We start from the raw sequence: 72089 nt of genomic DNA on the forward strand, positions 1-72089 counted from the left end.
GTATATCCAGCAGCATATCTTGCAGAACTGCACTAGTGACATTTATCTGTTTTACCATAAAACAGGCAAGTTTTGATATTGTCCTGTGGTTATATATGGCCAAAACTGGTACTCCTATCAAAAATACCCCTTAACTCATATATTCTTATCTAGAGAGGAGATTTACATTATAATCACAATTTTCTGGTAACTGTAGGGAAGTGTCTCTCGTGTGTCGTGTCTGCATTGCTGGGAATATTGGTATCATTGCTAATGTCAACCTAGCTATTGTACAGGGTCCCTCTGTAATATTGGCTGGTATGTATGTGTAACTAGTATTCCCAAAAGCCAATACCCATCCTGCTGGTAGAGGTACATGTTTGTCTAGGGATGGTACTGTTTTTGTAATATTACATTGCATATTCTTTCCTGATACTATCTTTTTACAACTACCTAAATCTCTATCACAAATATTTGGTTTAGTCTTATTCTGCATTTTTGCTTTTATGCAGGGAGGCAATAGTGTCTCATCACAGGTGAAGTTATAACATATTTCTGCTGCTGTAACAAGACCCGTAATTATTTCTATCATATTACTTTGCAGAGTCTCATATGTAGGACAGTCATAACAAGCATGATAAGGATTTACATATCCATATTTAACATCATGATCCTCCAAATCTGTGTAATTCCATTGAGAACGTAGGAGCCCCGTCCATACATCTACTGAGGTGGGGACTGCTATCAGACATGTCTCCAAAATGTTATATGCAGATAAAGTGGTTTGGAGACAAAAGTCAGTTAAGTTCAGAGTTTTGGCCAGGTACAGCCATAAATTCTCCTTTGTCTTCCACAGATTGTCTTCCCCTCTGCATTCTGTTTTCAGGTATGTCTGTCTGTTCCGCAGCCATGGGACAGTGAATAGGAGACACAAAATTGCAATTATTAAGGCACTGCATCTCAGCCATCTCGAGGAATTTCCCGACTGCGTCATCTCGTTGGGGGTCAAGGCTGTCTGCCTCCGTTAGTACCCCTTCTGTATCTTCTTCGAGGTCAAGGCTGTCTGCCTCCATTAGTACCTCTCTTTTCTTCACCAACCTAATCCTTGTGGCGTGGATCCACGTGGGCGACTGTTCAGTGAGGACTGCTGTTCTGATGATTGCGACTACCTCGGTAGGTGGTCCGTAGGTGAAGCTTCCTGGTTCCTTTCCCTTCTTTAAGATCTTGATCATCACCTGGTCGCCTATCCGGAATGGACGGGTTGGTTCCTGTGAAAGAGAAGGAGACTTACAAGCAACTTATTCTTCAGTTTTACTGAGGACCTTGATCAGATTATTACTCCTCTCTGATCAGGTCCAAGTCCCCTTCCTGCACTACCAGGGGGCATCTTGCCCATGGTGTGGGGAAAGGCCTACCCATGAGTATCTCAATGCTGTTTATGTCCTACTCTGTGGAAATGTGCTATTAAGATGGAAGCACTGTGTTGGGGAATGCATAGCTTCCCCTCTTCGCAGAATAATCCTGTCTTAGGATTTTTCTGCAATACTGGATAACACCAGTCTTACTGTTCCTGTTCAGTGGCATACCACTGAAGATCAGTAAGCATTTGCAACATCTCAGGGGTTGGAGGTGCCAAACATGGCATCTCCCAATGGTTACACAAACCTGTGAGGTTGCATTTGGCCACTCATTTCGCCACCTTAACTGCCAGTGCATTGCCCTGTGAGACATGATCCTTACCATCTGCTGCCGTGAATCCTCTCCTCTGCCAGATCATACCATGGTCCCACACTACCCCATGTGTGTACCTACTCTCAGTATAAATGGTGACAGGTCTATCAGTATGTAGAATACATGTCCTAGTGAGTGCAATGAGCTCAGCTGCCTACTGTGTTGAGTGTGGATGTCCTTGAGCAGGCCTACAACATCATAAGTGGTGTGCAAAATGGTGTAATGTCACATTGTGAAAGAATTTGTCAACTCTTACCATCATAGCACAGGCTGCAAGAGAACACAGACATGCCGGCATCCCTTGAACAGGGGTGGGCATTACCTTTGGAAAAAAAAAACACACAAGGACGAAACTTGCCTCCGTTTTCTTGTGTCAGTACACCCGCCATGGTTTTACAATTTTGGCGTGCAAACATGTGGAAGGGCATATAATAGTCAGGGAGGCCCAGCCCTGGACTCGACATGAGTGAACATTTCAGATAATCAAATGCATTGTACATTTTCAGAAGACCATTTAATCAAATCTGGATTTTCTTCCAGAGTGGCTTGCCTCAAAACATTGTCATAGTAGGAGCAATCAGGAATCCATTGTCTACAGTAGTTTATCATACCAAGGAAAGATAACATTTCTTTCTTGGTGTGCGGGGTGACCACACCCTCAATAGATTGGACTCTTTCTGCACTGATTCTCCATTCACCTTTTGTGAGGACAAAGCCCAAGTATTCAACCTGCATTTTACACCATTGAATTTTCTTAAGTGTCACTTTGTGACCACATCCCGACAACCATTGTAAACCATCCTGAATGCTGGCCTCCGCTGACATGCTACACAGTAATAAATCATCGACATATTGCAGCAGCACAGAACCTTGGGGAGGGGGGGGGTACCATGGTTCTAACATCGCTTGGAGGACTATGCTGTACACTACAAGTGAATCAGCATATCCCTGGGGCATTTCTGCACCAAGTGAGTTGACGTCTGTCAAAGGAAAAAGCAAAAAGTAGTCTGGTTATCTTATCAACTGGGATAGAAAAGAATGCATTTTTCAGATCTATCACACTGAACCAAACAGCGTCTGCTGGAATGGCAGATAATAATTGAGTGACATCAGGTACAACAGGGGCTATAGGCACAATGATGTTGTTGATGGCCCCTAAATCCTGTACAAAGCGGGTAGCACCATCTGCCTTTGTCACTGGATTCATGGGCGTGCTGTAGGGTGAAATCACCTCTTCCAGGATTCCCTTTTGTAGGAATTCTTCTATCATTGGCCTAAGTCCATCAAGTTTGTCTTTTGAAAGAATTTGTTTCTGGAACACTGAGATGACACCTGGTTTCACAGTAGCTTTGTAAAGTGTGCAATCTATGAATCCTGTGTCATATTCATTTGAAGACCATAATGCAGGGTTAATGTTATTGAGTTCTGGGTGGTCCTGTATGTTTGCAAGAATCAGTGGCACTGGTGTAGAGACTGGAATGAGATCTGAGTGTACTCCTATGTCCTGATTCTTCGCTGATACCTGCAAGTCAAGCTTAATGAACAAATCTCTCCCTAATAGGCTGACTGGGCAATCTAGTATAATGCTAAATACATGATCTGTGATGTATTACCTGTCCATGGTCTCGAGTGGTAGTGAGTCAGTTTTGAAAGTTTTTTTATTTTTTTTCAAAACCCCATTAATTCACATAGAAGGCTCACACTTCCTTCCTCCCTCTCTGAGTCATCTAAGTCCACCCCTTTTAGTCGGACGCTGTGGTCCTCCTTCTGTCAGTCATTAGTATCCCAGCTGTCCATAAGAACAGAGCTCTGATGTTAAGCACAACACTTAACATGTAACATGTAACTGCAAACATTGAAACGAACAGATTTGACAATCAATAAATAAAAATGTACAGCTTGATCAATGCTGTTGGTACCAATAAAAAACAAAAACTTCCAAGAAAAATAAAATAAAATTCTCAATGCGCATATTATTCACATTTTCATGTACCCATTTTCACAAACAACTCATAACCACGCCCTTACACATAAAAACTGAATTGCACACACAGCTCTGCTAAAAACATCTCAGTCTTCATACATTTTCAATTCCACTTACAACTCAGAGCCACACCCATTCACATTCCACGGAATCATGTATCTTTCACCCAATCACACAATTTCTTTGTTACATTCCAAAATTTGCAGCACAGACAAACACAGCTTTCCTGGAAACAGATAGCCACACCACACCCAGAATTGCTGATGGTCTGTCGCTGTAAGACAATATACATGTTATAATCATACAGTCATTTTTTTAAAATTCAAATCATCTTATATGCCATGTGGTTTTAGTTTAGTGTTACACACATCGCCACTTATTCTATATAATTCCCCTTCCCCCATTTCCTTTGCCTTGCGTCTCTTATTTCAGGAATGTTTAAGCAGGGAAAGTAAAGCAATCCATTACAGGAAGTTCAACTGTCCCAAATGTTCCTCAAACTTTTACTCATATCTGAATAAGGACTTAGAATGGGTGCAACCTTAGATTGATAGGATTGGACACTTCCAATTAGCATCATGGGAATAATCACTGCAGGCACATTTTAAACCATCAGAACATACAATTTGGAAAGGTTATTTTTGCAAACATCATTGGATCTAATCCAATACTGGAGCCCTGTCTGGAAGATCTTATAGATAACACAGGTTAGTATCTTCACAGTCTGCAGATGCATTACCAAATGTTACATGCTGGCCAATCCCCTGTCAAAGGCTCAGGTCCGGATGCCTCCTGCCCTGCACCTGGACCTTCATAAGCACTATCAGAGACCACATCCACTTCCATGTCCCAGCGCAGCGTCCAAATGTCCTTACCCCAGGCCTTTGAACGCAAGTGAAAATACCCAGCCACCCACCTACAGGCCATAGCACTAAATGCACAGCTTTCCAAATTACTGGCCCTGGAAATTTGCCATTTAGGCTAGTGGACACTGAGGCCTTCCGCAGCCTGATGTCGGCGGCCATCCCGCGTTACGCAGTCCCCAGCCGCCACAATTTTTCAAGGTGTGCCGTGCCCGCCTTACACCAACATGTGTCCCGTAACATTATACGTGCCCTGACCAACGCAGGTACTGGGAAGGTCCACTTAACCACGGACACATGGACAAGTCCATTTGGCCAGGGACGCTACATTTCCCTGACGGCACACTGGGTGAATGTTGTGGAGGCTGGGAGCGAGTCGTACCCTGGGATGGCACAGGTGCTACTGACGCCAAGTATTGCGGGCCCTATGTCAATAAGGGTTTCCGCCAGCACCTACATTAGTGGCTCCAACCCCCACTTCTCCTCTTCTTCCTCCTCCTCCACTTCCACCTCTGAATTATCCATGTGCAGCACCAGTCAGTCATCAGTCGGTAGCTGGAAGCAGTGTAGCACTGCAGTGGGGAAGCGTCAACAGGCCGTGCTGAAGCTGATATGCTTAGGGGACAAACAGCACACCGCCGCAGAGCAGTAGCAGGGGATAAGAGACCAGACTGAGCTGTGGCTCTTGCCACTCAACCTAGAACCAGGCATGGTTGTGTCTGATAATGGCCGGAACTTGGTGGCGGCTTTGGCGCTCGGCAAGCTTAGACACATCCCATGCCTTGCCCACATCTTCACCCTTGTGGTTCAGTGGTTTCTCAAAACCTACCCCAATTTGCCTGAGCTACTGATGAAGGTGTGCCGCGTGTGTGCACATTTTCGCAAGTCACCAACAGCTTCAGCCGGTCTGCCAATGCTGCAGCAGCGCTTGAAATTGCCAGATCACTAGCTGTTGTGCGACGTTAGCACATGCTGGAACTTCATGTTCCACATGTTGGCCAGTCTTTGTGAGCACTGAGCAGCAAAGGGCAGTAGTGGAATACAATCTGCAACATTTCCAGTCAGCTTCCGCTATTCACAATCGAGGAGTGGGCATGGATGTCTGACCTCTGTGAGGTTTTAAGAAACTTTGAGAAATCAACACAGATAGTGAGCGGCGATAACGCTATTATCAGCGTAACCATCCCACTTCTGTCTCTACTCAAACGCTCGCTGCTCACAATTAAGGATGCTTTTCATGTGGAAGAGGTGGAAATGGGGGAAGACATTACACTGGGTGATAGCCAGACCACCCTCAGTTCGTCTTCTCAGCGCAAATTGGGCGATAAAGAGGAGAAGGAGACGGTTGCCTCCGCTACAGAGGGTAGTACCCATGGAAGTTTAATTCCATCTGTTCAGCATGAGTGGGCAGTAGAGGAGGAGGAGATTGAGTCATCCTCCTGATGACGACAGCAAAGTCTTTCCTGTTGGTACTCTGGCTCACATGGCTGACTTCATGTTAGGCTGCCTTTCCCGCGACCAGCGCATAATACACAATTTAGACAACACAGGTTACTGGTTGTTCACCCTTCTCGACCCCCGCTACATGGAGAACTTTTCATGTCTCATTTCTCTGGTGGAGAGGACGAGCAAAACGGTGCAATAGCAGAAGATCCTTGTTGAAAAATTGCTCCAAAAATTTCCATCTGACAACTCTGGCGGCAGAGTCCGTAGTTCCTTGACAAACCGACGAGGGGAGACATGGGAAATATCCAACAGAGGCAGGGCAACACTCTCCAAAGCCTGGGACAGTTTCATGACACCCCGCCAGCACCCTCACCCTGATGTGCGGCCTACTGTCACAAGGAGAGAAAATTTTTGGAAGATGGTGGAGTATATAGCAGACTGTGTCAGTGTCCTCAATGATCCCTCAGTGCCTTACAACTACTGGGTGTCCAGGCTGGACACGTGGCACGAACTAGCGCTCTACACTTTGGAGGTGCTGGCCTGCCCTGCTGCCAGCGTTTTTTCTGAACGGGTATTTAGTGCTGCTGGTGGCATTATAACAGATAAGCGTATCTGAAAATACTGACAGGTTGACTCTTATAAAAATGAAGTAATAGGAAAATGAGCGAGCACTCATACACTTGGCAACCAGATTGACATATGCAGAAAATATTTATTAAATCCCCATAAAATACAAGTAATAAAATTTATAAGAACAATGTAGCAATAATATACAACATTACAGTCACATACTGTATATTGTGGTAGATATGATCGATACTATATTCAATAAAAATATATTCAATAGAAATATTCGATAAATTGAATGGTAGAAAATTCAATGTTGAAATATTCGATAGAATATTCGATACCACTCAATAGTGTCGATAAATTCAATAATATATATCACACCAAAAAACTTCAAGTATATGCTGTTATTTGGGAAAGAGGGGGTATTATCTTCTAGCGCTTTATCCCAATTTGGGAAACTGAATGTCACTGAAAATGTTGTAGGTGTATTCACTGGGAGCGCAATATGTTCATAAAATGTCCACAGGAATCCTGATAATGTGAAAAGTCTCTTATAGCATAACCTTTTAAGGTCGATATGAGCTTTGAATTGAAGAAAACTTTAAATCGATATCAAACACTGATTCCCCGTTACCTGTAGTAACAATTGTTTGCACAGACAATAACTAACATCGAAAGTTGATAGGCCAGACATCCGAATGGATCGTCGCCGTCACGAGGAAGTGCGATTGGCCCCAGGTTAACTAGAGTCACTAAAGCAGCAGCAGGCCCTAGCCCATAATGTTTTAGATGATCAGACCAGCAGGCCCTTGAGCCAAATGTTTTTGAGGGTTGCCAGCAGGCCATCAATCATAATTTTTCAAGGGTGTGTAAGATGCCCTCCTTCATGTGTAATAAAGGGTGTATTGGAGTGCCGGTTCCTTGTAATTTTTGGAAGCCCTTTTACTTAGTGCATAGGCTTTATGAGTGTAGAAGTCCCACTACATGAACAATTGTACCACAATGTGAATGAGGCCCTCCTTTATGTGATATACAGGTTGTATCGGAGTGCCTCTTCCTTGTAATTTTTTGCAGCACTTGCACTTTATATACAAGTAAATATACAGGAAAGAATGTTTCCTATAAATTTTTCCTCTAAAATCTATTTTATATTCGGTTTTGTGCGGATTATGGTCAGTCTGTAAAAGTGGCGTACTATTCGGACAACATCGTTCCCAGCAGCAACCTGCGAGTCCAATATACATCCATCTATCTTCCCCATGCTGTTACCGAACCATTTTGGTGGTGTTTCCATAAATTTCTGACATTTTCCTATGAACCAGGCACCCTCCCCTCTTCAGAGCAGGGGGTACCTGGTTTAATGCTCGGGTAGTCCCATTGACTTCTATTATACTCGGGTGCTCGGTCGAGCACCCGAACATTCCGATGTGTTTGGCCCAAGCACCCGAGCACTATGGTGCTCGATCAACAATAATCATCACATATCTATCTATCTATCTATCTATCTATCTATCTATCTATCTATCTATCTATCTATCTATCTATCTATCTATTTATCTATCTCTATCTAGTATCTATCTATCTATCTATCTATCTATCTATATATCTGTAACTTTTCCAAATAAAGAGTGGAGGACAACAAACCCAAGGACGGACTGGGAACATAACGTGGCCCCGGAAAAAAACTAAAAGTTGCCGCATGTCATAAGTGAGTGACATAAGTAGGCGGGGACAACTCGTATAAGCTGGGTCAGCAATACAACAGTTCAGTCTACAATACTGCCCCAGCAGAACCAAGTACCACAGTACAACGCTAAATAGTGCACCAGCAGAACCAAATACCACAGTGCAGCACAAAATATTGCCCCAGCAGCACAAAATACCTTCCTATCAGAACCTGACATTCTCAGCATTAATTAACGGTAGGAGCATAAGGTTGTTATGTACCCAGCTGACAGCCGAAAGGAGGGCTCAGGTGCCCCCTTCGACATTGGCCCACCAGGAAGTTTTCATGTAGGTCTATGGCCAGTCCCGCTCTTGAGGAAATCCGTCCTACAAGATTAGGAAAAAGGGGTGTAGCCATAGAGGGTGCCCCGTTGTGCCCTGGTGTCTCAAAAACCCTTCTGCTACATAAGAATACACCAGTATTATAAATAGCATATCTATCTATCTACACTGCGTGCAGAATTATTAGGCAAATGAGTATTTTGACCACATCATCCTCTTTATGCATGTTGTCTTACTCCAAGCTGTATAGGCTCGAAAGCCTACTACCAATTAAGCATATTAGGTGATGTGCATCTCTGTAATGAGAAGGGGTGTGGTCTAATGACATCAACACCCTATATCAGGTGTGCATAATATTAGGCAACTTCCTTTCCTTTGGCAAAATGGGTCAAAAGAAGGACTTGACAGGCTCAGAAAAGTCAAAAATAGTGAGATATCTTGCAGAGGGATGCAGCACTCTTAAAATTGCAAAGCTTCTGAAGCGTGATCATCGAACAATCAAGCGTTTCATTCAAAATAGTCAACAGGGTCGCAAGAAGCGTGTGGAAAAACCAAGGCGCAAAATAACTGCCCATGAACTGAGAAAGTCAAGCGTGCAGCTGTCAAGATGCCACTTGCCACCAGTTTGGCCATATTTCAGAGCTGCAACATCACTGGAGTGCCCAAAAGCACAAGGTGTGCAATACTCAGAGACATGGTCAAGGTAAGAAAAGCTGAAGGACGACCACCACTGAACAAGACACACAAGCTGAAACGTCAAGACTGGGCCAAGAAATATCTCAAGACTGATTTTTCTAAGGTTTTATGGACTGATGAAATGAGAGTGAGTCTTGATGGGCCAGATGGATGGGCCCGTGGCTGGATTGGTAAAGGGCAGAGAGCTCCAGTCCGACTCAGACGCCAGCAAGGTGGAGGTGGAGTACTGGTTTGGGCTGGTATCATCAAAGATGAGCTTGTGGGGCCTTTTCGGGTTGAGGATGAAGTCAAGCTCAACTCCCAGTCCTACTGCCAGTTTCTGGAAGACACCTTCTTCAAGCAGTGGTATAGGAAGAAGTCTGCATCCTTCAAGAAAAACATGATTTTCATGCAGGACCATGCTCCATCACACGCGTCCAAGTACTCCACAGCGTGGCTGGCAAGAAAGGGTATAAAAGAAGAAAATCTAATGACATGGCCTCCTTGTTCACCTGATCTGAACCCCATTGAGAACCTGTGGTCCATCATCAAATGTGAGATTTACAAGGAGGGAAAACAGTACACCTCTCTGAACAGTGTCTGGGAGGCTGTGGTTGCTGCTGCACGCAATGTTGATGGTGAACAGATCAAAACACTGACAGAATCCATGGATGGCAGGCTTTTGAGTGTCCTTGCAAAGAAAGGTGGCTATATTGGTCACTGATTTGTTTTTGTTTTGTTTTTGAATGTCAGAAATGTATATTTGTGAATGTTGAGATGTTATATTGGTTTCACTGGTAAAAATAAATAATTGAAATGGGTATATATTTGTTTTTTGTTAAGTTGCCTAATAATTATGCACAGTAATAGTCACCTGCACACACAGATATCCCCCTAAAATAGCTAAAACTAAAAACAAACTAAAACTACTTCCAAAAATATTCAGCTTTGATATTAATGAGTTTTTTGGGTTCATTGAGAACATGGTTGTTGTTCAATAATAAAATTAATCCTCAAAAATACAACTTGCCTAATAATTCTGCACTCCCTGTATCTATCTATCTGTCTATCTTCCACAAAACGTCAGGGCACCACCAGATAAAACTAAAGAAATTGAATTCACCCAGTGTGACGTTTCAGCCCACTTACTTAGACTTTTTTCGAGCTTGAGCAGGCTGAAATCTTGCACTGTATGAACAAAATTAACTTCCTTCAGCTTTATCTTGTGGTGCTGGACCCTATCTATCTGTCTAATGGAACTATCTGGTGGCTCTAGAAAAGCCTACAAATTATTGGGGTCATTTATCAAACTGGTTTAAAGTAGAACTGGCTTAGTTGCCCATAGCACCCAATCAGATTCCACCTTTCATTTTCCAAAGGAGCTGTCAAAAATTAATGGTGCAATCTGATCGGTTGCTATGGGCAACTAAGCCAGTTCTCCTTTACACCAGTTTAATAAATGACCCCATCAGTATAAATGATTGTGCCTATCTAGTGATGCCCAATGTAAGCCTTGTTTGGTGTATTCTGGACACTAGTAATACCCCACATGATTGTCTATTCATGTATTTCACTCACTTGTATAGCACTGACATATTCCACAGTGCTTTATCACTCACTGTATCCAATATCTCTTTGGGAGAAAGCCAGAGTACCCAGAGGAAACCCACACAAACCAGGGGAGAAGATACAAGCTCCATGCAGATGTTTTTGGTCAGATTTGAACCTAGGACCCCAGCGCTGCAAGGCACCAGTGCTTACCACTGAGCCACCATGCTATGTCTGTACATAGATCTTGACCATGCCTTAGGGACCCATAGTGTAGCTTGTACAGGCAGAGATAATATTAAACCCAGACTCTGCTTAGGGATTTGCTGTATAAAGGCTTGTTTGACTAGTGTAACTATGTACTTAGTGCTGCATAATTGAGCACATTGCTGGTTGCCCAGGTCCCAGGCAGGCACAAATCCTGGGACTTAGAACTAATCAGTACCATGCAGAGCCCAAACAAATGATATTATTTCTTGCTAATATAATCTTATTAATGTGGATATGAATAACATGCCTTAAGTGACATCATAAAAATGTCACAGTGTCCACCTGAAAGGTTGAAAATGTAAGATTTAGAGTAATAAGCTTCACTGCAATACAGTAATTTTCATAGAAAATCTTTCTATCTTTCTGATTCACTAGCCCATTTAGTAGTTTAATGGCATACTGAGAATCACAGAGTCCAGCTCATGTCATGCCTTCTGCTTCTTGCCAGTGTAGCAAGGGATAGAATTGGCCACCGTTGCCATTCTAACCAGGGTGGGTACCTGGCACTCTCAATAGCCTGCCAGTCTTCTGAATCATACAGAAGCTCTAAAATAAGCAGTCAGATTATCTTGCTGCAGGTCACTGCTACTCCTGGTGAGATTACTGTATGATGTTTGCTTTTTGTGTGTGTTCAGGTTTATGAATGTACGGTCAACGCTAGAATACACAATGTATGGTAATGGTTTTTCTTTCCTTTCTATAAACCATTCTTTGTCACTTTTTACCAATATATGCTTAAAGGGATCCTGTCGTGTTGAACATGGTATCTGGGCTGCAGGCAGCATGTTATAGAGCAGGAGGAGCTGAGCAGAATCCTATATAGTTTTATGGGAAAATATTCAGTAAAACTTGTATTTTGTTAATTAAATTCTGCTCATTCTGGGCTTTGAAGTCCTGGAGCGATACATATTGTGTATACAATGAGGGGAGCCATGATGTCATGACACCTCTCATTGTATAGAAAGCATTCAAATTTATTATATACTTACCTGCTTCAAAGGCGTAGTTGGTCAGCTCCAAGGTAACTGCATTAATTGGCAGGAGGTAGATTGAAGGAGCTTGATTGGATGAAGAAATAACGGACGTTCGGGACCTATAAAAGAGAAGAATCAACGGTAAATGCGCATTCACGTAAGTATATTTTACAAAATACCCTTCCCTCCCTCCCAAAAAATGTTAAAATTGTCGCTTTGCTTATTGATGGGGGTTAAGTCACTCCGCTGAGTGGACTTTGAGTTTTTAATTTGTTAAAATACATATGGAAGTTTATTACAATGGAATTGGAGATTTAATAAAATTCATTAATATGGGAACATAATAAGCATCGCGGCCTATATATCCCAACGTTTAATTTCTCACAATATTCAATAAAAGAAAAATTGTTCAAAATTAATTATGATGTGTTGGAATTACATTTTTGGATTATTATGGAGAATATGACATCATGGGACTTAGAACTAATCAGTACCATGCAGAGCCCAAACAAATGATATTTATTTCTTTGCTAATATAATCTTATCAATGTGGATATGAATAACATGCCTTAAGTGACATCATAAAATATTATTATTTTTGAAAGACCTTAGTTTTTAATGAATTTTTAATGAATTTTGTTTTAATATACTGATTATTATTTATTTTTGATATTTGCTATTTTTTACGCTCGTTTCTGTGCTCCTATGTGTCCACGCATCATCCCTCTTTTCCAGCCAACATCGCCTATCAAGTCACCCATATGTATCTCACATATCCAACAGAAAATGTATGTATGGACCGGCAGGGGGGTCCATATGTATATATGTATATATTCATATATACCAATGTAGTACATATGCTGCTGAAATCCCATACAGACAGATAGTTCTTACCGTCATGTATGGGATTTTTATTGATATTCTCTATTTATTTCATATTTTCCATATTGACTTATGGTTATATATGGTAATTCTTAGATTTATATTTGTTTTTAAAAAGTGAGACTTTCTTAACTGTGAGGCACTAAAATCCACGATCTCGGCATACAGCAAAGGATGTTGACACACGCAGGCCCCTCCCCTGGGCTGCTTTCCTCGTGAGTGCGTTCCATCTTTGGAGCGCACCTGGGCGGAAGTGATGCCATTCACAGCCGGCGTGCATTCCACTTGCAGCCGACATGCGTTTCACCGGACCGGAAGTCGCAAACAACACGCGACTTCCTGTTTCTCTATGCATTCCACTTGACCGGAAGTCATGGAATACACGCGACTTCCTGTTTTTTCGAGATTCCGAAGCGCGGGAATGATGCGGTGGAGACGTGGGAGCATATAAACGTGTGAGTTATGTGTATGTATTGTTTAATATTCTGCTCCTGAGGAAGGGGTCTTTTATGTACACCCCGAAACGCGTTGAGCCCTGTTTATTAAAGAGAGTGAAGAGAAGCCCTGGAATATGCGTGCTGACTTCTACCTCTGACACACTACAAGCGAACCTGGCCGGGGGGGGTACTGTTTGACAGCCCCCCAGTGAAGTGAGTAGCAATTTTTTCCACAGAGTGTGTTTATTCAAAATTTTGTGTGCTTTCTTTAAGTGACCTTGGCCGGGGGGGGTACTGTCTCAGGTGTTCTGAGTATATACCTGTTTGACAGCCCCCCAGTAAAGTGAGTAGCAACTTCTAAAGTGTGGGTGGCTTTATAATACTAATTTGCCATCTATGACGTTAATGATTTTTAAAAATACTATATAGAAATTTTATTGATCTTTATCATTTATGTCTGTGGGGATTAGGCGCTTTTTGTGTAACTGTTGACTAAGAAGGTCAGTAACACTATAGACCAAACCTTACACGTATTTTTCTCTTGACGACTAATAATAATAATAATAATAATAATAATAATAATAACAATATATACCAAAAAATGTAAAAACACAGTAGAGTTGTGGATGGTACTTACTTCACCAGGGAAGGGGGGTGCAAGATAAACTCAAGAAACTTGCATCCTTCTTCTCCCTCGTCAAGGTCGCCTGTAGAATGTCAAATACCCTGTCCAGCACAGCATGGATCAGAGGACTCCCCGAAATGCATCGAGCTGTTATATATTCAATAAATACTTCTGATTCTACTTGGAGTCCTCAAGGTAGAATAAGCCCAACAGGGTACTAGAGCCTCTTTCCAATTGAATAGTTTTCCCCAATAAACATCCTTTTACACATCATCATTCACATTCACACATTCATTCGATTCCTACAACTCCTTCATAATTTTTTTGTCAATGGTATTGGGGCAATTGTGCTGAATAAATCTATTATGTTGCATGGTCAACCATAAAAACAAAACCCAAAAAACAATGGCCAAATTGCTGTCCACCCAAAAAGATTTTTAAAAGTTATATGATACATTAGGTTACTCCAAAGTAGTGGCATTAGAAATACAGATTCCAAGAAAAACAAGCCATCATGCAGCCATGATGATGGAAAAAAACGAAAAAATTATGGCTCTTGAAATTTGCAGATGAAAGAGAAAACAAATAAATGAATAAAAAAATAGCCAAGTCCTTAAAGCGATTTTCCAGAACTTAGGAAGCAGAAGGCTCCGTCCACTGTGTAGTTTCCGGCACCAGCATACTACAGCTCAGCTCCCAGGCCAAGTCCTTAACAGGTTGAAGGAACAAACACATTATAATTCACATAAGCACCATTGCGTCCTAAAAGGGAAACAAAGTGCAATCAAACGGATCCGTAAAATATGTATGATGTCCATGTGACGGTCATGTGCCATCCGTTTTTTTCTGTGGACCAATTGACTTAAAAGGCTCCATGGTCCGCATTTGTGGCCAAGAATAGGACATGTTTTATCCTATGCAGAACCAGCATACGGATGCGGAAAGCACATGCGAAATACATACAGTCATGTGAATGTACCCTAAAACAGAGCCTATATCCACATCCCACAAAACAAGACATTATTCATATCATTCATATTCAGAACATAATCATAAGAGTAATATGCTGATATCAGTTTTTGGTAGGATGGCCCCACTCCTGCCAGGATTGCCTCCGACAAGTTACCCAAAATTGCATTGAAAGTGATCTTTTAGGAGGGTGGTCTCTTCAAAGCAGATGTCCAGTATACATAATATATGGTGGAACTATGCCTATGATATATAACTCCCTGTATGTATATATATATATATATATATATATACAGTTGCAAGAAAAAGTATGTGAACCCTGTGGAATGATATGGATTTCTGCACAAATTGGTCATAAAATGTGATCTGATCTTCATCTAAGTCACAACAATAGACAATCACAGTCGGCTTAAACTAATAACACACAAAGAATTAAATGTTACCATGTTGTTATTGAACACACCATGTAAACATTCACAGTGCAGGTGGAAAAAGTATGTGAACCCTTGGATTTAATAACAGGTTGAACCTCCTTTGGCAGCAATAACTCCAACCAAACGTTTCCTGTAGTTGCAGATCAGACGCGCACAACGGTCAGGAGTAATTCTTGACCATTCCTCTTTACAGAACTGTTTCAGTTCAGCAATATTCTTGGGATGTCTGGTGTGAATCGCTTTCTTGAGGTCATGCCACAGCATCTCAATCGGGTTGAGGTCAGGACTCTGACTGGGCCACTCCAGAAGGCGGATTTTCTTCTGTTTAAGGCATTCTGTTGTTGATTTACTTCTATGCTTTGGGTCGTTGTTCTGTTGCATCACCCATCTTCTGTTGAGCTTCAGCTGGTGGACAGATGGCCTTAAGTTCTCCTGCAAAATGTCTTGATAAACTTGGGAATTCATTTTTCCTTCGATGATAGCAATCCGTCCAGGCCCTGACACAGCAAAGCAGCCCCAAACCATGATGCCCCCACCACCATACTTCACAGTTGGGATGAGGTTTTGATGTTGGTGTGCTGCGCCTCTTTTTCTCCACACATAGTGTTGTGTGTTTCTTCCAAACAACTCCACTTTGGTTTCATCTGTCCACAGAATATTTTGCCAGTACTGCTGTGGGACATCCAGGGGCTCTTGTGCAAACTGTAAACGTGCAGAAATGTTTTTTTGGACAGCAGTGGCTTCCTCTGTGGTGTCCTCCCATGAAATCCATTCTTGTTTAGTGTTTTACGTATCATAGATTTGCTAACAGGGATGTTAGCATATGCCAGAGACTTCTGTAAGTCTTTAGCTGACACTCTAGGATTCTTCTCCACCTCATTGAGCAGTCTGCTCTGTGCTCTTGCAGTCATCTTTACAGGACGGCCACTCCTAGGGAGAGTAGCAGCAGTGCTGAACTTTCTCCATTTATAGACAATGTGTCTTACCGTGGACTGATGAACAGCAAGGCTTTAGGAGATACTTTTATAACCCTTTCCAGCTTTATGCAAGTCAACAATTCTTAATCGTAGGTCTTCTGAGAGCTCTTTTGTGCGAGGCATCATTCACATCAGGCAATGCTTCTTGTGAAAAGCAAACCCAGAACTGGTGTGTGTTTTTTATAGGGCAGGGCAGCTGTAACCAACACCTCCAATCTCATCTCATTGATTGGACTCCAGTTGGCTGACACCTCACTCCAATTAGCTCCTGGAGATGTCATTAGTCTAGGGGTTCACATACTTTTTCCACCTGCACTGTGAATGTTTACATGGTGTGTTCAATAAAAACATGGTAACATTTAATTCTTTGTGTGTTATTAGTTTAAGCAGACTGTGATTGTCTATTGTTGTGACTTAGATGAAGATCAGATCACATTTTATGACCAATTTGTGCAGAAATCCATATCAATTCAAAGGGTTCACATACTTTTTCTTGCAACTGTATATAAACAATAAAAGTCTGCAGCACTCCTTGAAAGATGAAAAAAATTTGCTATTTATTCACACATGTCATGTAACAACGTTTCGGTTCTCTCTCAGAACCTTTTTCAAGTCAAGTGAAACATAAAGTGCAATGGTACTAGTATATATACATATTGTAGTCAATTCCAATTAATTGGAATCATCCTATAAAAAACGTGCACTCCCCTTTAAGAATGTTACAGTTCATTCATTTCCAAACCACATCTCAATGTGAACAGGGACGAGAAACGCCTCATATGTGTTCAATAGCAATCCAAATATCATAACCGTGATTTTAATTATAGACTTCATACAATCATAGTGACAGTGTAATAAAGTGCAGAGTGCATTAAAAACCTACAGATTAAAAAATACCTTGCTGGGAGATTAAAGCTGTATTTCTTGTGTCGAACAAGGAAGATAAAACTTTCTTCTTAAGTCGCGGTGTTGCACGCTGCATTCAGCGCGTCTCCCAATACCTAATGCGCATGTATCAACCCATATCCCTCCTACTGGGCGGTATATATTTGTTGCACGTCACCTGGGGCGGAGACCAAACAATCGCGACGCCAGGTATCTGTGCAGTATCGGCCCGTCCAGCGCACACGAAAGTGCCCGCGGACCAATCACCACACCCGGGGACGTCCTCCCGATCTCCACCATTTTATCTAAGGGCAATCTTTTCGCCCCATAAGACGCACTTTTTCTCCCCCCAAAATGGGGGAAAAATGCCCCTGCGTCTTATGGGGCGAATGCTGGCAGTTTTACATCACAAGCTGCGATGTACGAGCGAGCGAGGAAGGGACTGGGAGGAGGAGCTGGGGGCCGGCAATAGCAGCTGGGCGGTGCAGTCAGTGTACTATAGCCCCGCCGCTCCGATATACTAATATAAAATGTCTTATTCAATTAATAGTTATTAAACATGCCCCCCAACTCCTAATAGTACCGTACATCCTAACCGCTTCAGTAGAATGCAGGCAGGCCGGGCGGGCGGCAGCGTAACTCCCTGATGTCACGTGCCTGCGCCGCCTACTCTATGAATGAACGTCAGTGAGTGACGCGCCAGCCGCCCGGCCTGCCTGCCTGCGTTGTACTGAAGCGGTTAGGATGTACGGTACTATTAGGAGTTGGGGGGAATGTTTGATAACTATTAATTGAATGAGACATTTTATATCAGTATACTGGAGCGGCGGGGGGGATCTGTGGATGACATTTTCATGGGGGACATCTGTGGATGGCACAGTTATGGGCTGGGGGGGTCTGTGGATGGCACTGTCATGGGCTGGGTGGGTCTGTGGATGGCACTGTTATGGGCTGGGGGGGTCTGTGGATGTCACTGTTATGGGGTGGGGGGTCTGTGGATGGCACATATATAACAGTGCCATCCACAGATCCCCCCTGTAACAGTGCCATCCACAGATCCCCCCTGTAACAGTGCCATCCACAGATCCCCCCTGTAACAGTGCCAGCCACAGATCCCCCCTCTAACAGTGCCATCCACAGATCCCCCTGTAACAGTGCCAGCCACAGATCCCCCCCATAACAGTGTCCGTCACAGATCCCCCCATAACAGTGTCCGTCATCCACAGATCCCCCATAACAGTGTCCGTCATCCACAGATCCCCCCATAACAGTGTCCGTCATCCACAGATCCCCCCATAACAGTGTCCTTCACAGATCCCCAGTAATAGTGCCATCCACAGACCACCATTAGTTCCAAACCCACCGAAAGCACACCTTTTGGTTAAAAATATTTTTTTTCTTATTTTCCTCCCCAAAAATCTAGGTGCGTCTTATAGGGCGAAAAATACAGTATACATTGAACATCTTCCTTGTTCCATACTCTTGTATCCAGCTAATCTATAGCCCAGCATAACAGCTTCCTTGTTTTCCATTATATCACAAATTATATTCACAACAATAGAAAAATCATATTGTGGCATTATTTACAGAATTGTAGTTATATGTAACATACATCGGATTCACTTAATACAGCAATATGAATAAAGCTTCTTGTGTCGAACAAGGAAGATAAAACTTTCTTCTTAAGTCGAGGTGTTGAACGCTGCATTCAGCGCGTCTCCCAATACCTAATGCGCATGTGTCAACCCATATCCCTCCTAATAGGCGGTACATATTTGTTGCATGTCACCCGGGGCGGAGACCAAACAATCGCGACGCCAGCTATCCGTGCAGTATCGGCCCGTCCAGCGCACACGAAAATTAATGGAGGTACAGATCCCTAAAGGGGCGATTTTAGCATCTTTTGACATTGTATCATTGTATACTTCAATTAATCATGCAAAGGGCCTATTGGCAGTGGAGGATATGCTACAAGATTCTGAGTATCCTGTTCCAACTCGCCAATTTATTTTGACTTTACTAGAATTGTCACTTAGGAACAATTATTTTGTGTTCCAGGGACAGTTCTATCTGCAGTTGGTGGGCGCGGCGATGGGGTCCATCGCCGCGCCCACCTATGCAAATATATTTGTGCGGTCATTTGAGGAACGTCTTGTCTATGTATCTCCCCACTTCAATCATGTTTTGACGTGGTGGAGCTACATAGACAACATTTTCCTCATCTGGACAGGCACCATGGATGCACTGATGGAGTTTCATGTATTTTTGAACTCCATTGACAAGGAGATCCAATTTACATTAACGGCATTAGAAGATAGGGTACAGTTCCTAGATACTCAAGTATTAAACAGAACATTAAACAGACTGTCAAGAATACATTGCTGCATTTCAGTAGTGGACATCCTAGAAGGATGGTAAATTCTCTACCATTCAGTCAAATGTTGAGAGTGAGAAGAATAGTAGATAAGGGGGATCATATGAACCAGGCTCTGCAAAATATGGAGCAGTCCTTTGTAAACAGAGGCTATCCTAGGAGTCTGGCGCATAGACATGCAGATAGAGCAAGAAAAATGTCAAGACAGGAACTGTTAATTACAAAACAGAAACAAGAAAGTGAAAGGTTACCGTTTGTGTCATCTTACAATGAGTTGAGCCCTAGCATTGAACGAATAGTGAGACAACATTGGGGAATACTCAGGAGCGGCCATCCCACAATAGCGGCCTTCAGAGACCCCCCTATGATGGCATATAAAAGAGCAAGGAATATTAGAGACAAAATAGTGCATTCAAGGTTGCCAGAAAAAAGCCAGTTAAGACAAAGATTTCTTAAAATTAAGCGTACAGGGAGTTTCCCGTGTTTGGGATGTGTGAACTGTAAACTTATGCACAAGGAATCAGTATTTACACATCCCGACACAGGAGAAACTTTTGACATCAAATATTATCTCACATGTGATTCATCATGGGTAATATATGTACTGTGGTGTCCGTGCAAAATGCTCTACGTAGGGGAGACTACGTGTGACCTGAAAACCAGGTTAAATAACCATAGACCATCCATTAGAAATAAAAGAAAAGATCTACCGGTATCAAAGCATTTTGTGGAAAAAAATCATAAGGAAAATGAATTAAAATGTATGATTTTAGACCATGTTAAACCGCTGGAAAGGGGTGGTGATAGGTTAACGATACTAAAGAAAAATTTGCTCAGATGGATTTTTCGTCTTGATACATTGAAGCCCAAAGGCTTAAATGTTGAATTTAGGGTAACTGGGGGGATGGAGGGTTAGTGCCCTGTCCTCTATTGCTGTCACGGCCTATGGTGTGTGCTGTGACACTGTTGCTACACTTGCGGTTGCCCGCGGCAACGTGTTGCCGTGTGTGCATGCGGTGGCAGTGTCTAGGCCTTCTGGGTGATTGCCGTGACATGGTTGCCACGCATGTTGTGGTCTGTGGCAACGTGTAGCTTTCTATGCTTGTGTGTGCCCTTCCCCTTTAAGTGGCTTCCTTCCCTTGTCTGGTATTGGAAGGGTTAACTCCCTTCCTAGTGTTTTGTTAACACTGGGTTTATGGGTGTGTGGATGTAGCTGCTTGGGCTATTTAGCCTCTGCTGGATGCCTGAAGCTGGGGGGTACTCCAGCCATGGTGTATGCTGGAGCTATCCTCCTGGTCTTCATATTCCATCTGTCCAGTGAGGGCCACCCTTGTGGTCATCAATGTTATTCTGGTGTCTCCTTCCCTTCCTATCACTTTGTGTATGGAGTGGGTTTTGATCAGGGTGTTGGTATGTCTATTTTTGGTGCTACATGTCTGGTAATGTTTGGTGTATAGCATGTTTTTAAGACATTCCCCTGTCTCACATTTATTGCAGCTATGAGTGTCCTGGGTTCCTGTGTGGTTCGTGGTGTGTTCTGTGTACTTTAATGTTGGTGTGGACACTAGCACTTGTGCACGGGTTCCAGTCAGTGTGTCTGTGGCAGGTAAGTGTGTTACTGGTTTCGCTTACCTGCCATCTCCATATGCTGTATGTGTTCTCCTCTCCTTGCAGCCTGGCCTCAGATAGAGACTCCTGTTCATCCATGACTGGGATGAACAGGTCGTCTCTCCCCTGCTCCTAAGTGAGGGATTTTCAGAGCGACTCAGGATATTAGGTATCCAGGGTATGAGCCGTCCCACCATCAGGGTCCGCTCATACGGTGAGGAGTCAGGGAGAAGATTAGGGATGTTGTAGGAGGTTACCTGCTCCCTTATTACTCCTTTTGGCCAGGCTGATCCCCTTTACCCTTTGACACTGCACGGTGGGGGGATTCCCCCACTTCCCTCCCGTGACAATTGCTTATGACTCTGTGTATTCATATTGCTGTATTAAGTGAATCCAATGTATGTTACATATAACTACAATTCTGTAAATAATGCCACAATATGATTTTTCTATTGTTGTGAATATAACTTGTGATATAATGGAAAACAAGGAAGCTGTTATGCTGGGTCATACAGAGTGGGCCATTTATATGGATACACCTTAATAAAATGGGAATGGTTGGTGATATTAACTTCCTGTTTGTGGCACATTAGTATATTGCCTTCAGATGACCCCAAAGATAAAAGTCTAAGGGGGTCAGATCGGGAGACCTTGGGGGCCATTCAACTGGCCCACGACGACCAATCCACTTTCCAGGAAACTGTTCATCTAGGAATGCTCGGACCTGACACCCATAATGTGGTGGTGCACCATCTTGCTGGAAAAACTCAGGGAACGTGCCAGCTTCAGTACATAAAGAGGGAAACACATCATCATGTAGCAATTTCGCATATCCAGTGGCCTTGAGGTTTCCATTGATGAAGAATGGCCCCACTATCTTTGTACCACATATACCACACCATACCATAATTTTTTTTGTTCCAACAGTCTTGGAGGGATCTATCCAATGTGGGTTAGTGTCAGACCAATAGCGGTGGTTTTGTTTGTTAACTTCACCATTCACATAAAAGTTTGCCTTATCACTGAACAAAATCTTCTGCGTAAACTGAGGGTCCTGTTCCAATTTTTGTTTTGCCCATTCTGCAAATTCAGTGCGCCGATCAGGGTCATCCTCGTTGAGATGCTGCAGTAGCTGGAGTTTGTAAGGGTGCCATTTGTGAGTAGCTAATATCCGCCGAAGGGATGTTCGACTAATGCCACTCTCCATTGACATGCGGCGAGTGCTACGCTGTGGGCTCTTGCTGAATGAAGCTAGGACAGCCACTGATGTTTCTTCATTAGAGACAGATTTCATGCGTCCACATTTTGGCAAATCCAACACTGAACCAGTTTCAGGAAACTTAGCAAGCAGTTTGCTAACTGTAGCATGGGAGATGGGTGGTCTCGTAGGGTGTCTTGCATTGAAATATGCTGCAATGACCCAGTTACTGCGTTCACCAGACATCAACACAATTTCTATCCGCTCCTCACGTGTTAACCTCGGCGACATGTCAATGGCTGTAAACAAAGAGAAACTTGTAAATAACTCATGAAAGAATAAAGTTACGTTAAAACCAAGCACACCATTGTTTTTCGTGTGAAATTCCCAATAGGTTTGATGTGTCACATGACCCTCCTTCTATTGAAAAAACAAAAGTTGGATTCAAAATGGCTGACTTCAAAATGGCCGCCATGGTCACCACCCATCTTGAAAAGTTTCCCCTCTCACATATACTAATGTGCCACAAACAGGAAGTTAATATCACCAACCATTCCCATTTTATTAAGGTGTATCCATATAAATGGCCCACCCTGTAGATTAGCTGGATACAAGAGTATGGAACAAGGAAGATGTTCAATGTATATATATTTTCCCGAAAGATTGCCCTTAGATAAAATGGTGGAGATTGGGAGGACGTCCCTGGGATGTGGACGCTCAATTATGCATGGGCGAGCGGTGTGGTGATTGGTCCGCGGGCCCTTTCGTGTGCGCTGGACGGGCCGAGACTGCACAGATACCTGGCGTCGCGATTGTTTGGTCTCCGCCCCAGGTGACGTGCAACAAATATGTACCGCCTAGTAGGAGGGATATGGGTTGACACATGCGCATTAGGTATTGGGAGACGCGCTGAATGCAGCGTGCAACACCGCGACTTAAGAAGAAAGTTTTATCTTCCTTGTTCGACACAAGAAATACAGCTTTAATCTCCCAGCAAGGTATTTTTTAATCTGTAGGTTTTTAATGCACTCTGCACTTTATTACACTGTCTCTATGATTGTATGAAGTCTATAATTAAAATCACGGTTATGATATTTGGATTGCTATTGAACACATATGGGGCGTTTCTCGTCCCTGTTCACATTGAGATGTGGTTTGGAAATGAATGAACTGTAACATTCTTAAAGGGGGAGTGCACGTTTTTTATAGGATGATCAATTAATTGGAATTGACTACAATATGTATATATACTAGCACAATTGCACTTTATGTTTCACTTGACTTGAAAAAGGTTCTGAGAGAGAACCGAAACGTTGTTACATGACATGTGTGAATAAATAGCAAATTTTTTTCATCTTTCAAGGAGTGCTGCGGACTTTTATGGTTTATTCATCATCCTGAATCGAGGGATTACCGCGGGCACCCTTCTTCTCAACTTCCAAGGGAGTGCTGCCTGACTTTTTATGGATCTCTCTCTCTCTCTCTCTCTCTCTCTCTCTCTCTCTCTCTATATATATATATATATATATATATATATATATATATATATATATATATATATATATAATAAATGTGATGATATTCTCTGCAAATTTCTGTGGAATATTTTGGTGCTATGTAGATAACTGAAATGTTATACTATTAATAATACTTGAAAATATGTCACAAGAAATGTGGTCTGGATAATAAGGGATGGTCTTTTTAAAGAGGTGGTATTTTGGAGAGTTTCCATTGTATATGGAGATGCCGATGAGTGCCATCTTTAGTGCCTTGGTCTTGTCAATTTCTCCCGTTCTCATCTTCTCAGATGCCAGTTCTCAGCCCGTTCTATAATTTTAAACTGTAAGTGTGCTACACACCAGTGGTTCTGTATTCATAAATCACAAAAGGATCAGGATACAGGGTAATAATGGTGGGAAGTTGATTTTATTCATTTCACTATAGCATAATCTTACTGTATAGTAGAAAATGGCATACACTTAGACCATGTAGCTTAAAAACATTAAAGGGGTTCTCCGTAAATTTAGAAAATTAAAATACTTAAATATTACTTTACTGTAACATTCCCAAATAACTTTAATTAGCTATAATATCTAATTTTGTTTAGGGAGCATTCATTAGGAGAAATAAAATGGCTGCCATCCTATTAGTACACACAAAAGCTGTCCTAATAACACAGCAGGACAAGTTACTTCACAACACTGAGCTATAGAGCTGCCTCATCCTCCTCTCTGCTCTACTTGTCAGGGATTATGATCCTGAATATAGCTGATAAGATCTTGAGCAGAATCTCTGTAGGAATTGAGTTCATGAGGAGACATGAAGTACAGAGTGGAGGGTGGGAATGTGGCTAATGAGCAGTGGCCCTTCTATGGAGTCTCCAGTACCACAGCCCCACATTACCACAGTCTATCCTGTGTGTCTTCTCCATACTTCATGTCTCTTCATGAACTCCATTCCTACAGAGATTCAGCTGAAGATCTTATCAGCTGTATTCTGGATGAAAATCCCTGACAAGCAGAGCAGAGAGGAGGATGAGGCAGCTCTTCACCTCAGTGTTGTGAAGTAGATTGCTCTTCTGTGTGATTAGGATAGGTTTTATGTGTACTAATAGGACGGTGGCCATTTTATTTCTCCTAATGATTGCTCCCTAGACAAAATGAGCTATTATAACTAATGAAAGGTATTTGGGAATATATTTCAAATAAAGTTATATTTAAGTATTTTCAGTAATTTTATTTTCTTAATTCCCAGAGAATCCCTTTAATCCAAAATTCAAGGGACTATGGAAATAATTTTAAAAAATGTCACCATATGTAATATATTGCAAATTGGGGGGTAAGCTTTCAGCTTCTCTCCTCATTGGTATGTGGATACATTCTGACAGCAGAATGTCTGCCTTATCTTTACTGTTTTATTTATAAGGTTTATAAAGATGTAAAATAATCAGCTCAGAGCTCCATAGTGTGTCTAAAGGTAACTATCCTTTGTCATGTAGTTTTATGTTTTTATAAAGAAATGAGACTCAAAGTCTGCAAGAAAAATAGAGATGGCAGTCAGTTTAGTACCAAAAGTGCAGGTGAAGGCATTCTTAGTCTTAAAGGGATTTTGTCACTTCAGCAAACAGCCTTCATCATGTAGAGAATAGTGTTGAGCATGAATATTCAAATAGCGAATTTTTATCGTGAATATTGCCACTTCGAGAATTTGAGAATATTTACAATATAGCACTATATATTCATTATATCGAATATTCAGCATTTTCTTCCATCTGAACACACGATTCCTCTCTGCTTCTTGCTTGGGGGCCAATGAGAAGGAAGCAATGTCAAGTTCACAACAATACTTATTGCACCAATCAGTAATCTGTAGTCAGACCTGCTAAAATGTGAAGTTTCACGTAGTGCGAAAAAATATTCTAATCACTGCCGATTAGCGCAATCGCAAATATATTGGAGCACTGTATCTGCATATAAAGCTATTGTAATGTTCTGCCGTGCCAAACATTTTCTCCAGTCTCAGGAGAAACTCATGAAACTTCTAGCAGCTTGAGAAATGTAGCCAAAGTGACCCACGCCTGTATTTCGCATTACGAATTTGCATTATGCGATTTTTACATTGGCGATTTTTCACATTCAATAAAATAATCTCGAATTCTCAAAATTCGCAAAAAATATTTAACAAAATATTCGTGAAATATTGCGAATTCGAATATAGCCCCTGCCGCTCATCACTAGTAGAAAAAGTTAATACAAGGCACTTACTAATGTATTGTGATTGTCCATATTGTCTCCTTTGTTGGCTTCATTCATTTTTCCATGACATTATACACTGCTCGATTCCAGGGATTACAACAACCCTGCAATCCAGCACTGGAGGTGGTGCTTCAGTAAATTTTCCATTACTGAAATAAAAATGGCAATCTAATGATTGCATTAGGGCGGGTTCGCATTGGCGTTGTTGAACTCCGCTATAGGTTCCGTTATAACAGAGGTACAGTATAACGTAATATAAAACGCAATTCTAGGACGGAAAGCAAAATGGAACCCATTAAGAGACATTCAGTTTTGCTCCATCCTAATACATGGGGACACATAACGGTTCAGTTTGGTTCCGTTATATATGATGGAAAAAATAACCCTGTCAACCGTTGACAGATGCCAGTGTCATGAGACAATCAATGTTACTGACCTCACCATGTTATGGCTGATTGTTGTATGTATACTATGGATGTCCAGAATAAAGACTTCCATTCAGGTAACTAGAAAACAATACAGAATATAAATACGGTTTATAATACTACAGTTACTTGATGATTTATAAAACGTTTAGGAACTCTTTTATAAAAGCTCTTTTGTATCATACCAAAATATTTCAAGTCTTTTACCCAAAATCTCAACATTTTCAAATGCGCTTAGACTGGGTGAACTATTGCTAATAACCTTGTTGACTAGTAGAGTTCCTAGGAAGGGTTTTCCCAAATTGCTCATACATTGCTCAGCAGGAACTGTTCCACTAGTATTCTAAGTATTTTCCATATTTGCTTTAACCGTGCGTGCGGCTTTGGATGAGAACCTAAAAATAAATGTAACATTCGTTTCTTCTATTTGGTCTTGCCAAGTGCATGATATTTCTGTGTCATTGTCTTCAAAACAGCAGTATATCCCTATTCTGTGGGGTTGTGTGCCACTAAGGACTGGTACGTATGGCCATAACAGGGGGAATGGACACAACTGTAGCTAACATTGCCATAATGGAGATGACTACAAATGGAAAAGTGAACAATGTGGGATTTACTTCTACAGTGAGGGGGAAGATTTTTCAAAACTGGTGTAAATGAACACTGGCTTAGTTACTCATAGCAACCAATCAGTTTGATCCATTCATTTTCCAAAGGAGCTGTGAAAAATGAAAGATGGAATCTGATTGGTTCATATGGGCAGCTAAGCCAGTTTTCCTTTACACCAGTTTTGATAAATCTCCCCCTATATGTTTGTTAGGATTATAAGGCTTGAAAGCATTTGAAGCAGGGCTGTTTGCATTATGAAGCTAAGGGAGTGAAGGGTAAAGCTGATAATGTTTCTTGTCAATCAAAATCAGGGCAAATCACTGTGATTGTAAAGCCAGTTCAGAACAAAAATCGGATGAGCAGAAAACAATAAACACATTGCAAAGATGCTGCATAATATTACTCCTACAAATCAGCCCATCTATTTTTCTGCAATCACCGGCCTACACGTATATCGCTTTACTTGGTGGTTTGTCCGCTGCAGTAATATATTGTATTGGCTGGATGTGCCAATATAGGGATTGTGGACAATCCTTTTTTGTTAGAACTTGAAAGATTCCCTGAAAATAAGCTGTTTACAGGGTATCCTGCTGCTGGAACCCACAGTGATCAGCTGTTATCCATTTATTAAAGGGGTTGTCCCATGACAATAAACTATATGGATAGAGGAAAAGTGTCTGATCCAACCACTAGGGTATCCACTAGTCACTAGAAAAGGACCCCATCTTCTCCAACTCTATTGGACTGTGGGAAATAGCCAAGCGCTATGCATGCGTGTCTGCTGCTCCAGTCAGCTCTATGGGATAGCTGCAGTGGCATAACTAGAAATGAATGGGCCCCACAGCAAATTTTTGAACCTGCCCCCAACCCCCAAGCAACTTCTTTGCAACCCCCTCCTCCTGTGCATCCCCCACTCTTGCATCTAATTAAGATCGCTTTCTTAGACCAAGGCAGCCGCTCCATCCATTTCCTACAATGTCACTATACAGTCGTGGCCAAAAGTTTAGAGAATGACACAAATATTCGTTTTTACAAAGTTTGCTGCTAAACTGCTTTTATTTCACAAATTTTTTATTTGAAAATTGAAGCATACAACATCTTCCACAGTGACATATTACCGTAAATTACAGTATAATTTGTTCATCACATTACAAGTATTCAGGATAGAAGACATCGGATGAAAAGCCTTCATTTATATTAAAGAAAAAAAAGACAAGGTCGTGAGAAGACGACCAACAAACAAACAATAATAAACATAAACATAAACATTGCACCACAGTTAAAATCAAGCGTTAGAATTAAGGTATACATCTTCTACACTTGTAGATTTGGCAAAGATAGATAGTGTTTGGATATATAAGACGCCCAATTACGCCACCTGACACTGACACTTGCCAGCCGGCAAAGTTGTTTTGCAATCAGTAGTTCCATGCCGTAATTATAGTGAACTTTAGCAATGATTTCTGGTATGGTTGGGATGTCCCTACTCTTCCATCTTTTAGCTATCGCGACTCTCGTTACTGTTAGTTAATGAAAAGCAATAGTGAAGTCTTTTAAATCTAAACATTCCAGCCCCAAAGAGAGTAATGCCATTTCCGGGGATATGGGGAGTACCTTCTCTATTACAGCACCTATGAGTGACAATATATTGGACCAGAAATGGTTGATAGCAGGGCATGTCCACCAGATATGCATTAAGTTGCCAACTGCTGATAGGCATCGCCAGCAAACATTTGAGGTGGTTGGATATATGATGGATAGGCGATAAGGGGTATAATACCACCTATAAAGGAGTTTTCTTGAGGCCTCCAGGTGATCGACACACTTCGAGGTTTTAGAGCTCAGGGAGAAAACAAAGGCCCAATGAGCTGGTGCAAAAGTTTTATTTAAATCTTTCTCCCATTTAGTCTGGAACGGAAATTTTGATATAGTAACTGAGAGCTGCAACCCCCTATAGGCCTCAGAAATACCTCCCTTCCGTATTCTGGGGTTCTGAAAATATGCTGTATACATAGAGGAATGTGTAGTGTGTGTAATGTTCTTGGATGCTAGGAGGTGGCGTAGCTGAAGGTACTTATAAAAATCAGACCACTGGATTTGATACCGCTCTCTTAAGTCTGTGAATGAAATAAGGACCCCATTAGCTAAAATTTGGGACACTGAAAGGATTCCCTTAGATTCCCATTGTGAGAAATCAGTATCCGGCAAGCAGGCGCTGAATACGCAACAGAGAGGTGCAAAAGGCAGAAGGACGTTGATTAGGTGCATATAAAGAGACAATTGTATATTGAACATTGTTAATAAGACCTATTACAATGACAAATCTCCCATTTGTATCCGCCTCAACCTTCTCTACTTGAAGTGCAATTGAATCTCTGAACGCAATGGATACCCCTCTTTTTTTCCTCCCCACTGCTCGTGCTGAGAATATATGGGGAAAATTTTTGTGCCTTAATCTAGGAACATCAATAGGTAATAAGTGCGTTTCCTGTACGCAGAGTATGTCAGCTTGAAGGTGCTTAGTCTCTTTCCATAGCAAAGACCGTTTAAAGGGAGAATTTAACCCTTTTGCATTAAGTGAGACAATCTTAAATACCATGATGAGAGACTAATGAGGATGCGTTTAGTCGCAGTATATTGTGCGAGAAAATCCCATATCTTATATGCACAAGAATCGTCATAGGAGATGCGGAATATACCTGAGGAGATGTAAATGTGGTGCTATAAACAGATAAGTAAGTCAAAACAACAACATAACTGGGAGAGTATACGGCGGTGGTAACCGCTCGAATACAAAGAATTAGGTATAATATACCAAATTTTTGTAAGAAGGGTTTTTGCAACATAGGGGTAGTATACAGTAATACTAGTCATATTCACGAGCTAGGATCGGCCTTAGTCAGCCTAAGTAGCACCCTGCAAGAAAAATTAGCGGGAGGTAGAGGAAGGGAAATTAAAAAAAAAAAAAAAAACAGGCACAAAGTGAATGGTAAATAAGGGCGAGATTTTTTTCACCGGACCAATATTCACACAGTCTTACGCTTACGGCGTTCCACGGTAAACCATTCTTCTTCGACGCGTGAATTCGGCGAATGTGGATGACGGTCGCCATGGGATTCAGGGTCGGACAAACCCCATTCTTGGCACAGAGTTAGTGCAGACGCAGGAGTGGAAGCCACTTGCATTGAGCCGCTGTAGGTAATAAGCAGCTTAACGGGGAACCCCCATCTATAAGGAATTCCGTGCTTGCGGAGTAAGGCAGTGCTGGAGGTAAATTCTCGGCGCCTCGCCAAGGTGGCCGCTGACAAATCAGCGAAAATAGAAATGTCCCGAAATTTCTCCGCTAGAACAGGGGAGACTCTTGCTGCTCTCAAAATCTGTTCCTTAGCATGGAAAAAGTGAATGCGCGCAATAGCGTCGCGCGGTACAGAGGAAGGCAAGGATTTAGGCTTAGGTAGCCTGTGCGCTCTATCAATGAGCAAATCTGCGATTGGGGCCTGAGGTAATAGGCATACAAAGAAATCTTTCAGGAAAGCTGCAAGATCCTCTCCTTTCACAGTCTCCGGAATTCCGGGGAAACGTAGATTGTTCCTGCGAGAACGGTCCTCCATATCAGCGATTTTAAGTTTCAGCGCTGCTATTTCTTCTTCATGCGAATTAGTAGTGTCCACAATTTCATTGTGTGCAGAGGTCAATTCCGCCATTTTAGATTCCACATGTGCGGTTCTAGCGCCCAAAGCTGAAATATCATGCTGAATTTGGGTAGTAGCGTCCCTGAGGTCCTGTTTCAAGGACTTTTGTAAATCAGCCATGAGTACTTTCATCCCCTTTAGCACTGCCTCAGTGATTGGAGCAGGATCTGTTTCTTCTCCTGCAATTTCAAGCAAAGCAGCAGCAGAGGTGAGCTGTTTAGCTGTTTTATGTGAGGCATTGTTTGCCTGATATACTGGTGGGTCCTGCTGCACAGAAGAATCATGCTGGGGAGAGTATGTGACCTGTGCAGGGGACATTGAGGCAGAGGAGGAGGACGGAGACCTTCCTGAGGTCTGAAGAGACACAGGCTGCGCTGTGGAGGGAGAAGGTGCCGGTCTAACTGCCGCTGCTGAGGCGCGAGAATCGCCATCTTGGAGCGCATTCACAGCAGGGAAGAAGCTGGTGAGTTTTGCCGGACTGCGGCGTCTCTTACCCTTCGGCATGGCTGAAATTTTCACCACTCGTTGTGGGAAGCTTGGGCACTCCTCCGGTGGTCACTGCAGGCAGTTATGTGAACTTGCAGGGCTGTTTTCTGCTGGTTTAGTGCCGATGGCTCAGGAGCTCAGGACTTAGCCGTCCGTCTCCATGCGCCGCTAGCCACGCCCCCCGCTAAACTGCTTTTAGATCTTTGTTTCAGTTGTTTCTGTGATGTAGTGAAATATAATTACACGCACTTCATACGTTTCAAAGGCTTTTATCGACAATTACATGACATTTATGCAAAGAGTCAGTATTTGCAGTGTTGGCCCTTCTTTTTTAGGACCTCTGCAATTCGACTGGGCATGCTCTCAATCAACTTCTGGGCCAATTCCTGACTGATAGCAACCCGTTCTTTCATAATCACTTCTTGGAGTTTGTCAGAAGTGGGTTTTTGTTTGTCCACCCGCCTCTTGAGGATTGACCACAAGTTCTCAATGGGATTAAGATCTGGGGAGTTTCCAGGCCATGGACCTAAAATGTCAACGTTTTGGTCCCCGAGCCACTTAGTTATCACTTTTGCCTTATGGCACGGTGCTCCATCGTGCTGGAAAATGCATTGTTCTTCACCAAACTGTTGTTGGATTGTTGGAAGAAGTTGCTGTTGGAGGGTGTTTTGGTACGATTCTTTATTCATGGCTGTGTTTTGGGGCAAAATTGTGAGTGAGCCCACTCCCTTGGATGAGAAGCAACCCCACACATGAATGGTCTCAGGATGCTTTACTGTTGGCATGACACAGGACTGATGGTAGCGCTCACCTTTTCTTCTCCGGACAAGCCTTTTTCCTGATGCCCCAAACAATCGGAAAGAGGCTTCATCTGAGAATATGACTTTGCCCCAGTCCTCAGCAGTCCATTCACCATACTTTCTGCAGAAGATCAATCTGTCCCTGATGTTTTTTTGGGAGAGAAGTGGCTTCTTTGCTGCCCTTCTTGACACCAGGCCATCTTCAAAAAGTCTTTGCCTCACTGTGCGTGCAGATGCGCTCACACCTGCCTTCTGCCATTCCTGAGCAAGCTCAGCACTGGTGGCACTCCGATCCCGCAGCTGAATCCTCTTTAGGAGACGATGCTGGCGCTTGCTGGACTTTCTTGGACGCCCGGAAGCCTTCTTAACAAGAATTGAACCTCTTTCCTTGAAGTTCTTGATGATCCTATAAATTGTTGATTGAGGTGCAATCTTAGTAGCCACAATATCCTTGCCTGTGAAGCAATTTTTATGCAACGCAATGATGGCTGCACGCGTTTCTTAACAATGGAAGAACAATGATTTCAAGCATCACCCTCCTTTTAACATGTCAAGTCTGCCATTTTAACCCAATCAGCCTGACATAATGATCTCCAGCCTTGTGCTCGTCAACATTCTCACCTGAGTTAACAAGACGATTACTGAAATGATCTCAGCAGGTCCTTTAATGACAGCAATGAAATGCAGTGGAAAGTTTTTTTTTGGATTAAGTTAATTTTCATGGCAAAGAAGGACTATGCAATTCATCTGATCATTCTTCATAACATTCTGGAGTATATGCAAATTGCTATTATAAAAACTTAAGCAGCAACTTTTCCAATTTCCAATATTTATGTAGTTCTCAAAACTTTTGGCCACGACTGTACATAAAGTAATTTTATAATACTGTTAAGGGGTCCCTGACAATAAAATATTTCAGTCCTCATCCTGGGTGGGCTCCTTCTGAGTACGGGCCCCAAAGCAACCGCTTAGACCATAGCTATACCCCTGGATAAAAAATAAAAAATAAAATGGAAAATGAAGACGCAGCACACTAAGGGTACATGCACATGTTCAGGATTCATGTGCGGAGCATCCGCACTGAAATCCGCAGGTGTTGCAGGCAAATCTGTGAGGCCAATCCGCATCAATTGGTGCAGATTTGCATGCGGATTTGGTGCGGTTTCGGTGCGGATTTTCCGCATGCAGATTTTACTAAGTGAATGAAGAAAATCCGGTCAGGAAAAATAAAATAAATTGACATGCTGCGGATTTTAAAATCCGCACCGCAGGTCAAAATCCGCATTGTGTGCACTGAGAATTTCAAATTCTCATAGAATAAAATGTACATGACCTACAGTGCGGATTTTCCGCACGCAAAGCCGCGCGAAAAATCCGCATGCAATCCTGATCGTGTGCATTTAGCCTAACAGTCAGGTGCAAAATCAGGCCAATACGAACCGGCACCAGGGTCCCATTCAATGGAGAAAATTCAAAAAGCCTGCAGCACTCCAATATAATCAAAAAATCAACATGGTTTACCCCTGGATAGCTGCATGCTTGTACTGTACTCTGCTGTCTCCAGCTTCCCCATAGAGTTGAATGGACAGGGGGGACACATCCATGTCTGCTGCTCGATTCAAGCAGGGAGCACAGGTCCCTGTTCTAATGATTGGCAGGGGACCCAGTGGCCAGACCAAGGCTGATTAGATACTTATCCCCTATCTTACATATAGGAGATACGTTGTTGACATGGGATAACACCTTTAACACTGACTTCAATTTAGACAGCTTAAAGGGGTTCTCCGGGAGTAAAGAAAATGAAAATACTTCAATATTACTTTATTATAAATATATTCCCAAATACCTTTCATTAGTCATAATGGCTTGTTTTGTCTAGGGAGTAATCATTAGGAGAAATAAAATGGTCGCTGTCCTATTAGTCCACACAAAGCCTGTCCTAACCACACAGCAGGACAAGTTACTTCACATCCTCCTCCTTCTCCTACTTGTCAGGGATTATGATTCCAAATACAGCTTATAAGAACTTTAGCTGAATCTCTGTAGGAATGGAGTTCATGAGGAGATATGAAGTACAGAGAGGACGGACAGGACAGGTAATGTGGGGCTGTGGTAATGGAGACTACATACAAGTGCTGCTGCTCATTATCTACACCCTCGTCTCTGTACTTCGTCTCTCCTCATGAACTCCATTCCCACAGAGATTCAGCTGAAGATTTTATCAGCTGTATTCAGGATCATAATCCCTGACAAGCAGAGCAGAGAGGAGAATGAGGTTCTATATGTACTACTAGGATGGAGGCCATTTTATTTCTCCTAACGATTGCTCCCAGGACAAAATGAGTCATTATAACTAATGAAAGGTAGTTAGGAATGTATTTATAATAAAGCAATATCTAGGTATTTTCATTTTCTCAATTCCCAGAGAACCCCTTTAAAACTAGGCCAGGCAGGCAAAAGATGTGCCACATTTATCTGAGAGCTCAACTCTGTTTAATAGTTTTGGTGTATCCTGATAGACATGTGACCTTATAGTTGACTAATTTTTTTTCCAATATTTTGTCACCCAGAGGTGCATGTCCTTTTGGTAAGCAGTGTCCCTTTTTCTATTCATTCAAGAGGTTCAAAAAGTGTCTAAAACGAATAATAAATCTGGCGTGAGGCATGTAGGCCAGCTTTTGGTGCAAACAGGGCCAAAATTCTGGCGTATTTAGCTTAGTAAATTTCCCCCCCTTGTGTTAGATTGTGGCACCTGTGCTATTAGCATGGAGGTGTATGGCTTTCAAACATGTAAGCGTACTTATGTCCAAGCAGCATATAATCTAAGGGATTTTAATGTTTTAAGTTGTTTTTTCCTGCTACCAGACTAGTTTTCTTTATCCTTAGCCGTAATTTATACTGTAAGATCTGATTTACATAGGTTTCTCAACCTCCAAATAACACAACAAAAAAGCTGAAAAAATATTTGTTCCATATTCGCTTTGATGTGCAACAAATATTTAGTCTGTATATTGGTAGAATGTGTCTGTACATTGGGTTCTTTACAATAGCTGCTCTTGGTAAATCATATAGTCAATAATTAAATCTGGGACAGATTTGCTATACTCACAGTTGGTGTCCCCAGATTGACCTCAACCTACACAGGAACCTTTCCCAATCTGGTAATATGCCTAATCCTATTCCTGCACCTCCTGCTACATGAGAACTGACAGAGAAGGGAGGAGGAGACAAAGGGATAAACACATGGAGAGATCAGACCTGTATGTCCATTCATAGCGGAGAAGAAATCACACAACCATGCAGCAGTCTGCATGATGAAAGCTTCTCAGTCTTGAGTGAGGTCTGTAATGATGGAAATAATGTAACTAATAATAAATTCTCTCAAATAAACGTGACTGGAGTGATAATATAAAGCATATTTCCAACTTAATAGTGATATTTCATTTACAATATTTAATCTAAATGTTCTGCAATTTGCAGCCTACATCCAACCTGCTGACATCAACACGAAAAAACAACTAAATATATATACAGTATACAGTATATATGTATACATACAACCGTACAGTGTTAAACAATACTTCATACAGTATTTACACAATACAGCCATTCAGTACCCAAGTAATAATACTATACAAAGCCTAAATAGTACCTCCATACACTATCCAAATGATGATATCATATAGTGGGCAAAAATTACTGCCATACATTACCTAAAAAACACTACCTGGGCACAGATAACACCTGCGTAGCCAGTGCAGCTGGTAAGGGTCCTGAAGGTAGGGGGGACTCTCTGCTCTCAATCAGACTGGGACAGTTGCCGCAGTGTTGAAAGGAGATGTGGCGTTCTTGGGAAATGGGCATTGTCTCATAATATCTGTAGGAGTAACTGTGCTTGTAGGGATTCTACTAGGGGTTAACAATGGGCAAAAGTCTGGTGTGAATTTGTGAAGTGTGAATGATTGGCATGTGTCACCCTTGTGATTTGTGTCATACGTATGTTTTAGTGCCATATGTGTGACATTTGTCTAATGGGTGAGTGAAGAGTGTGGGATATGTGTCAATACCCAAAAATACCACCATAAGCATCGACATAACACAGTCACCCTTAGACTCTGCCACTCACCTGTCCCAGTATCACAGTGGTGTTGGGTTACCTGGGCAACTGGTGCCCGAAGAGGTCATTGCTAGGCCCTCCTGCCTTAGACACCTCCTGGTGATATGGATATTTTCCCTACAGGTTTGCTACTTGGCATTCTATTTGTGACTATTATTACCCTTGTTGCTGACCTTATCTTGACTTTTGGCTTTCAGTTTGTGTTATCCTTTGGACTGACACTTGGTACTTGTTATTATTCCAAACCATGCACTGTCTGTACTAAACCTTGACTACTGTTGACCTTAAGCAGTCCCTGACTATATTCCGATGCTCCTACACTACTGCCACCAATCCGAGACTACTCTCAGAGCTGCACCCTGGGGATTCACGCATTGCACCCGCGTGGAATACTCGCTCGTCTGCAAGGGGCCTTAGACTGCACAACTCAAGGTACCTTTACACAGGACAATTTAGCATGTGATTGTTGGGAAGGAAGCGTTCCTTCCTGACAAGCGCCTGCTCAGCAGTGAAGGAGACCCCAGCATTTGCATGCAGCGATCTCCTCCACGGTATGGGGAGGAGCGATCACTAATGCCATTGAGTGCCCCTATACAGAATCATTGTTTGCCGGCAGCAGAAGCTGTTTGAATGATCTGTTGCTGGCAAATGACGATTTAGGTGTCTGCACATTACCTGACGAATGAGCAATTTTACTTGTTCATCGGGTAATCGACGACACCTTTACACCGCCAGATAATCGCTAACGAGTGTTCCTATGAATGCTCATTAGTGGATATCTGGCAGATTCTTGGCCTGTGTAAAGGAGCCTTCAGTTTAGCCAGCATAAGGCCTCTTTCACACTACCATATGGCTATTTCAGTGTTTTGCGGTCCATTTTTCACTGATCCGTTGTTCCGTTTTTTTGTTTCCGTTGTGTTTCCGTTTTGGTTCCGTTTTTCCGTTCCGTTTTTCCGTATGGCATATACAGTATACAGTAATTACATAGAACAAATTGGGCTGGGCATAACATTTTCAATAGATGGTTCCGCAAAAAACGGAACGGATACGGAAAACATACGAATGCATTTCCGTATGCATTCCGTTTTTTTTGCGGACCCATTGACTTTAATGGAGCCACGGAACGTGATTTGCGGCCAAATATAGGACATGTTCTATCTTTCAACGGAACAGAAAAACGGAAATACGGAATGCATACGGAGTACATTCCGTTTTTTTTGCGGACCCATTGAAATGAATGGTTTCGTATACGGACCGTATACGGAACTCAAAAAACGGCCCGCAAAACGGAAACAAAAAACGGTAGTGTGAAAGAGGCCTAAGGCCTAGTTCACACGAACGTATGGCTTTTATAGTTTTTTAGTCTATTTCAGTGTTTTGCGGTCTGTTTTTCACTGATCCGTTGTTCCATTTTTGAGTTCCGCTGTGTTTCCGTTTCCTTTCCGTTTTTCCGTTCCGTTTTTCTGTATGCCACATACAGTATACAGTAATTACATAGAAAAAATTGGGCTGGGCATAACATTTTCAATAGATGGTTCCGCAAAAATGGAACGGAAACGGAAGACATACGAATGCATTTCCGTATGTGTTCCGTTTTTTTTGCGGACCCATTGACTTGAATGGAGCCACGGACCGTGATTTCCGGCCAAATATAGGACATGTTCTATCTTTCAACGGAACGGAAAAACCGAAATACGGAAACAGAATGCTTACGGAACACATTCCGTTTTTAATGCAGAACCATTAAAATGAATTGTTCCGTATAAGGACCGTATGCGGTACACAAAAAAAAAAGGCCCGTACACTCGCAAAAAAAACTTTAGTGTGAACTAGGCCTAAAGGTCCATTCACACGTCCGTATAATGGGTCCGCATCCGTTCCGCAAATTGCGGAACGGGTGCGGACCCATTCATTCTCTATGGGGCAGGAATGGATGCGGACAGCACACAGTGTGCTGACCGCATCCGCATTTCCGGAGCACGCCCCTAATCTTCCGGTCCGTGGCTCCAGAAAAAAACTGAATATGTCCTATTCTTGTCCGCAATTGCGGACAAGGATAGGCAGTTCTATGGGGGTACCGGGCAGGTGTATTGCGGACGTGTGAATGGACACTAAATCGGATTGTTGCTTAGAGGGTCTACTATTAGTGTCATAGCATACCATAGTATAGCAGTTTTACTCTGCATGTTCCTTTAACAGCTGTACAGTTCCCTTTTGTTGTTGAGCAAAAAATTCAGTGTCAGTCCTAACTACTGCACTCCACTTTTAGGTTGCTCCTGATGTCATGTCTTCAAGGGCCTCTGTGAATCAATGGCCATTCGCTAAGGGCCTATTTACATCGCCAGATACTCAGGACAATGATCAGAATTTATTGTTTGCCGGCAGCAGAACTCTGTTTACATAGGGTGATGTGCTGATGACAAATGATGATTTTGGGTGATGTGCTGCTGACAAATGATTTTTTGTGCTCCAGGACCACCTGACCCATGAGTATTTGTACTTTATTCAGGTCATCAATATCTGATCGAAACCCTCTCCCATTGGCTGTATGAAAAGGCCACTGCAACCTATTCCTAGAGCCGGAGACATCACATTCATTGATCACATGGCCTATGTGAAGTTTAGGCCCATTCAAGAGAATGGGCCTAGGCTGCAGTACCAAGCATGGCCACTATACAATGTACAGCACTGTGCTTGGTAAGCTGTACAAGAGCGCCACAGCCTCTTCAAACAGATGGTTAGCAGGGGTACCAAAAGTTTTATTCCCACCACTCAGATATTGATGACCTTTAGGAGTATTTTACTCCTGGAAAAACCCCTTCAACTCTGGTTCTGATTATTATCCTGAATCTTTGTTAAATACCAGTTCATACATGACCTTTAGTAGTCTGCATATGAAAGTAAATAAAGTCGTTTATTACACTGATAAAGCAGGTATGTTCTTCGATTACTTTGAGTAGGTTCAAAGGGTAATCTCAGTCTTTATATGATAAAAGATGATTACCTATGACAAACGGCATCCAATATGCATGCAACATTTCACAGTATTTTTGAAAACGACATCTGTAGAGTGAGTATTCAGAAAAAGCCACCATCACTGAGAGGACGGTATCGTGAACATATTCAGGTTTTCTTTGGTACCCACGACACTGTGTACACTTCAGTGCACGTATACTATACACCCATCAGCTTTCCATGCCACAACGTTTTTTTCAGCACTTGTGTTAAATGATCCGAAATCCTCCTATAATCCCTTGTTGTTACAGTTTATTTCCCCTTGTGTTGTACAGATTTTTACAATCACAAGGTCATGAGTTTTTTCACAGTTCAAGTCAAAGGTTAAGGATAAGAGGAAGAAGCAGACAAAATCAGATAAAAACATGTTCATAGACTGCGGGCAAATACACACCCTGCAATGGAATGCGCCTTGTACAATAACCCACAGGGCAACCCATATAGGACAAAATCAGTTGATGGAGTCTTATGGTTTTTATATCTCTTTAGCGGTTTGTAAACAGTGGATTAAGTGGTCAGAAAAGGGATGGACATACGGCCTATACAGCATGGCCTCTGGCATCATCTTCATCTTTCAGGTTACGGTTTTATAGAGGCACATGGACCCTACAATATGGGGCCCAGTGCATATGGTGGCTTTATATGGTGTACAACCACATGGCGCAGTCATGAGCTGTTTTGGGTCGGGCACAGTCGAGTACCGCACAGCTGCCTCTTATTTAACTAATGAGACCACACTGTATAGCCAGTCTGCATTGTTAATGGCCCCGCAGCACCTTCAAGACCTTTACAGTGCGGTCTATATTAGTTAAATAAGAGGCAGGAGCAGCCTAACTGGCCGCGCGGTACTGGACCACAGCCTGCCACACTCCGAACGTCCCATGACCCATACAATGGAGATATTATATCCTAGAGGCAATCCTTTCAGGGGAGTATAGCTCTTTAAAAGGGTCGTCCCGCCTTGGAGCTGACAACCTCTGGGGCCCTATCCTGTGGCCCTTAACATAAAAGAAAAAAAGAAAAAAACTCACCTGTCCACAGACTAGGACCCAGGGGGTGTCAGCTCCAAGGCCAGACAACCCAGTTAAATATAGAATCGGATAGAACATACCACAATGGGGCCCTATTAACGTACTATGTATATGAAGCTTTACTTTGATTGCTTTCTGTAAATAGGGATTTCTTATTATACAGAACAATTGTGATTTATTTTGCTGAAATATGAATGCTTTTTCCAATGGAAAATCATTCCAGCCCTAACAAAGTATCTAGACTCTAGGACTCTAGAATCCATTGGCAAAACAATGGTGGCTCTAAATGATAGCAAACGGATTATTAATGGGTCTGCACAATATCCAAAATATTCAAGTCCACCACTTATTTCAGGCTATTGATCATACATTAGTCAGACCACTCACATTGAAGTGGTCCAAGTAGGAAACTTATTTATTCATAATTTTCCATAAAATGAATGCACATAATGAGAACTCCTTCATTCTGAAATATATAATCCATCAGATCCATCAGTGACATTTCAGAGGGCACCGCCCCCTTCCTCACAAATGCTGCACAAAATTATGAATAAAAGCACCTCCTACTTGGATTACCTGAATGTGAGTGGTCTAATAAAGTATGAGTGGTCTGATTAAAGTATGATCAGTTAGCCCTAAGGGCTCATTCACACGGCCGTTGTCCTGCCGTGCCCGTGCTGAAGACCGCAAATTGCGTTTCGCAATGCATGGGTACCGACCGTGGGCCAGCCGCGTGCGAATCGCGGACCCATTCACTTGAATGGTGTCCACGATCCGTCCGTTCTGCAAAAAGATAGAGCAAGTCCTATCTTTTTGCAGTGCGGAGGCACGGAATGGAAACCCACGGAAGCACTCTGTAGTGCTTCCATGGGGTTCCGTTCTGTGCTTCCTATCCGTTCCACACCGCATCACCGCAAGTGAATGGGTCCGCATCCATGATGCAGAATGCACACGGCCGGTGCCCCGTGTATTTAGGACCTGGCGTATGCGGGCCGCAATACGGTCACAGACGGGCAACGGCTGTGTGAATGAGCCCTAAGAAAGATATGTCCTTGAGTATTTTGGTTATTGTTCACATGTGGAGGTGGTGGATCTGTGACATACCTGGGTGAAAAATATTTTACAGTGGTGCAGCAACATAGTTATGGGAGTTTGGACAACGGTTCTGCACCGCAACATAAAGAAATATGAAATTCCCTGTAGCTTGGTGGGTCATGTTTGCAATTCCGCTCTGATTCCAATGAGATTTTATGATGGAATTGCAATTTTATTTTTGTAGTTAAAAACATATTGTAGCAAAAATGCTGAAAAGACAGCAGAATTGCATTTAAAAAATGCCATGCCTAAACACCCCCAAATATGTTGACTCCATATTGTAAGGATAAAAGTAATCAGTACATAATGTTGCCCCACTGACAGTGTGCAGAATTTTCTGCATGTTGTTGAAAATAACCCTGCAGAGAACACAGAGGTTACTTTCCTGCGGATGTGTTCCATTTTTGAGTGGGAAATGACTGAGGGGATGGAGCTTAACCAGTATTTTTGTCCTACTACAGACAGTGCACAGGTAGTAGGAAGCTCCTGCTGCAGCCAGTTGTCTGACAGACACAGAACAGTGAGGAGTTGAGGGGACATGGCTGATCTCCTGAAACACAGGCCCTGCACTGGAGGTGGTTCCGCTGGAGTTATGAAGAGGCGCCGGACTCTACATAACTTCGGTGCATCCAGCGCTGGCCCATCCCCTTCCCCGCCTGCTGGCCCATCCCCTTTCCCGCCCATGCCACAACCACAATTTTAGACCTGGCATGAGTGGGGAGAATTCGCAGATAGCCATCTGTGTCTGAAATACGGCTAATTTAGGCGTATTGTAAATTATCCCCATATAGATTATTTAAATATATTTTTCTGTTTAAATTGTTATATAAGACAAAATAAGATGAAAGAAAAGAAGACATTTGGGGTAAAAGGTGCAAGGATATAGATATATTTTTTTGAATATACTGTATATTTAGTGTCTAGTAGGGAAACATTTTTGGCAAGCGATACTCTAATAACTTATACTCCATCTCTCCATTTCTAATGCTTACCAAGTCCTTACTGGTCACTACTTCCTAGTCCCATCTCAGCATACGGGAAATGTCAGAAAAAGCTGGTCACCACTTAAAGTGATACTTTTGGTAAAAAAAAATTAAATAAAATCATATTAACTGAGGAATGAACAGAACGCGTACCTGGTGCTCTCCTTTTCATCTTTAAAGTTACAGATCCACTAATTCTAGAGCTACTCTTTTCGCCATCCAAGATGGCCGCACTGCTTCTCACCCTGCCTGATGTGCATCAGTAATCCAAGACACTTCCTACTTGTTCACCCCTGCTCTTGGATTAGCCAGAACTGTTCATGTTGGCCAATCCAGGGGCAGAAGGAAGTGTCTTGGGCAACTAAATGCACAGTATGCATCAGGCATTGTGGACATCTTGGATGACAGGAGAGGGCTCTTGCACACGGCCGTAGCCATTTTTGTGATCCGCAAATATCGCATCCGCAAAACATGGTTACCGGAACATCCATCCCATAATAGAACTGTCCTATCCTTGTCCCTAATACGGACAAAAATAGAACAGGTTCTTTATTTTTTTGCCGGTGCCGTGGAACAGATATTTGGATGTGGGCAGAACACGATGTGCTGTCTACATCTTTTGCGGCCCCAATGAAGTGAATGGGTCTGCATCCGATCCACAACAGTCATGTGCATGAGCCCGTAGTGTGATATTTTTTTCTTGAACTGGAGGGTCGCTTTAACTGATTTCACTTAGCCCTATTCATAACTCCCGGGCAAACCTTTTAAATCCATAACCAAGGATTTATTGTGAAGCTTTGAATTTCAGGGTGACAGAATGAAATAAGCCTGTTCTGTTCTCACCTCCCTGCTTGAAATATTTGTACTTGCACAGATTTCGCACGCTTGTAAAAAATGTGATGCAAATGTAAGCAGTTTGTCCACATTGCACCTGCAGGAAGGGACCTCAGGATGACAATGATGAAGATGCACCATACTCAAACTTATGTCACGTGGCTTTTCCTGTCTACAGTATTTAGCAGACGCTAGAGCTGAGCCTTCACAAAAGGACAATCTGTTCAGATGTTTTCAAGTATACATAAATGGCACTAGGATATGATTAAGGCTTCTCTGGCAATGATCAAGTAACACTGTAAATTATCAAGCTATTGAGGTGCATCAGATATTCCCTCCCCGAGGCCTAGTTCTTATAGTGATTTTCTCTAATCTCAGGAATATTACAGAATGCTAAGCTTTTCTTTATGAGGCCATAATGCAGGTGATCTTCAGGGTGTGTACAAATGCTTCAAATGCACTCTTATTCTGTCTCAGTTTCCTGCAAATGACAACACCTTGTGTAAAGACTGGCATTTCCAGACTGCGTCCAAATCCTGGAATTTGCTAAGACAGCTGGAGGGCAAAATGTTGCTGAGATCCTGCAAGCATTTAACAATTGGCACCATTTACAATTTCTCTGCTTGCTTCCCAAGATCAACAGATGGCAGCTAACTCTATAAAGTGGTAAACTATCAATAGTAAAGAGATTTGTGAACTCATATAAAATCTATAGAATATAGAAAATGATGTAACCTAGCATAACAAGACGTTATTACAATGCTAGAAAATATTATTTCCAACTGCTTGCCCTAAATCAATAAAAAGAATGACTATGATAACAGAAAAACACATATCTATACATTTTCTTTGCTAAGCTCTGTAGGCTGCCAAATGCTCTTCTGCATATCATTCTTGACAGGCGAGAGAAGTAATTTCTAAAAATGAGTGACTGAAAGGTGGCAGATTGACAGCATTATATATGTTAATAAAAAGTATTCTGATGGCACTTAGGCTAAGTTCACACCATATTTGGTACTCTTGGCCTCACCACTCCCTATGAAAAGTCAGTCAGTAGACTATACCTTATTGGGGTCGAGTTAAGTCTCCAGTATGTCGATTGTTTTCTTCCAATGTATGCCCAAGTACAAGTTTACACCATATTTGACCTTAAGGTCCCATACACTTAATGCCATTGCTGGCCAAACCAGCTGTTCTGGGTTGGACTGGCCTACCAAGAGTCTAGTGTGTATGGTGAGCTCCAGACCCTCTTCATGGCTGGACGGGGTAGGTGAGGGCAACCACTTGACCACATTTATGACTGATGGCCATGCATTTTCATGGATTTCCCCACTCATTTTAATAGAGAGATAATCTGGCAAAGTGGATCAGAATAACTGGTGACTGGTGGAGGTCAAGGAGGTATGTTTCATGCACTTTCCCTGTAGCCCAGCCCTGCTTAATGGCATACTCTTCTCCAGATATAAACCTCCAAAATGTATACTGTATTCAAAGTATTTATCTGAATATTTATCTTATATTTCCATAAATATTCTATCAACTATATGGCCAAATGTGGTGTGATTTTAACATAATCTTAGTCCCGATTCTTCCTCCCTATACCTTTCTTTGCGTCCATGCCAATAGAATAGCACTTTTTGGATATCTAATCTCATAGGAGCTCTCCTGTGTTTAGGCATTTATGAAATAGATGTTTTTTTCACATATTTGATGATCTTCCAATGTAATATTTGTTTAAAGAGTTTTGTGCAAGTTTTTTGATGGACCGTTTTACAGTATGTTGGCTGAAGCTTATAACGCCTTATTACATTATAGCATGTTTGCAACTTGTATACATAACATTAGTGAACGGGATTGTGTCTCATGCAAACACAAGCTGAAAAAGTTTCAATTGCAGATCAGAACAGTCATGCAAAGCCTAGTGTGGAGATCTACAGCTTTACCTACTAGAACTTGGTTGTTGTATTCACTTCAAATAATATGTGTGATTTGAGTTTTACCAGGGATATACCTGAGGAAATCTGCAACTCTTAAAGCAATTTACCTTTATAGGATGTTTCTGATTATACAGTGTAAGTCAATGAATCCCAAAGAATCCAGCAAATATTCTGATAGCTCCAAAGCTATCTGAATGTCCACCCAGGTGGCAGAAATGAAGTAAAACGTTGAATGTTGGTCTTCTACTGCGACAACTCATAAAATTGATGTATGGATTAAATAACTACGGTAACTACTATTTGTCTGCTCTATAACATACATCCCTGGTTTTAGAAGTACTTGTAGAACAGAATAGAGAAAGGTTAGCTTGGGGTCAAAAATACAGACTGAGGACAACCACTGAGACCACTGGGTAGGACTGACAGCATGATATTAGTGACTACTAGTTGCAGTGTTTAGACTGATATTTCTGAGAAAGTACCCATTAGTCAAGACATGATGGACAAGGGCATGGTAAAAATAGGTATGTCCAAACTATTGCAGTTTAATATTGGGGGGAAACGTTCACAACCATGAATAACACTTCTTACTTACATATTTACATTTTCCTTTACCCTTCATTTTGATTTTTTTCAAATTATTATTCTTGCCATTCATCTGACTTTTGCAGCCAGAGCAGTCCATTATACCTAAGCTCTTATGACTGAAACCAATATTTTCTACTGTAAAGAAAACAAACTGCAAAGAGGATTCATTTATTTTCTAGGTTATAATATGTGGCCTGGAAGGCTATGTTTCAAGGTGTAGAAGGGTGGGTCACTAAGCAGGAGTACAATTGTGTCATCATATCTGACACTTATATTAGTTCTTGTTTAGGCTGTAATTAAGCTAAAAGGCTTAATACTGAATGGGATAGTCTTTATTATACATATCCCTTTCTTCCTTTCAGGGACTACATTAGTTCACTTGTAAAGTTAGCAGATGTTTTATGTCTATTGCTTGAAAGGCTGACCACTTGTGAGGTTCACATAATGAGTCAATTGTTGTTAGAATTTGTGTTCCAGATCCACTTGTGCTCAAGTGTTATATCAGTAACAGGACCGCCATCCATGGACAGTTATTCATTTACGAACAGAAAGGATCTTGACCTTGTGATAGGGAATATAGCAATGCAGCATGTTACTGAAAATAGACATCATTTTCCAGACTCGGCCTTCAAGGCTGACATGTAATATTTGGAACTTGGTCGGCTTAACCCCAATGACCTTGTAAAGTTGCCATTTGTTGGGTTGGCCTTTAAAGTATGTCAGAGAGAGATCATCCATGTTTGCTACCTTAGGAGATACAATTCAACATGTCTATGACTCCCTAAAAGCTAACTGCTCATTCAGAAGTAGACAGTTGCTAAAGGGGAATTGTCATCACAAAATGACAAAAGGGGGATTTATCACACCCTGTACTCCAGAATTCTGTATTCAAGAAGTCACAAAATGGGAGTTTTGCGACTTTGTCACGTCCCCTACGCAAAACTTTTTGCAACTTTTTGCATTTTTACACCACTCTAGGTGGAACTTTTATATATATTAAAATACTGCTTTTTGAAACTTACTGTTTAGCCTAATACACTTCCTGTTCTGTACAGGTTACTTTCTGCCAGTCATCTCATTATTATCACAGGCAGGATTAAAATGACAGATAACACCTATATATACACAATAAATAACACGTGATCACAGCATACCTCTGCTCCAAGGACAATGACCTCTGCACAGGTTAGGCTTGTATTACACCAACAGATTATCTGACCAATATCTGTCCAATAAGACCAATAGTTGATGTGTATAACTAAAGATCTGTGTGTAAGTGGCCATCTGAGCAATGATTGTTCAGAAAATCTGTCAGATAATCTGTTGGCATAATACAGGCCTTACAGAGCATGCCTGGAAAATTCTCCTATAGAAGTCAATGGAAATTTCCTAGTCCATGTGTCTCTGAAATACTGCTAACAGCAGCTTAAGCAAGATGGCTATCCCCATAATCATGTAAAGAAAATAGGTTTAAAAAGATTCGAAAAAAGGAGTATGTTTCACTATCTGGTTTTAATTATTAAAATATATAGGTGATACATTCCCTTTAAGATATCTAGTTGTAAATGTAAAAAGAAAATAATATTCACACTATGAAGCTACACATGATTTACCTGCCCATAAAATGAAAAGGAACAGAATTCAATATTTCATATCAGCAGTGCTGCATTTGTTATGTGTGTTGTTCAACTACTAGTCGAGTACGGCACTTACTAGGGGTACAATTGTATCTCCTCTTGAAAGAATTTCTTTGCATTGTCCTTCTAATGTGATTGGGAAACCTATTCAAATATTGGCAGTTTGGCACCAACCCCAGATCACGAAGTGGTTGATAAATAACAGCTCCTATTGAGTATCTGAATGAATGGTGTAGAACAGTGTTTTCCAACCAGTGGCACAGAAGCCACGTGTAGCTCTTGGGTCTCCTGCATGTGGCTCTCCAGCTGTTGCAGATCATAGTACTGTGCATTAGTGGCACCAGAGCATTAAGGAAGAGCAAACTGATTCTAAACTAATTGGGTTCATTCGTCCCCAAAAGGAATCCAAAGATTTTTTATTTGTTTGTGATGAATTGCGTAAAGCGGTGTGCAGCACCATTTTACTGTCCATGTTGGCGGGCAAAACCACAAAGGAGGAAAAAGAAGGTCGATCACATGACACCCAAGTTTTAGTGAACACATGCTATTCTTTGAAAAAAGAATTGTAATTTTTATTTTAATGCCACTACTATTACTGTCGCCACTACTACTACTACCCCTAAGCACACACATCTCCTGCCTTATCTGTTCCATTCTGTGCTGCTACTGCTACTATTGTTGCCACATGCCACTATTACCCTAGTTTTTCCACATCTACACTGTACTGTTGCTGCTCCCAATTAAAAAAGAGAATTTCCTAGTTTCTAGTGACAATTACCATTTGTACGTGTTCAAACACAAACAGGCATTCTGCCCCTATGAAAAGCTACTCTTCTGGCATTAAAGAGGTTGTCTCACTTCAGCAAGTGGCATTTACCATGTAGAGAAAGTTAATACAAGGCACTTACTAAGGTATTGTGATTGTCCATATTGCTTCCTTTGCTGGCTGGATTCATTTTTCCATCACATTATACACTGCTCATTTCCATGGTTACAGACCACCCTGCAATCCATCCGTGGTGGTCGTGCTTGCACACTATAGGAAATAGCATCAGCCTCTCTGGTGGCCGGGACCATTGGAGCTCACATAGGCTGGTGCTTTTTCCTATATTGTGAAAGCACGACCACCACTGATGGATTGCAGGGTGGTCGTAACCATGGAAACGAGCAGTGTATAATGTGATGGAAAAATTTATCCAGCCAGCAAAGGAGGCAATGTGGATAATCACAATACATTAGTAAGTGGCTGGTATTAACTTTCTCTACATGATAAATGGCACTTACTGGACTTAGACAATTCCTTTAACATGTGTGTATAAATAGGGGCAGGGATCACCTCCGTTGAGACATAATTTCTGGACGTTTGGTCCCAACAAGCCACTGTTATTTTCTCATAACACCGTGTGTGCTTAAAGGGATTCTGTCACCAGATTTAACCCTATTAAGCTAGCTGACATTAGCGATGTGCTAATGTCAGCTAAACCTAACTAGCCTATTCCTACTTTTATCTATGCCCCTGTTACTCCAGAAATCTAACTTTTATAATATGCTAATTAGCCTCTAGGAGTCAGCCCTGTGCTCTGGTGAAATCTCGTGCCGTTCAGCATTCAGCGCAGGCGCAGTGAGGGAAAGACGCTCACAGGCTGCCACCTTCCTTACAACGCCTGTGCGAGAACGGTGCGAGATTTCACCAGAGCACAGGGCTGGCAGACAGATGCAAGCGCTGCCTGGCACTGTCAATCAGGACTTGGAGGGAGGCAACAAAGGTGGGAGAACGAAGCCTTTAGGAGCAGGAACAATGCCTGGCTAATTAGCATATTCTAAAAGTTATATTTCTGTAGTAACGGGGGCATAGATAAAAGTAGGAATAGGCTAGTTAGGTTTAGCTGACATTAGCACATCGCTAATGTTAGCTAGCTTAATAGGGTTAAATCTGGTGACAGAATCCCTTTAAAGGGCTTCTGTCACCCCACTAAACTAATAACTCAAAAATCGCGCACCTGTGTTGATTCGGCGCAGGCGCTCTGAGATACGGAGGCTCGCCTCCTCAGCACTCCCTCAGTGCGCCTGCGCCGATGACATCACTGAAAGAGAAGACGTCATCGGCGCAGGCGCACTGAGGGAGTGCTGAGGAGGCGAGCCTCCTTATCTCAGAGCGCCTGCGCCGAATCAACACAGGCGCGCGATTTTTGAAATGCTGACAGGGCTGGCCGGAGGAGGAGATCGCGGCTGGCCCTGTCAATCAACAGAAGGAGGGGGCGGTTTTCTGCGGCTGCTACCAGTAAGTAGACGCCCTACTTGCTGGTAGAAAGGTAATTAGCATATCATAAAAGTACGTTTTTTGCTAAATCTACTGAACGAAAATTATTAATAACATAATGTATGGCAATATGGCAGGATAGGGATTATAAGTACACAAAAAAAAATAATGAATTTAGTGGGGGGACAGAAGCCCTTTAAAATTAATCTGCCATCCATTAGGGACAATTTTTGAAGCTTTCTAATATAAAACAAAGCATGACACATGCAACGGCACAGTGAGTTTTTAAACATAGTATTTCCTAACACTGTCATGCCTGAAAGTGGTAGGTGACCTACAAAATATTGAGGATCTCTGGTGTAGGGACTCTCCTTCCTGCACTTATTTCTGATGTCCCATGTGTTCTTATAACAAGTAGATTTCATAGATTGATGTGAGCCTTCATATGTCTTTAAATTCTGCTCCTGATTAGCTCATCTGGTATTGACTAGGGATGAGCGGTCGTACCGAATTTTGGGGTGTCCGTGACACGGACCCGAACCCGAACATTTTCATAAAAGTCTGCGTTCGAGTTCGGTGTTCGGCGCTTTCTTGGCACTTTTTGAAAGGCTGCAAAGCAGCCAATCAACAAGCATCATACTACTTGCCCCAAGAGGCCATCACAGCCATGCCTACTATTGGCATGGCTGTGATTGGCCAGTGCAGCATGTGACCCAGCCTCTATATAAGCTTGGGTCACGTAGCGCTGCACGTCACTCTGCTGATACAAGAGTAGGGAGAGGTTACAGCTGCGACGTTAGGGCGAGATTAGGCAGATTAACTCCTCCAAAAGACTTCATTCAGTGATCGATCTACAGCTGTGGATCATTGAACTGCTGATATTCAATTGCTCAGTGTTTTTAGGCTGCCCAGAGCGTTTTTCAGTCACTTTTTTCTGGGGTGATCGGCGGCCATTTTGTGGCTTGTGGTGCGCCAGCACAAGCTGTATCCAAGTACATTTAACCATCAATAGTGTGGTTATTTTTTGCTATATCCTATATCAGGGTCAAGCTTTCATCAAGTGCATTTAACCATCAATAGTGTGGTTATTTTTTGGCCATATACTACATCAGGGGCAAGCTGAGCCTGTCACCAAGTGCATTTAACCATCAATAGTGTGGTTATTTTTTGGCCATATACTACATCAGGGGCAAGTTGAGCCTGTCACCCAGCGCCTAAAAAATAGGCCTCACATTTATATTCATCCAAATCTGTCATTACTGCTTTAGCTGGTCAAGTTATTTAGTGTCCGTCAAAGCACAGTTTTTGTTCTGGGTTGAAATACAATTCCCAATTTTGCAATTCTCAAAATTAGTGGTTTCTGCTGTATCAGGCCTACTTTAAATCTATCCCTAAAAGGGTATATTAGATTCAAGGTGCTGATAGGGTAATTCTCAAGAACTTCACACACACGCTACAGTGCAGATCCAAGTCTAATTCTGTGATTAAACGTATACCTGTCACCCAGCGCCTAAAAAATAGGCCTCACATTTATATTCATCCAAATCTGTCATTACTGTTTTAGCTGGTCAAGTTATTTTTAGTGTCCGTCAAAGCACAGTTTTTGTTCTGGGTTGAAAAACAATTCCCAAATTTGCAATTCTCAAAATTAGTGGTTTCTGCTGTATCAGGCCTACTTTAAATCTATCCCTAAAAGGGTATATTAGATTCAAGGTGCTGATAGGGTAATTCTCAAAAACTTCACACACACGCTACAGTGCAGATCCAAGTCTAATTCTGTGATTAAACGTATACCTGTCACCCAGCGCCTAAAAAATAGGCCTCACATTTATATTCATCCAAATCTGTACTGTTTTAGTTGGTCAAGTTATTTTTAGTGTCCGTCAAAGCACAGTTTTTGTTCTGGGTTGAAAAACAATTTCCAATTTTGCAATTCTCAAAATTAGTGGTTTCTGCTGTATCAGGCCTACTTTAAATCCATCCCTAAAAGGGTATATTAGATTCAAGGTGCTGATAGGGTAATTCTCAAAAACTTCACACACACGCTACAGTGCAGATCCAAGTCTAATTCTGTGATTAAACGTATACCTGTCACCCAGCGCCTAAAAAATAGGCCTCACATTTATATTCATCCAAATCTGTCATTACTGTTTTAGCTGGTCAAGTTATTTAGTGTCCATCAAAGCACAGTTTTTGTTCTGGGTTGAAAAACAATTCCCAAATTTGCAATTCTCAAAATTTGTGGTTTCTGCTGTATCAGGCCTACTTTAAATCTATCCCTAAAAGGGTATATTAGATTCAAGGTGCTGATAGGGTAATTCTCAAGAACTTCACACACACGCTACAGTGCAGATCCAAGTCTAATTCTGTGATTAAACGTATACTTGTCACCCAGCGCCTAAAAAATAGGCCTCACATTTATATTCATCCAAATCTGTCATTACTGTTTTAGCTGGTCAAGTTATTTAGTGTCCGTCAAAGCACAGTTTTTGTTCTGGGTTGAAAAACAATTCCCAAATTTGCAATTCTCAAAATTAGTGGTTTCTGCTGTATCAGGCCTACTTTAAATCTATCCCTAAAAGGGTATATTAGATTCAAGGTGCTGATAGGGTAATTCTCAAGAACTTCACACACACGCTACAGTGCAGATCCAAGTCTAATTCTGTGATTAAACGTATACCTGTCACCCAGTGCCTAAAAAATAGGCCTCACATTTATATTCATCCAAATCTGTCATTACTGTTTTAGCTGGTCAAGCTATTTAGTGTCCGTCAAAGCACAGTTTTTGTTCTGGGTTAAAAAACAATTCCCAAATTTGCAATTCTCAAAATTAGTGGTTTCTGCTGTATCAGGCCTACTTTAAATCTATCCCTAAAAGGGTATATTAGATTCAAGGTGCTGATAGGGTAATTCTCAAGAACTTCACACACACGCTACAGTGCAGATCCAAGTCTAATTCTGTGATTAAACGTATACCTGTCACCCAGGGCCTAAATAATAGGCCTCAAATTTATATTCAGCTAAATCTGTCATTACTGGTGTGCCTGTATTAGTGTAATACGGTACCTAAATAGATAGCCAGATAGTGTTAGGTGTCTGTAAAAAAGGCCTGAATTTTAATTCAATACATTGGCCCGAATAATATTTTTCTTATTGTGGTGAACGGTAACAATGAGGAAAACATCTAGTAAGGGACGCGGAGATGGTCGTGGTGGTGTTAGTGGACCCTCTGGTGCTGGGAGAGGACGTGGCCGTTCTGCCACAGCCACACGTCCTAGTGAACCAACTACCTCAGGTCCCAGTAGCCAGCAGAATTTACAGCGATATTTTGTGGGGTCCAATGCCGTTCTAAGGATGGTAAGGCCTGAGCAGGTACAGGCATTAGTCAATTGGGTGGCCGACAGTGGATCCAGCACGTTCACATTATCTCCCACCCAGTCTTCTGCAGAAAGCGCACAGATGGCGCATAAAAAAACCAAGTCCATCAGTTTGTCACATCACCCCCATGCATATCAGGGAAACTGTCTGAGCCTCAAGTTATGCAGCAGTCTCTTATGCTGTTTGAAGACTCTGCTGGCAGGGTTTCCCAAGGGCATCCACCTAGCCCTTCCCCAGGGGTGGAAGAGATAGAATGCACTAACGCACAACCACTTATGTTTCCTGATTATGAGGACATGGGAATACCACCTCAGCACGTCTCTGATGATGACGAAACACAGGTGCCAACTGCTGCGTCTTTCTGCAGTGTGCAGACTGAACAGGAGGTCAGGGGTCAAGACTGGGTGGAAGACGATGCAGGGGACGATGAGGTCCTAGATCCCACATGGAATGAAGGTCGTGCCACTGACTTTCACAGTTCGGAGGAAGAGGCAGTGGTGAGACCGAGCCAACAGCGTAGCAAAAGAGGGAGCAGTGGGCAAAAGCAGAACACCTGCCGCCAAGAGACTCCGCCTGCTACTGACCGCCGCCATCTGGGACCGAGCACCCCAAAGGCAGCTTCAAGGAGTTCCCTGGCATGGCACTTCTTCAAACAAAGTGCTGACGACAAGACCCGAGTGGTTTGCACGCTGTGCCATCAGAGCCTGAAGCGAGGCATTAACGTTCTGAACCTTAGCACAACCTGCATGACCAGGCACCTGCATGCAAAGCATGAACTGCAGTGGAGTAAACACCTTAAAAACAAGGAAGTCACTCAGGCTCCCCCTGCTACCTCTTCTGCTGCTGCCGCCTCGGCCTCTTTTGCTGCTGCCGCCGCCTCGGCCTCTTCCTCCGCCTCTGGAGGAACGTTGGCACCTGCCGCCCAGCAAACATGGGATGTACCACCAACACCACCACCTCCGTCACCAAGCATCTCAACCATGTCACACGGCAGCGTTCAGCTCTCCATCTCACAAACATTTGAGAGAAAGCGTAAATTCCCACCTAGCCACCCTCGATCCCTGGCCCTGAATGCCAGCATTTCTAAACTACTGGCCTATGAAATGCTGTCATGTAGGCTGGTGGACACAGACAGCTTCAAACAGCTCATGTCGCTTGCTGTCCCACAGTATGTTGTTCCCAGCCGGCACTACTTCTCCAAGAGAGCCGTGCCTTCCCTGCACAACCAAGTATCCGATAAAATCAAGTGTGCACTGCGCAACGCCATCTGTGGCAAGGTCCACCTAACCACAGATTCGTGGACCAGTAAGCACGGCCAGGGACGCTATATCTCCCTAACTGCACACTGGGTAAATGTAGTGGCGGCTGGGCCCCAGGCGGAGAGCTGTTTGGCGCACGTCCTTCCGCCGCCAAGGATCGAAGGGCAACATTCTTTGCCTCCTGTCTCCTCCTCCTCCTACTCAGCTTCCTCCTCCTCTTCTTCCACCTGCTCATCCAGTCAGCCACACACCTTCACCACCAACTTCAGCACAGCCCGGGGTAAACGTCAGCAGGCCGTTCTGAAACTCATATGTTTGGGGGACAGGCCCCACACCGCACAGGAGTTGTGGTGGGGTATAGAACAACAGACCGACGAGTGGTTGCTGCCGGTGAGCCTCAAGCCTGGCCTGGTGGTGTACGATAATGGGCGAAATCTCGTTGCAGCTCTGGGACTAGCCGGTTTGACGCACATCCCTTGCCTGGCGCATGTGCTGAATTTGGTGGTGCAGAAGTTCATTCACAACTACCCCGACATGTCAGAGCTGCTGCATAAAGTGCGGGCCGTCTGTTCGCGCTTCCGGCGTTCACATCCTGCCGCTGCTTGCCTGTCTGCGCTACAGCGTAACTTCGGCCTTCCCGCTCACCGCCTCATATGCGACGTGCCCACCAGGTGGAACTCCACCTTGCACATGCTGGACAGACTGTGCGAGCAGCAGCAGGCCATAGTGGAGTTTCAGCTGCAGCACACACGGGTTAGTCGCACTGCGGATCAGCCCCACTTCACCACCAATGACTGGGCCTCCATGCAAGACCTGTGTGCCCTGTTGCGCTGTTTTGAGTACTCCACCAACATGGCCAGTGGCGATGACGCCGTTATCAGCGTTACAATACCACTTCTATGTCTCCTCGAGAAAACACTTAGGGCGATGATGGAAGAGGAGGTGGCCCAGGAGGAGGAGTAGGAAGAGGGGTCATTTTTAGCACTTTCAGGCCAGTCTCTTGGAAGTGACTCAGAGGGAGGTTTTTTGCAACAGCAGAGGCCAGGTACAAATGTGGCCAGACAGGGCCCACTACTGGAGGACGAGGATGAGGAGGAGGTGGAGGAGGATGAGGATAAAGCATGTTCACAGCGGGCTGGCACCCAACGCAGCTCGGGCCCATCACTGGTGCGTGGCTGGGGGGAAACGCAGGACGATGACGATACGCCTCCCACAGAGGACAGCTTGTCCTTACCTCTGGGCAGCCTGGCGCACATGAGCGACTACATGCTGCAGTGCCTGCGCAACGACAGCAGAGTTGCCCACATTTTAACGTGTGCGGACTACTGGGTTGCCACCCTGCTGGATCCACGGTACAAAGACAATGTGCCCACCTTACTTCATGCACTGGAGCGTGATAGTAAGATGCGCGAGTACAAGCGCACGTTGGTAGACGCGCTACTGAGAGCATTCCCAAATGTCACAGGGGAACAAGTAGAAGCCCAAGGCGAAGGCAGAGGAGGAGCAAGAGGTCGCCAACGCAGCTGTGTCACGGCCAGCTCCTCTGAGGGCAGGGTTAGCATGGCAGAGATGTGGAAAAGTTTTGTCACCACGCCACAGCTAAATGCACCACCACCTGATACGAAACGTGTTAGCAGGAGGCAACATTTCAATAACATGGTGGAACAGTACCTGTGCACACCCCTCCACGTACTGACTGATGGTTCGGCCCCATTCAACTTCTGGGTCTCCAAATTGTCTTCGTGGCCAGAGCTAGCCTTTTATGCCTTGGAGGTGCTGGCCTGCCCGGCGGCTGGCGTTTTGTCTGAACGTGTATTCAGCACAGCAGGGGGCGTCATTACAGACAAACGCAGCCGCCTGTCTACAGCCAATATGGACAAGCTGACGTTCATAAAAATGAACCAGGCATGGATCCCACAGGACCTGTCCATCCCTTGTGCAGATTAGACATTAACTACCTCCCCTTAACAATATATTATTGTACTCCGGGGCACTTCCTCATTCAATCCTGTTTTTATTTTAATTTTACCATTATATTGCGGGGCAACCCAAAGTTGAATGAACCTCTCCTCTGTCTGGGTGCCAGAGCCTAGAAATATCTGACAGTGGCCTGTTCCAGTGGTGGGTGACATGAAGCCTGATTCTCTGCTATGATATGAAGACTGATTCTCTGCTGACATGAAGCCTGAATCTCTGTTACGGGACCTCTCTCCTCTGTCTGGGTGCCGGGGCCTAAAAATATGTGACAGTGGCCTGTTCCAGTGGTGGGTGACGTGAAGCCTGATTCTCTGCTATGACATGAAGACTGATTCTCTGCTGACATGAAGCCAGATTCTCTGTGACGGGACCTCTCTCCTCTGCCTGGGTGCCTGGGCCTAAATATATGACAATGGACTGTTCCAGTGTTGGGTGACGTGAAGCCTGATTCTCTGCTATGACATGAAGACTGATTCTCTGCTGACATGAAGCCAGATTCTCTGTTACGGGACCTCTCTCCTCTGCCTGGGTGCCTGGGCCTAAATATATGACAATGGACTGTTACAGTGGTGGGTGACGTGAAGCCAGATTCTCTGCTATGACATGCAGACTGATTCTCTGCTGACATGAAGCCAGATTCTCTGTTACGGGACCTCTCTCCTCTTCCTGGGTGCCTGGGCCTAAATATATGACAATGGACTGTTCCAGTGTTGGGTGACGTAAAGCATGATTCTCTGCTATGACATGCAGACTGATTCTCTGCTGACATGAAGCCAGATTCTCAGTTACGGGATCTCTCTCCTCTGCCTGGGTGCCTGGGCCTAAATATGTGACAATGGACTGTTCCAGTGGTGGGTGACGTGAAGCCTGATTCTCTGCTATGACATGAAGACAGATCTCTGCTGACATGAAGCCAGATTCTCTGTTACGGGACCTCTCTCCTCTGCCTGGGTGCCTGGGCCTAAATATCTGACAATGGACTGTTCCAGTGTTGGGTGACGTGAAGCCTGATTCTCTGCTATGACATGAAGACTGATTCTCTGCTGACATGAAGCCAGATTCTCTGTTACGGGACCTATCTCCTCTGCCTGGGTGCCTGGGCCTAAATATATGACAATGGACTGTTACAGTGGTGGGTGACATGAAGCCTGATTCTCTGCTATGACATGAAGACTGATTCTCTGCTGACATGAAGCCAGATTCTCTGTTACGGGACTTCTCTCCTCTGCCTCGGTGCCTGGGCCTAAATATATGACAATGGACTGTTACAGTGGTGGTTGACGTGAAGCCTGATTCTCTGCTATGACATGCAGACTGATTCTCTGCTGACATGAAGCCAGATTCTCTGTTACGGGACCTCTCTCCTCTGCCTGGGTGCCGGGGCCTAAATATATGACAATGGACTGTTACAGTGGTGGGTGACGTGAAGCCAGATTCTCTGCTATGGCATGAAGACTGATTCTCTGCTGACGTGAAGCCAGATTCTCTGCTATGGGACCTCTCTCCAATTGATATTGGTTAATTTTTATTTATTTTATTTTTATTTTTATTCATTTCCCTATCCACATTTGTTTGCAGGGGATTTACCTACATGTTGCTGCCTTTTGCAGCCCTCTAGCTCTTTCCTGGGCTGTTTTACAGCCTTTTTAGTGCCGAAAAGTTCGGGTCCCCATTGACTTCAATGGGGTTCTGGTTCGGGACGAAGTTCGGGTCGGGTTCGGATCCCGAACCCGAACATTTCCGGGAAGTTCGGCCGAACTTCTCGAACCCGAACATCCAGGTGTTCGCTCAACTCTAGTATTGACTCTGCCTGTCTTGCTTTTCTTTGCTATTGCAAAGCAATTATGGCTGGCTCCCTCTCCTACAAGGATATGTTGGGGGCTACAACCTGCACAGCAAAGTCCAAAGGAGTGAACAAATTGCCTATTACATGCTACGGCTAATTCTACCATGCATCTATTCTAGAAGTCTATTCTTCTAAGTGGTCTTAGAGGAATCCCTGATTTAGGCCATGAGAATTATGACCTAATATTGTATGCTCAGTTCATATTTTGGACGATACTCTGTTCCTGATTCCTTATGCACTCTATCTGGAGTTATTCCCTTGTACTTTTTGCCTTAAAGGGTTTTTTCTATCTCAGACAATGGGGCATATCGATATTCCCGCCGACACAATAGAAATGAATGGAAGCAGAGGTCGCACAAGCATGGTGCGCTCCCATTTATTTCTATGAGTATTCTACGGCAATTTTCAGGGGGCCAATAGGAACGCTTGGTGGTGACCAGACCCAGCACTGTCGGGCACCACTTTGCCAGCTTAGTTTTCGGCTACGTTTACGAGATAGCTATATGCTCCCATTGTCTGAGATTGGAATACCCTTTTAAGTGCATATATAATGAATAAGACTCTTCATTAAGACCGTTTTTCGTGCCTCCCTCAATTCCAAAAGTAGCCTGGATATGGAGATGTATCCATAGGTGGTGTTGTGGTGTCACGGATGGTGTACAGGAAACAAGATGATACAAATAACAAATGATGACTCACTGGATCCACAACTAAAGAACATAAAGGGAGACCCCTGCAATCGACCTGCCGCTCTCCCTTAATGCTCAGCCTATGCGACCACTCTAAAGGTGAATGGGCGCATATCCACGTACCTCGGCTATCTTAACCTGAAGGCCCTACAATAGTGAGGGGACACGACCACCGGCTCCCTACACAGACACGGAGGGAGTCAGGGTCCCCTGGATCCAGACAACAGAAAATAATAAATACAAAACAGCACTTATCTGAAGACGACTGAGAACTGGGAGCTGAAGTCAGCATGCACACTCATTCCAGGAAGTAGTATCAGCCACACCCAACTACCTTATGGGGGAGAATATAAAGGGAGGTAATGAGTCTGAATGCATGACAGCTGAGATAGCCTAACGAGGTGAGGAACAGAAACCAAAACAAAGAAACTCAAGGGGGAGGATCTGAACGGCTCCTGTCAGAGCCTCTCAGCTGTCTGCTTGTGACAGTACCCCTCCCTCTAGGAGTGGACTCCGGACACTCAGGGCCCACCTTCTCAGGATGGGACCTATGGAAAGCCCTGATGAGGCGAGAGGCCTTAATGTCCGTCACTGGGAGCCACATCCTCTCCTCAGGACCATAACCCTCCCAATGAACGAGGTACTGGAGGGAACCACGGACAAGACGAGAATCCACAATCCTAGAGACCTGAAATTCAAGATTCCCATCAACCATAATCGGAGGAGGAGGCAAAGGAGAAGGTACAATAGGTTGAACATAAGGTTTCAATAAGGACTTATGGAAAACATTATGGATCTTCCAAGTCTGAGGAAGATCAAGACGGTAGGCAACAGGATTGATGACAGACAGGATCTTGTAAGGCCCAATAAACCTAGGACCCAACTTCCAGGAGGGAACCTTCAATTTGATATTCTTGGTAGACAGCCACACCAAATCACCAACATTCAGGTCCGGACCAGGCATACGTCTCTTATCCGCCACACGCTTATATCTCTCACTCATATTCTTTAGATTATCCTGAATATTTTGCCAAATAGATGACAAAGACGAGGAGAATCTGTCCTCATCAGGCAAACCAGAAGAGCCCTCTCCAGAGAAAGTCCCAAACTGCGGATGAAACCCATATGCACCAAAAAATGGTGACTTATCAGAGGACTCCTGACGACGGTTATTTAAAGCAAACTCAGCAAGGGACAAAAAACGAACACCAATCCTCCTGATTCTCCGCCACAAAACAGCGCAGATATGTCTCCAGATTCTGATTGACACGCTCTGTCTGGCCATTCGACTGCGGATGGAAAGCAGAAGAGAATGACAAGCGAACCCCCAAGCGAGAACAGAAAGCCTTCCAGAATCTGGAAACAAACTGCGTGCCCCTATCAGAGACTATGTCAGAAGGAATCCCATGCAATTTGACAATGTGGTCAACAAATGCCTGCGCCAGCGTCTTAGCATTGGGCAAACCGGGAAAAGGGATAAAGTGCACCATTTTGCTAAAACGGTCCACCACCACCAGAATCACAGACTTCCCCGAGGAACGAGGCAAGTCCGTTATGAAGTCCATGGACAGATGTGTCCAAGGACGGGAAGGAATGGGCAAAGGAAGGAGAGGACCTGATGGCCGTGAGTGAGGGACCTTGGCACGAGCGCAAGTCTCGCAAGCTGCCACAAAACCCTCAACTGACTTACGAAGCGCAGGCCACCAGAATCTCCGAGCAATGAGATCCAGTGTGGCTCTTGTCCCCGGGTGCCCAGCAAGGACCGTATCATGGTGTTCTTTAAAAATCTTGTGTCTCAAAGCGAGAGGCACAAACAACCTCCCAGGAGGACAAAGATCAGGAGCTTCTGACTGGGCTGCCTGCACCTCTGCCTCCAAATCAGGAAAAAGAGCAGAGACCACCACACCTTCAGCTAAAATGGGACCCGGGTCTTCAAAATTCCCACCTCCCGGGAAACAACGTGACAGGGCATCTGCCTTCACATTCTTAACCCCAGGGCGGAACGTAACAACAAAATTAAACCTTGAAAAGAACAAAGACCATCTGGCCTGTCTCGGGTTCAGACGCTTGGCTGACTCCAAGTAGGCCAGATTTTTATGGTCAGTAAACACGGTAATAGGGTGTCTGGCTCCCTCTAGCCAATGGCGCCATTCCTCAAAAGCCAACTTGATGGCCAACAATTCCCTATCTCCCACATCATAATTTCTCTCTGCGGAGGAGAGCTTCTTTGAGAAAAAGGCACACGGTTGCCATTTGGCAGGAGAGGAACCCTGAGACAAGACCGCCCCCACCCCCACCTCAGAAGCATCAACCTCAACTATGAAGGGTAAGGAAACATCAGGTTGTACTAGGATGGGAGCGGAAGCAAAACTCTCCTTGATATCAGAAAAGGCCTTACGCGCCTCTACCGACCAGGAAGAAAAATCTACCCCCTTTCTGGTCATATCCGTGAGTGGTTTAACAACAGAGGAATAATTCAAAATAAATTTCCTGTAATAATTAGCAAAGCCCAAAAAACGCATCAGCGCCTTCTGATTCTCAGGAAGCTCCCACTCAAGCACAGCGCGGACCTTCTCGGGGTCCATGCGAAAACCAGAAGCGGAGACAAGAAACCCCAGAAATTGGATCTCTGGAACCGCAAACACACATTTTTCCAGTTTCGCGTATAATTTATTCTCCCGCAGGATGAGTAAGACCTGACATAAGTGTTCCTTATGAGTTTTGAAATCAGGAGAAAAAATCAAAATGTCATCCAAATACACTAATACAAATTTTCCCATTAAATGATAAAAAATGCTGTTGACGAAATGCTGAAAAACGGCTGGGGCATTCATCAAACCAAAAGGCATAACTAAATTCTCAAAATGGCCCTCAGGGGTATTGAAAGCCGTCTTCCATTCGTCTCCTTCTCTGACCCTAACCAGGTTGTATGCCCCTCTTAGGTCTAATTTGGAAAAGACTTTCGCCCCAACAACCTGGTTAAACAAATCTGGGATTAAAGGAAGCGGATACGGATCACGAATAGTGATACTGTTCAGCTCCCTGAAATCCAGACAAGGTCTTAAAGAACCATCTTTTTTCTTAACAAAGAAAAAACCAGCGGCAACAGGTGACTTTGAGGGTCGTATGTGTCCTTTTCTCAGACTCTCAGAGATATAAGCACGCATTGCGACCCTCTCAGGTTGGGAAAGATTGTATAAACGAGATTTAGGCAGCTTGGCACCTGGGATGAGATCAATAGGGCAATCATACTCCCTGTGCGGAGGCAAATCCTGAACTCCACTCTCAGAGAAAACATCCAAAAATTCAGAGAGGAAAGGTGGTACAGTTTTAGTAGAAACCTCAGAAATAGATGTTATGAGGCAATTCTCTCTGCAAAAGTCACTCCAACCATTTATTTGCCTCGCTGGCCAATCAATGGTGGGGTTATGTTTAGAGAGCCAGGGTAGCCCCAACACTAGAGGAGTAGGCAAACCGCTAAGGACGAAACATGACACATCCTCAACATGAGTATCATTCACAATTAAACGGATATTGTGAACTATGCCCTTTAATGATTTCTGAGAAAGTGGAGCTGAATCAATAGAAAAAACAGGAATATTTTTTCGCAAAGTGCAAACCTGGAAACCATGAGTTATTGCAAATTGGTTATCAATGAGGTTGACAGCTGCTCCACTATCCACAAAAATCTCACAAAAAATGCTCTTGCTCTCTAGCGCCACCCTAGCAGGCAGGACAAAACGGGAACTACAAGCAAAAGACAATTCTTCAATTTCCGCCTCAACCCTGCCAATAGTAACAGACGGAATATGCTTAAAAGATTTCCTCCTTTTTGTCTCTTTATTACTCCCAGAAAACTGCCTGAATCTCCTAGAGGGACAAACATTTGCCAGATGATTTATACCTCCACAACAAAAGCAAACACTCCCCTGCGGGCTGAATCCTCTATTGTCAGAGGCAATCAACCCCAGCTGCATGGGCTCCTGCTCAGAAGGGGCTGACAGCGACTGAGACCCCTGTGCACAGAATGACACCGGTGCACTGTCCCGGGACTGAGCATGACAAGAAGGAGAAATCTCTCCTCTTTCTCTAAGACGCCTGTCAATACGAACAGCCTGAGACATAGCAGAATTCAAGGAGGTAGGTCTTTCATGAAAGGCAAATGCATCTTTCAATCCCTCAGAAAGACCATAGCAAAATTGACTTCGGAGTGCAGCATCATTCCAACCCGTATCTGCTGCCCATCTCCGAAATTCTGAGCAGTATATCTCTGCGGATTGTTTACCCTGGCATAACAGACGTAGTCTAGACTCAGCCAGAGCAATACGATCCGGATCATCATATATCTGACCCAGGGCTAAAAAGAATTCATCCACTGAACGGAGGGGTTGTGCCCCCTCCGGCAGGGAAAAGGCCCAGGACTGAGCATTACCCCTGAGCAGCGATATAATGATCCCCACCCTCCGTTCTTCATCACCGGAAGAATGGGGAAGAAGGCGAAAATGGAGTTTGCAAGCCTCTCTAAAACGTACAAAATTCTCACTACCCCCGGAAAACGTATCCGGGAGCGAAATCTTAGGCTCAGCACAAACTCCATGAACGCAAGCTGAACCGGTCACTTGAAACTGAGAAAAAGTCTTACGGAGATCAGCTACCTCCAATGAAAGACCCTGGAAGCGTTCAGCCAAAAGTGAAACCGGATCCATGCTTGAGACGGTTTTGGTGGCTGATAATGTCACGGATGGTGTACAGGAAACAAGATGATACAAATAACAAATGATGACTCACTGGATCCACAACTAAAGAACATAAAGGGAGACCCCTGCAATCGACCTGCCGCTCTCCCTTAATGCTCAGCCTATGCGACCACTCTAAAGGTGAATGGGCGCATATCCACGTACCTCGGCTATCTTAACCTGAAGGCCCTACAATAGTGAGGGGACACGACCACCGGCTCCCTACACAGACACGGAGGGAGTCAGGGTCCCCTGGATCCAGACAACAGAAAATAATAAATACAAAACAGCACTTATCTGAAGACGACTGAGAACTGGGAGCTGAAGTCAGCATGCACACTCATTCCAGGAAGTAGTATCAGCCACACCCAACTACCTTATGGGGGAGAATATAAAGGGAGGTAATGAGTCTGAATGCATGACAGCTGAGATAGCCTAACGAGGTGAGGAACAGAAACCAAAACAAAGAAACTCAAGGGGGAGGATCTGAACGGCTCCTGTCAGAGCCTCTCAGCTGTCTGCTTGTGACATGTGGTTGCAGTGGCACCTTGGGCCCTGGTGCCAACAACTCCTAATAGCAGTACTATAAATGGCATGAAATAGTTGGGATGCTCTGTTACATTGGGGACATATTGTGACTAAGGTCTGGTTTGCAAAGTAGGCATCTGACCACAACACTCTTCCAGATCCTGCTATTTTACCCCATGAATACATCAAATTCCAGTTATAAGTACTGCCACTTTAGACAAATAACTTTCTTTTTCACCGACAGCAAACTGAAATCTTGCAAATGGTGAGGCACTAAAACACAAAATATACTACGAAGTTGCGTAACTTTAATTAGTCAGGGATTATCCAAAAAAACAGGAATGCCTTTAAGATATGTCTATAAATCTCTATTGCGTCTTTTTATTGCATTGATGCACAGCCTGTCTGAATGTGTCTTCCTCATCTGTATATCTGTAGGTTTATGTTGTGGCTGATATCACAGGCAGGTTCCCAGCTGACAAGTTTAATAAGGATGAGGACAGTATTGCTATAGAAGAGATCAGAAAATTTTATTATCAACAGAATACTTGCTCACCCACAGTGATGAAAATTAAAGAACTGGCACGTGGTTCCCTGTACGTTTTCTCGGCAATAGTCAGGAACTGATTTGCAATACTGTATTTTCGTTTTTATATAGAGCAAATATATCTAAAGGATTTGCAGTTGATGATTTTTACCCTGGGTTTATCTAATGAGGGGACTTTTGACTGCTTCTTTAGACTCCTTTACATTCCCCATTAGTGCATTTTGAGCTAACAAATAACATTGACACTTTCAAGACTGGGTGATTTTGTGTTTTTTTGTTTTTTATTCCCAGCCCTCCCAAAACCATAACTTTTTTATTTTTTTATTCACATAGCTGTATGAGGGCTTGTTTTTTTGTGGGACTAGATGTACTTTCTAATGGCACAATTTACAGTTGCATATACAGTGGAGGAAATAATTATTTGACCCCTCACTGATTTTGTAAGTTTGTCCAATGACAAAGAAATGAAAAGTCTCAGAACAGTATCATTTCAATGGTAGGTTTATTGTAACAGTGGCAGATAGCACATCAAAAGGAAAATCGAAAAAATAACTTTAAATAAAAGATAGCAACTGATTTGCATTTTATTGAGTGAAATAAGTATTTGAACCCCTACCAACCATTAAGAGTTCTGGCTCCCACAGAGTGGTTAGACACTTCTACTTAATTAGTCACCCTCATTAAGGACACCTGTCTTAACTAGTCACCTGTATAAAAGACACCTGTCCACAGAATCAATCAATCAAGCAGACTCCAAACTCTCCAACATGGGAAAGACCAAAGAGCTGTCCAAGGATGTCAGAGACAAAATTGTAGACCTGCACAAGGCTGGAATGGGCTACAAAACCATTAGCAAGAAGCTGGGAGAGAAGGTGACAACTGTTGGTGCGATTGTTCGAAAATGGAAGGAGCACAAAATGACCATCAATCGACCTCGCTCTGGGGCTCCACGCAAGATCTCACCTCGTGGGGTGTCAATGGTTCTGAGAAAGGTGAAAAAGCATCCTAGAACTACACGGGAGGAGTTAGTTAATGACCTCAAATTAGCAGGGACCACAGTCACCAAGAAAACCATTGGAAACACATTACACCGCAATGGATTAAAATCCTGCAGGGCTCGCAAGGTCCCCCTGCTCAGGAAGGCACATGTGCAGGCCTGTCTGAAGTTTGCCAATGAACACCTGAATGATTCAGAGAGTGACTGGGAGAAGGTGCTGTGGTCTGATGAGACCAAAATAGAGCTCTTTGGCATTAACTCAACTCGCTGTGTTTGGAGGAAGAAAAATGCTGCCTATGACCCCCAAAACACCGTCCCCACCGTCAAGCATGGGGGTGGAAACATTTTGCTTTGGGGGTGTTTTTCTGCTAAGGGCACAGGACAACTTATTCGCATAAACGGGAAAATGGACGGAGCCATGTATCGTGAAATCCTGAGCGACAACCTCCTTCCCTCTGCCAGGAAACTGAAAATGGGTCGTGGATGGGTGTTCCAGCACGACAATGACCCAAAAAATACAGCAAAGGCAACAAAGGAGTGGCTCAAGAAGAAGCACATTAAGGTCATGGAGTGGCCTAGTCAGTCTCCGGACCTTAATCCAATCGAAAACCTATGGAGGGAGCTCAAGCTCAGAGTTGCACAGAGACAGCCTCGAAACCTTAGGGATTTAGAGATGATCTGCAAAGAGGAGTGGACCAACATTCCTCCTAAAATGTTAAAATGTGCGCAAACTTGGTCATCAATTACAAGAAACGTTTGACCTCTGTGCTTGCAAACAAGGGTTTTTCCACCAAGTATTATGTCTTTTTTTGTTAGAGGGTTCAAATACTTATTTCACTCAATGAAATGCAAATCAGTTGCTATCTTTTATTTAAAGTTATTTTTTCGATTTCCCTTTTGATGTGCTATCTGCCACTGTTACAATAAACCTACCATTGAAATGATACTGTTCTGAGACTTTTCATTTCTTTGTCATTGGACAAACTTACAAAATCAGTGAGGGGTCAAATAATTATTTCCTCCACTGTAATATTGTGGGAAATGGGAAAACCTTTCAAATGGGGTGATATTATAAAAAAAAACACAATTCTTCCACAGTTTTATGGGGTTTTTTTACACCGTTTCCCATGTGGTAAAATTGACCTTTTACTTGTATTATTCGGGTCAGTACCATTACAACAATGCCACATAAGTGTAGTTATTCTTGCGTTTTAATGCTGAAAAAAATTACAAACTTTGGGGAAAAAATTTCTTTGTATTGCCATATTCTGACCCCCAGAATATTGTTATGTGTATGGAGCTGTTTGAGGGCTCATTTTTTGCAGGGCAATCTGTTCCTTTCATTGATACCATTTTGCGTGTGTGTAACTTTTTGATTACTTTTTCTTCAATTTTTTTGTCGGAGGTGAAACGACCAAAAATTGGCACATCGGACATTTTGACTTCACAGTCCCAGGCCTGATGTTTAGTTGCCCATAGTGACCAGTTTCTACCTTTCATTTTTTAAAGCTCTTTTAGAAAATGAAAGGATTGATCTCATTGGTTGCAACTAAGCCAATTTTCCTTTGCACCAGTTTTGTTAAATCAGCCCCCAATAATCATTTTACTGTTCTTGCAATCCTACACTTTTTAAGCAGCACCTGACTTATCAGTTCCTCTATATACACTACTCACAAAAAATTAGGGATATTTGACGTGTGAGTGAAATTTCAGGATGAACCTAAAATGCACTCTAACCTTTACAGGTGGACTTAATGTGACACTCTCTAAACTTTTGAATGCACATGTCCAACTGTTCAGTGTTTCAGTACTTTTTGCACAACTTGCTGTTCTCTAACAAGGAGCTTGACGGCAACATTTACAACAGGTGTTTAATCCATTAATTGCCCAATAAATTTCCTGGTTCAATTAGAATGGTATTTAAACAGTCCTCCTCATCATGCTGTTAACATTTTGACATCATGAGACCAAGACAACACCTAACAATTGATCAACATTACCTCGCCATTGTGAGGCATCAAGCAGGATGTTCTCAGACTGAAGTGGCCACTGAGCTCAGAGTGTCATCAGCAGGTTGCAACAGAAGTACAGAGAGACTGGAAGAGTCACCGAAAAGCATAGAAGTAGATGTCCTTTGGCCACATCCCACACTGATGACTGCTTCATTGAGAACAATGCCCTGCGGAACCGGATGATGAATGCCACACAACTCCAGGCACATTTAAGGGAGGTGAGAGGCACCCAAGTGTCACGTCAGACCATTTAACACCGTTAACATCTACATGGTCTGCAAGGGTACCTGACCACACCAACAGGAACAGGCGTCATCGTCTTGCATGGGGCAGGGAGTATCTACACTGGACGAGGGAACAGTGGGCCTCAGTGCTGTTCACTGATGAAAGTCGATTCACGTTGAGCAGAACGATGTTGGAGACATCAAGGAGAGTGCTATGCATCAGCCACTGTTGTCACCAGATGAGCCTTTGGTGTTGGTGTTACAGTGTGGGCAGTTGTGTCTAGTCAATACAGACCTGCCCTAAGGTACAGTGAAAAACCCATACTACTTTAATAACATAATTAATCCAGTCATTGTGCTTCCGCATGAACAACACAGGCCTAATTTCATCTTCATGAACAACAATGCGCCAGCTCATCGAGGTCGCATTATTAGAGAACGGCTGCTGGAGACTGGGCTACTTCAAATGGAGTGGCCTGCACATTCTCCAGACCTGAATCCCATTGAAAACCTATGGGATCAGCTGAGTCGCCGTGTAGAGGCTCGTAACTCTGTACCCCAGAACTTCAATGAACTGAGGGCCACCCTTCAAGAAGAGTGGGATGCCATGCTTCAGCAGACAATAAGTCGACTTGTGAACAGCATGAGACGTCGTTGTCAAGCTGTAATTGATGCTCAAGGCCACATGACAAATTGTTTGAGATGAGGCAATCACCATTGCATGCTTCTACTTAAATGCCCTACTTTCATTAATATCACAGTAGCATGACCTTTTTACATTTCCCATAAATTTCACCCGAAAAGCCAAATATCCCTAACTTTTTGTGAGTAGTGTACATGAATGCTTCTGGTTTGGCTAACATGAGCTAATTTGCATACTTGTTCCCATGGAGCATTACCTGTCAAATAAGTCTCCATACATAGAGGTTTCTCCTTCATGTGAAAAGTATTCCTGTGAGCTGCATCTAAAGCACCTCATCCAGGTGTCTGATTTGGTCTCCTCCTCCATTCTGCATCCTGGAGTGAGAGAGGGAGCAGCCCGTCCGGCTCCTGAGCCCAGCACCCCCACTGACCCAACACACTAAAAAGGTACCTATGGACAAGTTAGGGAGAGCTTAGATTAGGCAGGGATACTCAGGGAAAGTTTTATTTTTGCATCACCCTGATCGGGTGTCAGCTGTGTGACCCTAGACCCCCCCAGGGGTGCTGCAGCTTGCCCCCCTGCCCCCACCCCCTCCACGCAAATTTTTTGGGGCGCAAGCCCTTTTTTTTCCTTAGCATCCTGCTACTGTTAGCGCATCGCCCACCCCACTGCTGATCAGCTTCGGACCGCTGCTCAGCGAGTTTGAATCTTTTTTTTAATCTTATTTTTTTTTGTGTTTTTTTTTTTATTTTGTGTTTTTTTTTTCTGCTAGGTTTAGGGTAAGTACGTGAACACCCGTGCCCCCCCCCCCCCCCACACGCACATTAAATAAAGTTTTCCACACGCACACACACACTCCCCTATGGCCCGCCAGACGTTCTCGGCCGAGGAGGCATACGCCCTGCTTGCCTCCGACTCCGAGAGCCCCCGTGAGGACGAGGATGACTCCACTTTCCTTTTGTCATCCGCGTCCTCATCATCTAGTGATGATGATGAGCCCCCAAGGCGGCGGAGACGCCGCCAGGCAGAGCAAGGGGACCCCCTATGCCAGGGACCCTGTGGCCCACACTAGTATGAGCAGCCCTGGGGCTCGTACTAGTTTTCCGGCCCACCTGATAAGTCCACCTGAGCCCCCTACCGGTGAACTTGCATGGTGTACCCCAAAGGATTTTGAGCCCGTGATTCCTGATTTTGTTGGCCAATCAGGAATCCAGATTCCCACAGCGGGCTTCACTGAATATGTCTATTTTAGTTTTTTTTTCAGTGACCACTTTGTGAATCTGATGGTGGAGCAAACAAACTTGTTCCCCCAACAGTTCATTGCTCAACACCCGGGCTCCATTTTGGCTAGGTCCGGTGGCTGGACTCCGGTCAGTGCAGCCATGATAAGGACATTTTGGGACCTCGTGCTGCACATGGGCCTAGTCAAAAAACCCAGTGTCAGGCAGTACTGGAGTGGGGACGTCCTCTACCAGACCCCACTCTACTGTATGGCCATGACACGTTACCGTTTTGAGGCTATCCGGAAATGCCTGCATTATGCAGATAATGCAGCATGCCCCTCCCCCTTCACCCCCGAGGTGATCCTGCCTATGCCCGCCAGTACAAAATCAGGCCGGTCATTGATCACTTTGGGGCCACATTTTTGGAGGCATATGTACCTGGAAGAGAGGTCTTTGTTGATAAGTCTCTCATTGCTTTCAAGGGGAGACTCATTTTCCGCCAGTATGTTCCCTCTAAGCGGGCGAGGTATGGCGTGAAGCTGTAAAAACTTTGTGAGATTACCTCAGGGTACACTTACAAGTTTCGTGTGTACGAAGGGGCGAGATTCCCATATTGAACCCCCAGAATGACCACCCACTCTGGGTGTTAGCGGCAAACTTGTGTGGGACCTTATGCACCCACTGCTAGATAAGGGTTACCACCTGTACGTGCAAAACTTTTATACTAGTATCCCCATGTTCCAGTCACTCGCCGCCAGATCCACATCTGCTAGTGGGACCGTGCAGAAAAATCAACGCAGCCTCCCTACCCACCCCCTCCAGGTACCTATCCCCATGGGTGAGACACGTGCCCTTACCAATGGAAACCTGTTGCTGGTCAGATATAAGGACAAGAGGGATGTCCTTGTACTGTCCACAATTCATGGTAACGGCATCACCCCTGTCCCTGTGCGAGGTACCACGGCAACGGTCCTCAAGCCCGATTGTATCGTCGACTACAATCAGTATATGGGAGGAGTTGATCTCGCTGATCAAGTCCTCAAGCCATATAATGCCATGCGCAAAACCCAGGCATGGAACAAAAAAGTTGCGGTCTACTTGGTACAGGTTGCCTTGTACAACTCTTTTGTGCTGTCCCGGAGCGCTGGCAACACAGGGAAGTTCCTCCAGTTCTATGAGGCAGTCCTCAAGGCCCTGATCTTTTCTGACCGGGAAAGAGCAGTTCTGACCGGGAACTGGAAGCACCCGGATCGTCCCTGGCAAACACTTTCCAGGTGTTGTCCCCCATACTGGAAAGTAGGGACGGTCCCAAAACAAAGTGCAGAGTGTGTCACAGGAGGGGGATACAGAAGGACACCACTACTCAGTGTGACATGTGCCCCGATCATCCGGGCCTCTGCATTGATGGTTGCTTCAGGGAGTACCACACTTCCATGGAGTACTAAATTTATAATCCCCTTCCCCTCTCATTTTAATAAAATAAAAATGGTGTAAAAAATGGCTTTTAGTTTTTTCACACCGTTTTAATTTTATTTTTTTGACTGTGTTCATCTGAGGGGTTAGGTCATGTGTTATTTTTATAGAGCAGATTCTTACGGACGTGGCAATACTTAATATGTCTACTTTTTAAAATGTATTTAGGTTTTACACTATAATATCCTTTTTTAAACAAAAAACAACAACATTTTTGTATCTCCATAGTCTGAGAGTCATTTATTTTTTTATTTTTAGCCGATTGTCTTAAGTAGGGTCTCATTTTTTGCGGGATGAGAGGACCGTTTTATTGGCACTATTTTGGGGTGCATATGACATTTTGATCGATTGCTATTACACTTTTTGTGATGTAAGGTGACAAAAAAATTTAATTCTGAAATTTCATCTCAATTTGCTAATAACGCTTGTGGAACACCTAAAGGGTTAACAAAGTTTGTAAAATCAGTTTTCAATACCTTGTGGGGTGTAGTTTCCAAAATGGGGTCAATTTTGTGGAGTTTCTACTCTAGGGGTGCATCAGGGGGGCTTCAAATGGGACATAGTGTAAATAAACCAGCCCAGCAAAATCTGCCTTCCAGAATCCATATGGTGTTCCCTGCCGTGTGCCCGTACAGTAGTTTACGACCACATATGGGGTGTTTCTATAAACTACAGAATCAGGGCAATAAATATTGATTTTTTTTTGGCTGTTAACCCTTGATTTCTTACTGGAAAAAAATTATTAAAATGGAAAATTTGCCCAAAAAAGTAAATTCTGAAATTTCATCTCCATTTGCCAATAACTCTTGTGGAACACCTAAAAGCTTAACAAAGTTTGTAAAATCAGTTTTGAATAC

The sequence above is a fragment of the Bufo bufo genome, chromosome 1 (genome assembly GCF_905171765.1).
Source record: "Bufo bufo chromosome 1, aBufBuf1.1, whole genome shotgun sequence".
Lineage (NCBI taxonomy): Eukaryota > Metazoa > Chordata > Amphibia > Anura > Bufonidae > Bufo > Bufo bufo.